The sequence below is a fragment of the Scomber japonicus genome, chromosome 15, assembly GCF_027409825.1.
Source record: "Scomber japonicus isolate fScoJap1 chromosome 15, fScoJap1.pri, whole genome shotgun sequence".
Lineage (NCBI taxonomy): Eukaryota > Metazoa > Chordata > Actinopteri > Scombriformes > Scombridae > Scomber > Scomber japonicus.
In genome coordinates, this window is record NC_070592.1 from 28,640,700 (window position 1) to 28,712,788 (window position 72,089).

Here is a 72,089-nt window from a genome sequence, read left to right on the forward strand (position 1 = left end):
TTTTTTATTCTGTTTTATTTGCTGTTGTATTATTATTATTATATTTTTCACTGAACTTGCTCTGCATTATCTCTTAAAGTCTGTGTAAAGTAAGAATAAATGTGTTCTGAGTTTGACATACCACAGAAAAGTGTGTTGTTAACCACCCTGCCAAATTTGAATGATTCAAAAAATCACCAAATATATGAAATTAGGCTTCAAAGTTGTGTAAAAATCAGCCTCTTTCTCTGCTCCCAAATGCTGTGGGAGTGCCCGCTGAGTCCGCTGAAACCCCGCCCCCTACCAAGTGTCACCTGTCAATCAAAGTCACCACCTCTACCAGAAACATGAATGCTAGGTCTGAGAGCTTTCTGCTGCTAACTCAGCCGCTAGCTTGGCGGCTAACTCGGCAGTTAGTTCGGCGGCTAACTGGCGTTACGTAACGCTGCAGTGATTTTCAGACCTGCCCACTAAATCCTGAACACAGAAATCTTGAAACACAGTTTGTGAAGTCTAGCTCCACAATTCAAATCTAAATGATTGAAATGCTTTTTACACTTTTTTAGAAATACATTTATGACCTATTTAATGTGTTTACAAGAAAATGTCTGAATTCACTCAGTCTTTAAAGATTGTCCTGACATACATGACTGCACAGCATGATTCATGTAGCTGTAAATAACACTAGGACTAAATTCCCACTACACCAGAAGTCTTCATCTTACTCATCAGAGTGTGTTAAAAGTGTGCAACAGTGCAATGAACTTTGTCCCATTTGTGTCTCATGTCCTCTGCAGGAAGTTGTACGTAACAGCGTCAGTGGTGGTTTGCCTGCTGCTGTCCAGCCTCGCCGTCTTCTTCCTCTTCCCTCGCTCCATCGACGTGTCCTACGTGGGGGTGAAGTCTGTTTTTGTCAGCTACGACCAGGAGAAGCGAAGCGTCTATCTGAACATCACGGTGAGCCTCTCAGGTCTCCTCCTGAAACTGATACAGGCCTCCTGAGAGTCCTGTAACAATAGAAAGGGTACATGGAGCTTTTTATAATGATATGGAGCAACCAGCCAATGGGGAAAGCAGGAAGTAGTACATTTTGGCTATAAAAACCTAAATTTGGTGTCCCCCTCTTCTTCATTCTAATACCATTATGCCATCACATACACTGATCTTAAGTAATGTATATTTCATGAGTTTATCTACCTGATTATAAACTTTAGTAATTATAAATTCAGTAAAAGAATTATGTGTATATATATATATAAAGTATAAGATTCTCAGCCAATATATCTACATCAGCATTTTTGTATTCCTGGTATGAAAAATACAGTATTGGTTGGGCCCTAATAAACTTCTAGTAAATTATAATAGAGCCCCACACCCCGTAAACAGCTGTTAATCATTAGGGCTTATTGATTATTGATTTATTGACACCTTCACTGTAAGTTTCATCAACACAATGATGCTTCATGTGCTTTACTATGAACATAAATGCACTTATGCAACAAACTAAAATAAATATATGACGAAGTATGTGAATATACTGAATCTACTCTAGTTACCTTCATCTTCACAATGACAACGTGTGTGTTTTAGTGTGTTTGCTCTGCTTTAAACAGAGCTATGTAAATAAATATCATTCATTCATTAAGCTCATAAACATGTGTGTGTGTGCTGCAGACAGACAATGCAGAGCTTTCACTGTTTATAGTTACTGTGCAGTCAGTGTGGTTCTCACTATGTTTGTCATCAATTATTTTACTAATATTTGTCAAACAGTGAAGAAGACTGTGCGCTCTCTACTAGGCAGGACACAAGCTCTCAGCTGAAAACACACACACACACACATACATACAGTACACACACAGAACAATTGGGGGAGGGCTTGATATAGACAGACAGGCGTGTTTCTCTGTCATCATTGTGTTGAAGTGAAAGTTAGAGGTCTTAAATATACATGAAGTGATCCACAACTTATTCATCAAAACTTGCTGGATATAAATGAGAAGTCAGTTTATTAAACAAAATAAACACATGTAATGTAATATCATGTGTGTATATATAAATATATATAAGTACAGCAAATACAGTAAGTACAGATAGATGACACCAATGTTCAAAAGCACACATGCAACCTCTTCAAGTTAGATCAAAATGATTCCATATAAACATTTCAGCCTCTTCACAAGTAGCTGACGCATAATAGATCAAAGTCAGCATCTCTCTGTAGTGTTACTGTATGAAAGGTCTCCCTGTATAAGAGCCTGAGAACAACTGTGTGCTCCCTGTGGATAAATGATTTATAGCTTCAGTAAAGTGTGAGTTTGGTTTGTCGCCTGATAAATGATGCACCTTTGAACTCAGTCAGCTCTCTGATTTATATTCTCTATACACAGAGCTCAAAAGAAATCTATAACATGCTCACTACCTGCTGGGGTTTTTCTGGAATTAGTTTTATTCCCCTTAACTTTTCTAACATTTATAATTAACTGAAAGATTAGAGAATGTATCTGAAAGTACAGCTGAATCACATTCTGCACAAATTAACAAGCAGTCAGTCAGTGGTTGTGTCTTTGATGAGTTCAGTCATAACAGAAGAAGTGCATGTATGATAGAGAAATAGAAACTTTGCTATCAGTTAACGAACAGGAAACCCAACAAAACCAAACTAAATATAAATACTGTGAGAAAGCAGTTGTGGCTTCATCATCATGTGAAACATAATGACACGTACAGAGATGTGAACATCAGAACATCACACACACACACTCAGCATACATTTTCTATTATATTCACGATTTATATGTGATATTGATTTCAGGTGATATTGGATTCTATGACATACTTAATCTTTGTGTTCATTGGTAACACTCTACACTCTAACACAGGGGTCAACCAGTAAAACCATTCCATAAGAACAAATTATATTATGTCTTTACTATAATAAACCATCTATTTATTAAACAGATATTAAACTACTACTGCTACTACTGCTGCTACTGTTACTACTACTACTACTGCTACTACTACTGCTACTGCTACTGCTGCTACTGCTACTACTACTACTACTGCTACTACTACTGCTACTACTACTGCTGCTACTGCTACTACTACTACTACTACTGCTACTACTGCTACTACTGCTACTACTACTGCTACTACTACTGCTACTGCTACTGCTGCTACTGCTACTACTACTACTACTGCTACTACTACTGCTACTACTACTGCTGCTACTGCTACTACTACTACTGCTACTACTACTGCTACTACTACTGCTGCTACTGCTACTACTACTGCTACTGCTGCTACTGCTACTACTACTGCTACTACTGCTACTACTACTGCTACTACTACTGCTGCTACTGCTACTACTACTACTACTGCTACTACTGCTACTGTTACTACTACTGCTGCTGCTACTACTTCTGCTGCTACTGCTACTACTACTGCTACTACTGCTACTACTACTGCTACTACTACTGCTGCTACTGCTACTACTACTACTACTGCTACTACTGCTACTGTTACTACTACTGCTGCTGCTACTACTACTGCTGCTACTGTTACTACTACTGCTACTGCTACTACTACTGCTACTACTACTGCTGCGACTGCTACTACTACTACTACTGCTACTACTGCTACTGTTACTACTGCTGCTGCTACTACTACTACTGCTACTACTGCTGCTACTGCTGCTACTGCTACTGCTACTACTACTGCTACTACTACTGCTGCTACTGCTACTACTACTACTACTGCTACTACTGCTACTACTGCTACTACTGCTACTACTACTACTACTGCTACTACTACTACTACTACTGCTACTACTACTGCTGCTGCTACTACTACTGCTGCTACTGCTACTACTACTACTACTACTACTGCTACTACTGCTACTACTACTGCTGCTGCTACTACTATTGCTGCTACTGCTACTACTACTACTACTGCTACTACTACTACTACTGCTACTACTGCTACTACTACTACTACTGCTACTTCTACTACTACTGCTACTACTGCTACTACTACTGCTACTACTGCTACTACTACTGCTGCTGCTACTACTACTGCTGCTACTGCTACTACTACTGCTACTACTACTACTACTGCTACTACTACTACTACTGCTACTACTGCTACTACTACTACTACTTCTACTTCTACTACTACTGCTACTACTGCTACTACTACTGCTACTACTACTGCTGCTGCTACTACTACTGCTACTACTGCTACTACTACTACTACTGCTACTACTGCTACTACTACTACTAATACTATTACTGTGTTAAAGTAGCTGAAATGTCCTAATTAGCACTAAACACAAAGCACAGCTGAGGCTGATGTGAGTTGTGCAGGTATTGGGTCATAAACTAAAGTATTAGACATAATGACAGTTTCACCAGATGATGGCGCTAGATGAGTAGTCAGGAGATCAAAGTTATTACAATGAATCCTCTGTGGACCATAAATGTGTGTAAGACATTTCACAGTAGTTCCCTCCAGTTGTTATTAGTTAATAGATATTTGAATAATGAACTGAAGCTAGAGCAAAGAACAGCAGTCGTGAACATGTATTGTCTGCTATCCATCTAATAATTATCCATGCATTTCACCCTGAGCCTTGAATGTAAACGTCATGGTTACCATAAAAGAAATGTTAACCAAACTTATCAGGATTCATCCACTGGGGACCATAAATGTGTGTAGTTAGTATTTGGAGTTGAACATTTTTCATGTGTTTTGTATTAAGAATGAACAAAACTATTGGAATTCTATAACTTCCACTGATGAACTCCTCCCGTGCTTCCTCTTCCTCAGAACACTCTCAACATAACCAACAACAACTACTACTCAGTGGAGGTGGCCAACATCACAGCTCAGGTGCAGTTTGCCAAGACGGTGATCGGTAAATCTCGCATCAGTAACACCACTGCCATCAGTCCTCTGGACATGAAACAGGTACAGCTCAGTGTCCTGCTCACCAGGTAATCATTCCTCTGTGTGTGTGGCTACTGCTCTGACTCTTCATTATCTTCATCTCTGTCTCCAGATCGATTACATGGTCCCCACCATCATAGCAGATGAGATGAGCTACATGTAGTAAGTACTGTGTATACTCAACTATCATCAATCAATCAGTTGATTAAATTGACACTATTTAAAAAACAAGATGCTGTATTATTGTTATGCTGCATCTAATAATTATATCATCATACATCCTATCCTTTAATAAGCTACTTGTACATTATTTATATTATATTATAATGTCAAAGATAGTGATGAATATTTGCCAAAAGTACCATAGACCTAAGTGATGTCTTCAGGCTAGCGCTACACTGATAAGTCACTGAGGCTGATATAAAGCTCCAGTCAAAAGTTTAGACACACTTTCTCATTTAAGGGAAACCCAGTGTCCAGTAGGTGTAAGCAATATTTGTTTTTATAAAATATAATATACACAAAAATAAATGTGGAATAAATATATATCCACTTTTGCAACACAACACTATGTTTTGTATGAAATGTTACATCATTTGTCACTAGAGATACATGCCTGCTATGATCAAACTAGTGAGTGAAAGCAGGAAATCATGTCCTGTTGAAGCTCTGCCCTGGGAAATACACAGGTGTAATTAATAACACTAATTAAGATGTTCAGCGCTCTGATATTGCATTCTGCCTCACTGGAACGTCCTATTAGCACACTTAATGAAACAGAGTTATTATTGATTTCACCTGTTTCTTTTCTGCTATGACACGACAGAATGTTACCTGTGGATAATATCCAGTTATATGTTACAGATATTATGTAACGTGTAACTAAAACCTTTGAGGCAACATGATTTTTCCTGAAATGTACCAGTTGATGAGTGAGCAAAAATAGTTTGAGCAATAATAACTTTAGTACTGTACAGTTTTATACCTTTGTCCACATGGCAGCGTATACTGTGCTTTGTATGTTTTAATGGAATGTAGATTTTTCTTCATCACCAATGCTTGTTTTATATTCTAGTGACTACTGCACTCTGCAAACCATCAAGGTTCACAACATTGTCGTGATGATGCAGTAAGTAATGATGTTCTCATTTCTTCTAATCCTTATCTCAACATTCAAAGTCCATGTAAAGTAAGAATAAATATGTGTTCTGAGTTTGACATACCACAGAAAAGTGTGTTGTTAACCACCCTGCCAAATTTGAATGATTAAAAAAATCGCCAAATATATGAAATTAGGCTTCAAAGTTGTGTAAAAATCAGCCTCTTTCTCTGCTCCCAAACGCTGTGGGAGTGCCCGCCGAGTTCGTTGAAACCCCGCCCCCTACCAAGTGTCACCTGTCAATCAAAGTCACCACCTCTACCAGAAACATGGAGCTACATCTGATAGCTTTCTGATGCTAACTCAGCTGCTAACTCGGCGGCTAGCTCGGTGGCTAATTGACTAACTGTAGACTGTAGTAGTAGTAGTGTGCGCTGAATGTATTTATACCTCTACAGCAGCTGGGGCGGGTCTATGCTAATTATGAGACCCGCCCACTAAATCCTGAACACAGAAATCTTGAAACACAGTTTGTGAAGCCTAGCTCCACAATTCAAATCTAAATGGTTGAAATGCTTTTTACACCTTTTTTAGAAATACATTTATGACCTATTTAATGTGTTTAGAAGAAAATGTCTAAATTCACTTTACATGGTCTTTAAAGCTACCGTGTATTTGTGTCCTCACCTCGTCTCTCTCCACTCCCCCGCAGAGTGACCGTCACCACTACATACTTCGGCCATGCAGAGCAGGTCTCTCAGGAGATGTACCAGTATGTAGACTGTGGAGGGAACACCACTTCTATCAGGGGGATGACCAAACCATTCAGTGCCCCACATCCTGCTGAGTAAACACACCACTGTCCAATCCAGAAGCTAGCTGCAAGGTGCTACACTGTTTCCCCCCCTTCGCCTCCAGCTGCTGTGTCCAACTGACTGCTGTTGTCACAATACCATGATGCTCACCTCAATACCAGTATTACACCAAATCCATCCATAAGATAACAGCATTCATCTGCTGTCCAATCAAATCAAATTACATTCAGCAAAGAAATAACAGTGATGGTTATCTCATAATCATTTTTTAATATTCAGTTGACAACGATTACAAGAGCTGTATTTAGCAATTACAACAGTTTTATAATTACAAAATCTTTGTTTTGTATTTACAAGAACCAGGACTGCATCTTGCAAATACCAGAAAAAGATTTAATAATTACAAGGTCCTTATATTTGATAAATGAAAAGATCATTAGCTTACATTTAAATAGTGTTTCATAATCATAAGGTCCTGAGGTCAAAATTACAAGAAAACATTTTCATAATCATGACTTCCTTTTCCTGTAAATACAAGAAAATTGTTTCATAATCATGACTTCCTTGTCCCATAATTATGAGGAAAAAATGTCATAATCTAGAGTTCCTTTTCATGGATCTCATAACTATATATAATGCATATATCATGATTACAAGTTACATAACAAAAAAATTACAATTTTTACTTAATTAATGAATATGTTTTCTTGCAATTCTAAGATCTATTCTTATTTCTACATGCTGACCGTATCATTTGTGTAGTTTAGCATTGGATTGGGGTTTTACACGGTATTAAAGTGGTGTCATCATTTTTGTAACAACATAACACTGCAATGAATAGATTCCACTCTCTCTCTCTTATAAACCATGATCTATGATTTGCCAGTTTTACTCCAGAGAAAGAGGAGGCAACAAAAAAAGGGGGTTTATTACAATAATAAATGTAGATTTGAAAACTTGATGGTAATATTTTACCTACCAAACCATAATGCACTTTATAAGTCTATTTAAAATGCACATTTTATTAACAGTCCCAAGTTCTCAAAAGCCTAACCCTCCACCACAGTGAGTTGCAAAAGGTGGTGTTAATACATGAATACAGAGTAATCAGATACTGCTGTTTGACTCTGAGAGAAGTTGATGTTGTTCATAGTGTTCCTCTGACTGAATTTGTACAGTCTGCATACTTCTGTTAACTATTTGGTTTTTGGGTGCTCACTATTCTAGTTTGTATTTATCTCTAACTCTCTGTGAAACGAAGGGCCTACTGATACATTCCTTTTAAATGTACAAGTGGAACAGTTCTGACCTCCTTGTGTTCCACTCATCTAGCTTGTAAGAGACCTAAGGTTTTGGAGAAGTAGACTCTAATCCTTCCTACACAGATTGTTCACTGTAATGTTAACTGTTAAAAGACTTGATGCACGGTCACACCAGCATTAAAAGCAGACATTTTCCACATGAAATCTTTCCAGTCAAGTTCAACTATGACACAAATTTGCAACATGAAGTGACAGCAAACAGCAATAATAATCTGAACTTTGAGGGAATGGAGAGATGGAAAGTACAAAATAGAGAAAATAAGAAATAGTTTAGTTTATAGCTTATTTAGCTTATTGTCTGGTTAACAACTAAGCAAGCTAGCTGATAGAGCTAATGTGGCTGGCTAGCATTTTCAGCTATAAGCTAGTCTTGCGAGTTTCTAGCACCATTTTTTTTTCACAAGGGTGCAAAGTAGGAAGTTCACTTTGTGGTTGAACAGCAAAACAGGTACTTTAGTTAGCGGGTAAGTTGCTCAGGAAGTAGATCCTATGACAAAAGCTAATCTGGCAGGCTAATTCCTGTGTTTATTCTTGGTTCAACAAAGAGACGACGAGCATTTGAAATGACTTATGGAAAATGATTGTTTATTTAGAAGGCCTTAGGAAGCTTCAGATGCTAGGATTATTAGACAGGATGCTGTTATTCTTTGAAGAGTAGGGGTTTTATCACTAGGCTAGCATTTCCCTCTGCTTCCAGTCTTTGTGTTTTTAGCTAGGCTAAAAATGTCGACCTATCTCTGTACTGAACACTCACAGAAGAAGCTGATATCTCCTCATTTGTATCTGTGTCATACTCTAAATGTTGCACTAACTTTGATTTTCATTGTCAATTAATCTTTGTTTTTGTTTGTTATTAATCCTAGAAGTTTTTCTTTTCTCTTTTTTTTGGCGATATACCTATCATAATTTCCCCTGAACCCAAAGTCATGTCATCATGTTGCTTGACCCTCAAATATTCATATTATATAATAATCATATAAAACAGACAAGCAGCAAATCCTCACAAATGAGAACCGTGGCGACTGCAGCATCATCAAATCAAAGTTAAGTCAGTTTTTTTTTGTATTCTACATGAAACAATGCACACTGAAGATCACTGAAAGCTTGGACTGGCTTAATCATTTACAATTTCCAAATGATTAATATATCCTGAGTGCAGTGTTTCTGTCACATTTTGGGGCATCCTGTGATTTTTATGGCCATGACTGACTTTACATGTTCATTTCTATATTATACATACTAATCACCACATCCTTCTAATTGAGTTGGTGTTCTCAATTTTTCTTTATAGCTTACAAAAATACTAAATATGATTAATTACACCTAATTTCTATCTTTCTTTCTCTCAAAAAAGGCGTCTATTTTCTCACCATTGATAGAAAATCACACTGCTGTGAATTAAAAGTAAATTATTTTTGAATTCGAAAAACATCTTTCATACCCAGAACTTTGTATGATTTCTGCCAACATAGAACCAATATCTATTTTTCATCCTGTAAATACTTTGAAACTTTGTTGTCATACAGCTTTTACATTTGTACTGAGTGGGATTTCAAGAAAAAGCACACTTATGATTAGTTTTTTAACCCTAACATGCACCCGTAGTGTTGGTTAACAATCTTTATTAACATTTAACATTTGAAAAAGCTCTTTTTAGATTCCTACCTCTTCTGTCATTTTAAACATTTTGTTGGTCGTTATTCATAGTGAGTATTTTTTGTGGGAGCATGAATAAAGTTTTAAAACACAACAAGTTTTTTTTGAGTGCTTTGTACAATAGAGCTCAATACTCTAGTATCAGCATGAGTAAAGGCTGGGTAAAAACAACATTAAACAGGGCTGGAGTTACCTGTGAGTTCATAGCTCTTGTGGTAAGTGAGAGATAATACCAGATGAGGTGTCCACTATAATAACAGTGATTATTGCTGTGTAATTAAACTCAGTAAACCAGCTGACTAGTACAGTAGATAGATGTAAAAATCTGATTCTTACTGACTTCAGACAAGTAAAAAACTGACTAATTCCAATCAATTTGTGGCTCTCAAAACTTAAGATGGAGCAACACTTAACCACAGTCAAAGAGCAGTGAGGTCACATGGTATAGAGACATAACCTTATTGGTCCTTCTGTCTACATTCCAAGCACTGATTTGGTGTTTAGTAGATGGAACCTTATACAGTAGCTCCAAGTTTGACATTTAACCATTTCCCTAATTTTAGGGCCAATAGTGCAGAAATAATAATAATCTTTTTTTTTTTTAATCTGCAAAAAATGTGAACAACTTAAATGGCAGATCCAACCTTGTAATTCCAAGGTGATGATTTCCTGTAGATGTTTCAAATTAAAAGGCTACCAGGAGCAGGTATAGAACATGATACCTTTTGAGCTACTTGAAGGCTTTTAATTTGAATCAGTGCAGTGTGTGGAGTGTGATTTTAGTTCATTGATGATTAGTGCATAAATAATGCTCAAATATTCTTTTCATTATGCTACAATGAATATGTACAATAACCAGTTTTATCATGTTACATAGATTACATTGTGCTGAATCCACCATTTATATATACTGTATATATCTATATATATCCTTTTTTTTCTTCTTCTGAAACCAAACCTACATCCATGGCATCAGTCCAAATGTTCTGAGGGGGAAAAAAACAGCTTGTTTTAACCCTTTATTGGGCAAATAATTATATTTGGTAACTTCTGTAAATGTCCCAAAATATCCTTCCTTCCTTCCTTCCTTCCTTTCCTTCCTCCCTGCCTTCTTTCTTCCCTTCCTCTTTTCCTTTCTCCCTCCCTCGTTCCTTATTTCCTCCGTCCTTCCTTCCTTTCCTTCCTTCCATCTGTCCTTCCTCCCTCCCTCCTTCTCTCCTCCCTTCCTTCTTTCCTTCCTCCGTCCTTCCTTCCTTCCTTCCTTTCCTTCCTTCCATCTGTTCTTCCTCCCTCCCTCCTTCTCTCCTCCCTTCCTTCTTTCCTTCCTCCGTCTTTCCTTCCTTCCTTTCCTTCCTTCCATCTGTTCTTCCTCCCTCCCTCCTTCTCTCCTCCCTTCCTTCTTTCCTTCCTCCATCCCCCTTTCTTCTTTCTTCCCTTCCTTCCTCCATCCTTCCTTCCTTCCTCCCTTCCTTTCAATGAGTGTCCTATAAAGGGTTAAGTCATGGTCGCAAATTAAAATGTAACTGCACCCCTAAGTGTGAGCCTAACTACACCCACTTCATTTTTAATATTGTGATATTTTGGATTTTTAGACTGCAGATTGCAATACAAGCATATAACAAACAGAGGCAGTATCATCATTTCATCTCTGCTGCCATCCATACATTTCACAGATTTATGAACTTTGTACAATTTGGCAGTGATTCAGTATGAGCATCACCCTCTGCATCATTTCAAAATTGCTAAAAAAGTGTGCAAAGGGGCAGGAGGGGGCAGTGTAGCTGTGTAAGGCAGGGGGGCAGGAGTTACTCAGCATGACATTTAATAATAATAACAATGAGAAGAGGAAGATAAACTGTACTCTGACATTTAAAGTCAGAAGTTAACATTAGTTCACCTTCATGAAGTAGAGAACCCACGTCAGCATTGAGCCCGCCTTCTCAAGGCTCATTTTAAAGCAGCAGATGACAAGTTGAGCCATTTCCAGCCAATGCAGTGATGATTTGTGTAAATGTGGTGTCACACAGTACAGTCATATCATTTAGTTTACAGCTCATAAAACACATTGTAGTGTGCAGTTCCTCTTTAAGAGTGACCAGCTGCAGTGTATACATGTACAGTGTATACATGGAATATACAGTACCCAACTAAAAGTAGTTACTTTAAATAATGTCATTGTCTAACCTGATGTCTCTGAGGAAGCTGCTATTGTATGCACATGTAATTATTCTGAATGTTCAAGGTTCATTAATAATACACACATCAAATATGTGACCTGACAGCGTTGGTGAATTTCAGCTGCTTGTGATGTGTGACAGTTCCATTGCTCACAGGAAACATACACTTCACCTTCTTCACCATGTGACTGTCACTGAATTTATTCACGCTCATGCTGAATCAGCTCTGTATTCTTATCTTTTCCTGTGTGATGCAGTGTGTTAAAGTTCTCAGTTAGTTTCAGTGTGTGCAGTTCAGACATGAAAATAAGTTTCCGCCGCTCCTATTAAGATCTCAAAGTAAAGAAGGCTCAACTGTACCAGTCAACAATTCTGTTGGATATTTGAGGGAGCAGTCATTATGTGAAGCTGCTTTCCCTTCACAGTACCATATACCTGCTAGTAGGGAGCTTATAGAGGCTGTCCAACATGAGATATCACAGCAACTACTTACCAGTTAAAGAGGAAATGTGATGAAGATAGTGCCACCATCAGGAAAACTCACCAACTACAGAACTACTTCTCAGGATATGTGCTGTGATATTCATTTTGTCAGTTGATTTTACTGACCCTCCCTGCCCTTTTCTCTCTATTTGCACTGTCACAGCAAATATTTGCACACAAAATATTTCAAAATGTCTTCTTTAATTTTTTCTCCTGCAGAATAAACATTTTCATCCCGTTACAATAAGTATCGAAAAATAGCTGAGTCATCAGCATGGTCTGTCTAGCGCTTTCATGTTAGATCTGAACCACAGTCAGACTAAAGATAGACATCTAAACTCAACAGTTGCACCTAACTGTCTAACTCTTCACTATGATATATCAGACTAATGTGCAGTTAGTGAGTTTTTTTTTTTTTTTTTTTTTTTAAATTGAAACTGAAACATGGCTGACTGTTAAACTGCTGTCAGTCAACCCTAACCCTAACCCTCAAAATGTTTCTCTGCAGGAAAAGTGCAATAGTTAAAGGAACATTTTACTGTGAAAATTAGGTTCCATATATGTTTCCAATAGGTCACTGCGCTCTTTTCTCATTACTCACTCCACAATATTGTTAGAAAAAACCACCAATTATGAGCCATGTTTTCCTTTTGTTTTTCATTTGGTGCCAGGCGATAATTCATTTTCTCTGCTTTTCCACTTTCCATGTGGACTCTAGTGTCCATTCACCAGTACATGTACTGTATGTAAGCTTTGGTGTTGTCTGTAAAAATGTCCCAATTAACTACTCTTCATGAGCTCCACCTGCTCCCTGCATCCACCTGTTCCAGTAGTGCTAGAATGAGTTCTGAATTAGGGGGACATCCATCTTTGGCCGTCATGATAGGTTAGTGAACTTTGTCACATCAGCTTCCTTTTAATCTCAGTTTAGCCTTCCATTTTTGTACAACTAATTATGGTAAGAAACACATTCCCTATTCTGGTCAAGGTACTTTTTTTGGGCATCCTGTCTTACCGACCCTCTAGGTTTTCACTCTGAGAACCAACCAGCCACCAACCAACCAGCCAACATGTCCAAGTCAGGTCTTTCCAGATGTGCAAGAAACTCTGCTTGGCTGTGAAATTGGACGTCTCACACACACACACACACACACACAGACACATAATTCATTATCAAATTTTATTAGATGTTTACTGGTTAATTAGGGTCCAAGTCCAACATGTTAGAGTAGGCTTACCTTAATACCTAGCTTTAATGTTACTTTATTAACATAACACCTGAAAGTGCCGGGATAAAAGGTCTTGTTGTCCCTCCTATTTTGGCACCAGTGGTCTGTACTGTGGAAAAATAAAAATGGGGATGAACATAGTCACAGCCAAGTGTAATTAAGGTAAGAGGTCACAGGGTGCAGAGTATCTCTTTTTACATGTTTTACAGAAACCAGTAACTGCCTGGAAATCTGATAATATGCATTCACTGTAAAATGTTAATGCATGAACACTGAGCCTCAGTTTGCTTGTAAAGAAACAGAAAGGAAATATCACACCACTGCAATTTCCTGTCTTCTTCACCAGTATCATGAATCAACATAAAAGCATTAATAAATACAAATAAAAGTTTACAGAGGCAAGAAGTCAAACTTAAGATTAACATAGCAACTGCACAGTGCTAACATGTCCATTACCTCCCAGATCACTTAGTATGGACCACCGAGCGAGAATTTAGTAATAATGTAAACTTTTACAGCTCAATTCAGTGCTGAGCAGTTTGTGGTTTTAGTTTTCACAAGATGCTCTGGAAACTGGTTTTATCTGGTTCTGAATCAGTTAAAAGAAATCATCTTGTTGGTTGTGATATCTCTTGCAGTTACACACAGCTCTATCAAATTGTAGGCTGCAATGAACTAGAGCAGTTCAGTGCATGAACAAATATATACTTAATCACCATTATTATTGACCTGATCATTAGCTTATATCAGTGGCGCAATAACCTCTGGGAGGTGCTCAAACCATTTTTAAGAAATGTTTTATTCCAAATGTAATTAACGTTTTAAATTAAAAAAACACTAATACTAAGTCTTGTTTCGGTGTTCTGTGCTTTGCTCTTAGTATTTTATCTCTTTAGATAGGTGCAGTGTGTACGATTTCATGGTATCTAGGAGGTTGTAGATTGCATCCAACAGGCATGCAGGACAACCTATGGTGACCATGAAACTCGGGGGAAAAAAGCAAAAGGTCCTCTCTAGAGTCAGTGTTTGGTTTGTCTGATCTGGACTACCATAGAAACATGGCGGTGCAACATGGTGGCCTCCATGGAAGTGGACCCACTCCCTATGTAGATATAAAGGACTCATTCTAAGGTAATGAAAATACAATGATTCTTACTCTCAGGTGATTATAACTAATTAAAACATACTTATGAATATTATATTTCTGCCATTTCTAATCCAATGTGACTTTCTGTTATTAGCCACACACTGAACTTTTAAAACGGCATGCCAATATTTGTGAGTCATAGTTAACAGAGCAATATGAACAAAGACAGGAAGAGATGGGTTTTCATTCCCAGAACAATGTGGATGAGAGCTTATTCACTGAAAACAATCTATCTTATCTTATATGAATATTATCTATCACATTACAAGCAAAAAACATTCTGCAGAATTTCTCTGGGTCTTGCTTTTATGTTTTAGTGAGCCAAAGGCAGTTTTCTTAGCTGATGGAAAATAATTCAGTTTCCCCTTCAATTGTGACTGAGAGCACTGTTGTTAGCTCAGCTGTGATACCGTTTTTTACTTTACCTCAATTTTTAATTATTACAAGAGTGTGAAAACCACAGAAACAATAATAGTATGATTACTGTCACCAATACCACAACACACTAAACTACCAACACACTGAACTACCAACGCACTGAACTAACAACACACTGAACTACCAACACACTGAACTACCAACACACTGAACTAACAACACACTGAACTACCAACACACTGAACTACCAACACACTAAACTACCAACACACTGAACTACCAACACACTGAACTAACAACACACTGAACTACCAACACACTGAACTACCAACACACTGAACTACCAACACACTGAACTACCAACACACTGAACTAACAACACACTGAACTAACAACACACTGAACTACCAACACACTGAACTACCAACAGACTGAACTAACAACACACTGAACTAACAACACACTGAACTACCAACACACTGAACTAACAACACACTGAACTACCAACACACTGAACTACCAACACACTGAACTAACAACACACTGAACTACCAACACACTGAACTACCAACACACTGAACTACCAACACACTGAACTACCAACAGACTGAACTAACAACACACTGAACTACCAACACACTGAACTACCAACACACTGAACTACCAACACACTGAACTACCAACACACTGAACTAACAACACACTGAACTACCAACACACTGAACTACCAACACACTGAACTACCAACAGACTGAACTAACAACACACTGAACTACCAACACACTGAACTAACAACACACTGAACTACCAACACACTGAACTACCAACACACTGAACTACCAACAGACTGAACTAACAACACACTGAACTAACAACACACTGAACTACCAACACACTGAACTACCAACAGACTGAACTAACAACACACTGAACTACCAACACACTGAACTACCAACACACTGAACTACCAACACACTGAACTACCAACACACTGAACTACCAACACACTAAACTAACAACTTATACTCCAACTGACTCCTATTCTAAAAGCCTCAATGCTCTCAAGAAATAAGGGAAGGTAAGGTAAAGTATCTTTATTGATCCCTTAGGGAGAAATTCAAAATTGAGGTTGCAAAGTGCAATGTTCCTGTGATTTACATAGTAAGGACAGCATCAGTCTTTTTAGTGGGAGTGGGAGGTGCTGGGAGTCATTATGAGGTCTGTACTACGAAGCTGGATTTTCTCTTATCGAGGTAACTTCAGGGTTAACCCTGGGTTTTCCGTCCTACGACGCTGGTTCAATTCTTACCAGGGTAAATCACCATGGTAACTTATGCTGAATGGCTAACCTGCTCCAGAGCAGGTTATGTTCTGGATAAGAGATCAATGAGTACAAAAGCACCACCTCCTGACCAATCAGCTCTCTTAGAAAATGACCTGCCCATTCTTAAAAGATCCTGTTAACATTGGTGTGGATCGTGAGAGGAGCGCTTAGGAGAGAAAGAGTTTTTAGGGATAGATGCAATTTTTTAATTGGCCAAAATATATATTTAAAAAAAAATCATTGAGGCACGTGGGGGATATTATTCTGTAGGTTTGACATCCTGAGATCAAAGTGTCAGGGAGCATAATAACTGTATTTATTTATTGTAATTGTAAAAAAATGACAAAAAGATATATTTGTAAAACAATCCTTGATTCACATGAGGGATATTATTCTGTATGTTATACAGTTGGTTTGACATCATTCACTCAAATGGTTGAAGCACATAATAGGTTTGTATTTTGAATGTTGAATATTAAACTAACTTAATGTCTCTTATGAAAGGAAGGGCACTGAGGAAGCGCTCTGCCCCAAACGTCTGTGCTATAATAAAGTGGCATTGTGTGATCAGAGTGCTGTCCGTTTATATTGTCCAATATATTAATATTGTAGCTATAATCTCATGAATTTACACATTAACAGAGTCAGCTATTTTCTGCCAGCATACCTTCCTGGCTTTTGCTGCAGCAACAGTGTTGCTTTTGGCCTGGATGATGTTTGAATTCTTCATATTGTTGAAGAAGAATTGTCTGCTCCTCCATGGTAAAGTAGGCTGCTCTGCAGAGTTTCTCCATGTTTGTGATTGGTCAGATGCTGCAGACTCCTCCCCTTTATATGAGCTCGCAGTGATCCAGATTGGAAAACCCTGGGTTCAATGACCAAGTTGATAACCAGCGTCATAGTATCGCTTATCAGGATTGTGAATGTCTGGGTAAGTCAACCCAGGTAACGGAGAGATATCCCGGATATGTTAATCCAGCTTCATAGTACAGGCCTATGGTCTCATCTCTACGTTGAGGTCCTTTACTAAGTGTGCTGTTAGTCATTTAGGAAATTGGTGCTCTATTGATAAGATTCCAAGACATCTTCTTCTTGATTTCTTGATGAGCGTTGATTGACAGCTGTGGGTGACAGTACAATCACTTCCCTCTTAACACTTATATATGTACAGTAGCTCAAGTGTGCAGTGAGGACTCCTTTCCAGAGAATATAACGCAACGCCTCATACAGAAAGATGCAACCGATCATAAGCTGCGAGTCTGGGCTTCAATCCAGCATCACACTTTACTACGTCCATCTTTATTTACTTTATATTTTTATAATATACTAAACTACAGATGCTATATTTCCTATTCACTGATATGAAGCCTACAACTAGCCTACTGTCACTTTATTGTTTTTATGATTACTGTGTGCATTTGTGATGAACAGCTTTATTCATGCATGTGTTTTTGAGGCTGCTGCTGTGTGTGTACTTTGGCAGCATGTGGACACACCCACTGTGTGTGTGTAAACGCTAGAGAGAGCAGACTACCCTGCTGCTGTACAGTCAGTCAGTCAGCCAGTTAGTCAGAAACAGAGCAGCAGTGTGTGTTTGCTCTCAGCCACCCCACCTTCCAACTTCCTCTCACCTCGCACGGGATCCTCACTCATCCTCACAACCCTCCAAACAGCAGCAGCAGCAGCAGACATGGTGCTCGAACACAAAGAGTTCGCCAAGGCAGGCAAGACATCTGGCCTGCAGATATGGAGGATTGAGAATATAGATCTGGTTCCTGTGGTTGAGAGCTTACATGGGAACTTTTACACTGGAGATGCTTATGTGATTCTCTCCACTGTCAAACAGAGGGACAACTTCTTCTACCACCTGCACTACTGGCTGGGTAAGCAACTGAACTTTTCACTTTCTTATTTATTTTCTCTTTTTTTACCCCCCCCCCCCCTCACTGTTGGTTTCTACTGTTGGGAAATAAGAGGAATGAGTGATGAGTGGGTGCAATAATATACCAAGTCATATTGTAGACACAAAAGGAAAGTGATGTAGAAGAAGTACTTCCTCAAGTATCTTCTCAGAAAGCAACAGACCGATAGGCTATAGATAAATAAGAAGACATTATCTTTTTCTGCAATGTTATAGCTGTTATCTACACTTATCAACGATCATAACAGTGGTTTATATATACATCAACAACCTTTGCACCTAGAAATGATGTGCAACAGCTGTGCTTAAGTGACTTCAGAGAGATAGGATTTCAATTTTTCCAGTTTGACCACCTACTCAGCCACAAGCTTTTTTACACACAGTCAGTCAGTGTGTCAACAACACACTGACAATTATCCTACAAGCTGTTTTTACACTGTGTCTGTATGGAAATATGTACACAGGGACACAGCGCTGTTGTTAATACAGAGGGAGTACAGTGTATGTGTCATAGAGGATGACAGGTTCAGTCATTACCATCAAACCACACGCACACACACACACACACACACACACACACACACACAAACACACACACACACACACCACCCTGCTAGCACAAATACTCACTAGAGCAACAAATGTGGATTATTCTGCAGCTGGAAATAGTCCCCAATACATTAACTGACAAATGATTTGAATTCATTAAAACTACAGTGACCAGATTTTATAAGGTATAAGTGTCTACTCTTTAAAAAACAATTAAAATTCTCCTCTAATTATCAACATAGCAGATGTCATATACATTTTACTCCACCAAAACTAATTAAAAAGACAAATAAACATAACTGTCTTGAGAAACGATCACACTTTTTTGCATTTGTTTCAAGCTTTTAAGCAATGCTGCAGTATGTTGAACGTGTACATGATACGTGTACGTGAGTAGAATATGAAACTGCCATCTCATGACTTTCAACCTAAAGACAACAGGGCCAAAAAACATGCATCTTATCTTCAATGTCACAATTAAAACTACATTTATTATAATTTCCTCTGAAATGCATTTATTTCATTAAAATTTATTGCATGAACCCTTTTTTTAATGTTGTGGGCAAGCCAGATTAGGGTTGAACAACTATTCAACATTTCATGGACATCGCAATATGAACCACTGCAACTTTTGTTAAAGGTGACAGACAGTACTGTGTAAAAGTCTTAGTCCACCACCATCATACAAACAGAAAATACAGGAACTATGTACACAACATTTAACATTAATTATTAAAATGTATTATTAACTGAGGCTCCATTCCATTTAGGTTAAAGATAGCCAGGTTCTTGCTATTGCAGTGTAAGGAGAGAATACTGAATACTGAATATAGTCTGAATACTCTAGACGCTGTTTTCTTTTCTGTTTTTAATACTACATACACATTTCCTGTATTTTTTGGTTCCATTCTAATAAAGAGACTGATAAATAATTATTTAAGGTCATTATAGCATTGATAAAACAACTAATCTAATGGTGGCCTTAGACTTGTCAGAGAGGACTGTGTGTGTTCAGCCCCCATTATCTGTAAATAGCAGGAAAATCTGTCAAATTCAGTTAAAAATCTGACATTTCCAAATCATATTCACTTATCACTTTGCTTATAGTCCACAGATATACAGTACTGTGCAAAAGTCTTAGGCCACCATTTGTTGTTTTATCAATGCTATAATGACCATATATCATTATTTATCAGTCTCTTTAATAGAATACAACCAGAAAATACAGGACATGTGTATGTAGTATTACAAAAACAGAACAGAAAATAGCTTCTATAGACTAAAGTATGTAAGTATTCGGACCTCCCCTTACACTGGAGCAATAGCAGGAACCTGCCTCTCTTAAACCTAAATGGAATGGAACCTTAATTAATATTAATAATAATAATTAATAATTAATATTATGTTTTTTGTACATATTTCCTGTATTTTCTCTTAGTAACCTTAGACTTTTGCACAGTATTGTATGTGTCAAAATGCATTTTACATTAAATACAGTGGTGCTGCAGAGCCGCCCTGACCTATACATCATTTTCTACTGACTCTGTTTGGTACAGATACCTGCCAACATCACACCATAATCATTTCAATATGTTTTTCAATGAAAATGAAAAAAATAATGCAAAAATGATCATATTGCAAATTATCACGCACTTGCAATATCAGTTGAAATAATCGCAATTGCATATTTTACACATTTTTTATGAGCTCATCATCTGTTCAGTCATTGTCTTTTCACATTCACCACCAGCAGATTCAACCCATAACTATATAGTCATTTATCCTTATGTAAGAAATATTCCTACTAAGTCACAAGATTCATACCACTGAACAGGCTGTATGAAACTAGTTTATAGGCAAACTGTATCTTCTGTTTGGAGAATCTTAAATGCAACAGTAACTTCTGTATCTAACAATGCATATAGTTTTCATTTCATTTGCATTTTATCTTTATTAAAAAAAATAGGGACACTGATTGCTTTTCCATTGCTGCAGGTACCACAACAATATCCAAACTCCATTCACTTACATTCTATTGTCAGAAATCTCACAACCCAAGTCTGGTTGCATTCTTCACTGACAGCTGTTCTTGAATGCTGAATATGAATGTGTTAAGGGAATGCTGACTGACTCACTGGTGCAGATGGTTTCTATAACCAAAGCTTTGAAACAGTGATTCCTGTCAGAGAGCTAATTTGCCTCCAGTGAAGAACAAACAGTGATTAATTTAAATGACTTGTACATCTGCCATATTCTGCATGTTCGCCCCCAGAGCACAATAAGACAGAAAAGTGGTGTGATGAGGTTGATTCTGTACAAAAGAAGAGATGTGATTACTCAGCAGGTGGTCACACAAGTTAAAATACTAAAGATAACCATGGTGGTTCATTGTGTTGTTCCAGCACCTCTCAGCACAAACACTCTTATCTAGTGAAAGAAAAACTTTCACTTCTCACTGTGAGACACCACAAGTATTCTGTAAGCATGAGGAAATAAATTAATGATGCACGAACAAGAATTTGCATACAACTTGAAGTTACTTTATCTTGTTTTTTATTCAGTTTAAAGCTGCATTAATCAATATTTTCCTATTAACAATCAATTACATGACCAGGTTTTATAAGAGTGCATGTGTGTAATATGAAAAGGGTCCGTGTAATGTCAGTCACCAAAATCACCAACTCTGCAGTTTGCCTCAGCTCTACTGCAAACCCACAGTACACTGTCTGCTCAGCACCAAGCAGCAGACACACAGTTAGAGGCTAGCTGGTGAACACAGTGGAGCATTTAGCAGGTCCAGTGTTCAAAGAGTCCAATGTTTTTCTCAGGAGTTGGTGGAGACTAAAACCGAGCTGAAAGAGAGTGAATATTGGACTTTTAGGTGGGTACAAACATGACTCCAAATGAATAATAATGTTGTGTGTCTGTTGGATATGTAAACAGGCAACACCTTAGCCACATACTATATTGTAATTAAACCATAAAGCTGATACAGTGTGTCAGTGTATTCAGCTTGTTCCACTGCCCCCAAGTGGCCAAAATTAATTAATTAATTAATGCAGCTTTTCAAAGATGATCTCAAACGTTCTTAAATGTTATGCTATGTACAGTCAGCCACTAGTAACCAATCTGAACACATCTAGCCCTTCAGGGTCAGGGTCTCTGTTGAGAACAAATCATACAAGCCAAGAGTCAGTTCCTCTCAGGTACCTTCCCCAAATTTAACTGAACTACCACAAATAGGATAAATGGGGTAAGGACAGCTACATTTTGCTACGTTTTAACAGGTTCATCTGGCCATGAAAGCAAAGAGTTACAATTAATGTAAGGCTAGAGAAAGACTAGAACGTTATCCATGATGTATAACCAACAAAAACAAAACACCAACGTTAAATACATGTTTTCAATAAATCTAGCCAATCTGTGACAGATGTAAAATATAAGGATTACACACACCCATCCATTTCTAACTTGTTCATCTTTCTGAGAGGAGATATTCTACTGGATTTCCTGAGATACATGTAGATCCCATACCAGTTCTTCTTCTGTTCAGAAGATGCTTTTTTGTGAGCTTTTTACCTACAGAAGGCTCCTACATTTGTGATCATCAAACTCATCTTAAATATATTGAATTATGTTTATTGTCCTGCATTTAAAAAGTGGCTGGACCTCCTCAATACAAATGTTTCACTATTATATATATGTTGCCTTGGTGAAATATGTAGTCAAAGCTTGGAAACAAGAACTTTAAGGGGCCGTGACTCTGGTGATGTCATAGTGATGTTTTCAGATTGATCTCAAAACTACAAAACTAAAACAGAAGGTCAGACTGGGGACATGGATTTACAATTATTACAGTTATTGTGCCCCAAATTAAGGACTAAAAGACAGACTGTTGTTGCTTTGAATAGTCATTAATAGGATAAAGCAATTTGCTTCATCCTATTAATGACCAACATACTGTAATCAATAAAAAGGGACAGTTTCATTCTGGTTGTACAGAGCTGCTGAGGTTAACAGACACAGTTTAAGCAAGCGTTCTTCCTTCCTGCCTTCATTCCACTTCCTCTCAGAGGGGAAAGTCAGTATGACTAAAATGTTTACATGCTTTTGCCCTCTTTCTAAAAACCCATCAGCATTAATCATTAACCATGGTACATGCAAATGGACAGTTTACATCCTTCCTGATGCACTTCAACCACTAAACACTTTCCATGCAGTTTGTGTGGCTTTGAGAAACAGCTTAGCCCACAGCTTAAACCACTGTCACTCACTAACAGTTAGACTCTAGTCAAATCATCAATCAGAACAAATGACAGTATATCACAACAAGCAAGTTGACACTGAATAAATGCATTGACATGTATGTGTATAGGGGTATTTTGTGTCATAAAACTTCAAAGAAACAGTATAAACTACGCACTAATGAGATGCAATTGACTAAAAAACTAGAAGAGTGCAATAGAATATGGCAACAGAGCGAACAGAAACAGGGATTTCTTAATCTTCTATTGTGTCATTGGATCATTGAGTATCCAGATGCTCCATAGAGACCTAACCTTTCTATGGAAGTCAGTTTTTGAGCCATGACAAAGGCCAAAATGAAGCCTACAACAGACAAAAACCTTGTCTCCCAGACTGTAATTGGCAATTTATAGAAGATACTGAGTTGGATTGATAAGCTGTTGTTGGTCAAGAAATAGTTCAAACACCAGGGCTGGATTTTAGAGTTGAAAAGATCCAGGGCTAAGCCCAGAACAACCTGAACCAATCTTTTGCTTTGTATGACTACTGCAAACAGTAGTAGTAGTAGTATTGATTTATTTGGGTCCCTATTAACAATTTTTTGCATTCATTTTAATTGCATTTCACTGTATAAGACTGCCTCAACTGAAATGTCTCCAGAAGTTTCACTCTTAATCACAATTGTTATAGACTTATTCAGATTCAGTCGGCAGCTGGTTGAAGTCACTGTTCCGGCAAACTGACTTTAAAAAAATAGATTTGGTACTTTTGGTGCTGCAGCCCTAAAAGCCACCTAGTTCCAGCCATGCACAAAAAGTCCCACTTAAAACCACACAACAAATATAAGCATTTGAATATGTTGTGTACTGATGAAAGAAACAAAATCAGCGTGTTATCAGTGAGCTTTACAGATGTTGGGAGCTGTATTTCTGAACATAACTTCCTTATGCTAAGCTAGGCCATACTCAGGCCCTGGTGATTGTAGAGGCAATACAGCAGAATGCCACTGAGTGATATAATCATGATAACAGCAAGAACATGATGGTAGTAGCAGCAGTTGATTGCAGTTCAGAGTCTATAAAGAAGCTGTTCTCTAGTCTGGTGGTTCTTGCCCAGATGCTGCGCAACCTCCTGCCTGACTGGAGGGGTTGCAAACAGTTGATTTGCATGGTGGGTGGAGTCTTTCATGATGGAGGAGATCCTGTTCCTTTATCTACACTAAGAACAGATGGTGACATTCAGGAAGTGGCAGAGTTTCCATATCAAATTACAAGTTTATTCTATATATTAAATATATTAAATAATAGGGTTTAGGGTTAGGGTTTACATGTGTACAAGTTTGTAAATTATGGAAGAAATCAGGTTATAGAATGAAAACAGAGAATGTGTTCATATGCACTGCAGTAAGTACTCAGATTTCCTTACCCATACCCACTGCTATCATCTTAGTATATGACACTGAAGTCCATTAGTAACCTAGCTCTGGTAAACAACTTATGTACGCTTATTTTTTGCTGTTTAAATTCAATATATTCAGATTTGAGTTGTGTTGGATTATTTTGGACACAGCTATTTCTCTTTCCACCCTGCCACATCACTTTGTCTATCATGGGTTCCATCATGTTAGTGTACTCTTGTAAAAAACCTGGTTAGAAAAAAATACTATATAGCCAATAAATAAGATAGGATGAGGAAATAAGATACATCTGTATTGATCCCCCTCAGGAGAAAGTCAAATAAACACAAGCAGTAAAGTGGAAAAAATACTACATACAGGAACAATCTCTGTATAAGTAATCAGCAATATATAAATGTGGAATATGCAGACATTACTGAGATTATATACATGTGTGCAATGTTCCTGGGATTAACATAGTAAAGACAACATCACTCTTTTTCGGTGGGAGTGGGAGGCAACATCTGAGCTTTACCCTATTTAAAGAGGCTTTGTTCCTTGTTTATACTAAATTTGGGAGGTTACTATACAACCGCTAAATTAACCATATATAATGAAGTACTTGTATATTAAATACAGTGAATGAACATTCTGTGCTGTTGTCCAGCAAATACACAAGAACCCATATGGGTTCTCATACAAATGCAACAAAAATGAATACATCCAATCCAGTGTCCTTCATTGGAGTTTATGTTTTGTTGTTTAAAGGAAAGGAGTGCACCCAGGATGAGAGTACCGCTGCTGCCATCTTTACCGTGCAGCTGGACGATTACCTGGGTGGAAAGCCGGTCCAGTATCGAGAACTGCAGAACTGCGAGTCAACAGCCTTCACCAGCTACTTCAAGGGAGGGATCACCTACAAGGTACAGATCAAATTCCCTAGAGAGGCTCATGACACTACACTACATTTCACTACAATGTTAGATTTAACAACACTTTTACATGAAATACAAGCTATTCTAGAAGAAGAATAGTTTGTGCTAAGGATGGCACTAGAGTAAAAGGCCATGGAGCTACAAAAGAAAACATGGTTCATCCTCTTAGAAGCATGAATGTACTTAACACACCATTTATACCATCTGCATGTTAGATTGTAGGGATTCTGTGTGTACATCTTTCATTTTGGAGATTTGCACTAATAGAAAGAAAATCAAGTCTCCAAATGGAGAGGGTTTAACCGCTGGGGAGCATAAGTAACCGCAGTAAACTCCATATAAATCTCCCTGTTAAACTTTAATATTTCTTTTTAATGCTGTAAGAGGACATTTTCCCTGATGGTATTTCTTAAGGGAAGCATGGGAATCAGTGGGATCAGGTTTCCCAATCAAGTCAGTGATAGTACTCAGAACAAATGGATGGATGCAAAAAGGTGACAGACTGTAATATCTGTAATATCTGTAATATTGCATGATGACATATTTACAATGTCACTTCTTGACTTTTCTCCATTTCTAGAGACACATAAAATTCTGCCTGAGTAAAAGTGCCAAGTTTGAAATATATTGCAGTACAGGACTGCTGATCCAAGCCTTTTCTGTGTTCTTCATGCCACTGAGTTCATGTAGTCATGCACATATTGGGTATTATAAATTATCCCACTTTTCTGTATCCAATGGTTGCTAAAGGAAAAGCCAGGATTGCTAAAGGGTCAGTGACAAAGAACGTTTCAGAATCAGATTTTTATGAAAAAATATCGTTTACACCAACTAACACTGAGTTGCATCACATCATTAACCCAAACACATCAGAAATCATCCTTAGGAGACCATGGATTTCCATATTTAGCTTTATGGCAACCAGCAGCCTTCAGTGGCTTGCAATTACTGCAAATGGTAGTAATGCTACTTTACTTTGATTGACTGTCCTTCGTGAGCAGATGAAAGCCAAGTAAGCAATCCCATCTGCTAGTAAAGACTGTGATACAGTTAAAAGCTGCAGAGCAATCATGTTAAGTGCACCTTCAGTTTACCAAATTAGATATGTGGTGTTATACACCACTTTGATGTTTGGGCTGAGGGTAATGGAAGAGGAGATGGCTTGAGGTCATAAAACATTATTCAGTCTCCAAAATGAAAGGATTAATCACCTGGTCAGCATGAATACACATTCATTTACATTTAGTTGTTTAACTGGTTCCATATTCATTGAAGGACTGATCAGTACTACACCAGTGTTAATGCAAAGCTATTAGATTTAAAACAACAAATATTTAGACAGCAAAACAAAACTCATCAGGAGAGCAACATACACATATGACCAAATCATACATGGTCGCCCATAAAGTTGGAATCAAATATTTTTTTACGTCTTTCCATGAAATGATTGTGAAAATGTGATTTATTTATAATATCAGTGATTGCTTCTGAGCAAATTATCCTTAATCTACTCCAATACTTGTTATTGTTGGCCACTGACAACCAAGATACTACAAACTCCTCTAAGGTTCCTTGCAGTACATGGGATACCCTTTCATGAGGAAGAAGTGATAGGAGTTTATCATACCACATTGATAATATAGGTGGATGTACATCAAGCCAAGCATGCAGGATTGAAACATTACACCTACCTACCTAACATTTTCACAGTTTGACTAGACAAGGAGCTGATACCATGAATACAGATCAGAAGATCAGAAGACTACAATGTTTTGATCAATAGACATGACCACATTAAATAAAAATAAGAGCTTAGCTGTTTTTGACAGCTCCTGCATGCTGCAGAACATGAGTCATCATATTTACTATGTATTTAGTATTTCAGGAGTCACATGCAGTTTATTAATGATCTTATATTGTGTTTCATGGGATTTGTCTGATCTAGTCATTTTCTTGTCATTGTACAAAACTTTGCACCAGGTCTGCTCATCTAGGTGAACATCAAAGTCTTTTTCCCAGCTATTTGAAATATTCATTGTAGTCTTATCATTCATCATTCATTCATTCATTAGTAACTGGTCATCTGTATAAGTAATCACTTTCTTATTGATTGATGCTGCTTTCATAATAAGACTATTGGGAGTATTCAGCTTTCTGGCACTTTTATTACATGGAGTTGAGTTTAAATAACTCCAGATTTTTAGGTAACGATAAAAGTGCATTCAATGGAGATTGAACATTTTCTAGAAGTTTCTGAGTGTGCATTAGTGCATTGCCCAGATACATATCATGAATGTTTGTGATACCAGCAGCCTTTCCATCTCTAAACCCTACATCGATACAAGTATATTCAAAGTCAGAGTTATTAGCGATGGGTGATTTTGATTTTGGGGTTTTAAACTCAAATGGATATAACGGTTATATTCAGATTGATTTTCAAAGACCAGAGTTGTTTGAACTGGAGTTTTAATAATGACTGCATCAGCTGGTTTTCCATAAATACTGTAGCAGCATTATGCTTGGCTGCAGGGAACAGTGACTCATGAGACAGAAAAAGAAGTTAGCATTGAGAGTAAACACAGAGCTGGAAGATGGTTGAAAGCATGCTGTGTTCTCTGCCCCTCAGACAGGAGGTGTGGCCTCAGGCTTCCAGCATGTGGTCACCAACGACCTTTCAGTGCAAAGGCTCTTCCACATCAAGGGCCGCCGGGTCGTCAGAGCCACCCAAGTCCCCCTCAGCTGGTCCAGCTTCAACAGCGGAGACTGCTTCATTGTGGATCTCGGAGATGTAAGGTGTTGTTGTTCTGGTGTATGTTTGCAGAGGGAGGGTTGAACCGGATTATCTCTAAAATCTAAAGGTCTATCTTGACTCTGCTTGTGTTTACCTATTTTTAGAAGATCTACCAGTGGTGTGGGTCCAAGTGTAACAGGTATGAGCGACTGAAGGCAGCACAAGTGGCCAGAGGTATCCGTGACAATGAAAGAAACGCCCGTGCTGAACTGGTTGTTGTGGAAGAAGGAAGTGAACCATCTCGGTTAAAAGATGTGAGTTTGAACTGATTGTGTTTTGAAATTCATTCATGTATGTAGCTCTTTATTATAGACATCAAGATATGTTTGATACAGAAACAAACTACAGAAACAATTTACTTAAAATCTAACAAATAATCAGTCATAGAACAAAATGATGCAATAGAGTAGATGGCAGGACTTAGAATATAGAGTTTATTCTTGACCTTGGGAACAGAAGTTTGCCACCAAAAAAAAGAAAAAAAACTAGTAAGTTTACTAGTAAGACTGTGAGTTAAGAATTCACGATTTTTTGAATGGAAGTCAAAAGTCATGGGGTTTCCAACGTGAAAGGGTTCATCCACTGTGGAACACTGTTGATCCTCTGGGGAACATACACATTCAATTTCATTAAGGTCTATTAGACCATTAGATTCTCTTACAGAGAAAAGGAAAGTTTGACAAAAAAACCATTAGGGGAAATATCTATACCACAATTCATATCGATGTGAGCTGTAGATATGTTCTTCTGTGGAATCAACCAACAAACAACAATCAACAACACAGAGTGAGAGTCTAAAGCTGTGCTAGCTGCTTTATGAAACCACAATTAAATTAAAACTAGATGACAGATGAAGAGGCTGGATGAAACATCAAGAGATTCATGCTGTGAGGACCATGCATGTCTGGGCCACATTCCATAGCTATCCATTCAATATTTATTAAAATATTTCAATACAGAACTAATGACAATCTTATGGTAGAGCTAGAGTAAAAGTCACCATTACCGTCATTAGAATATCTCATCTGGGAACCATGAATGTCTGATGATGATGAATGAATCAACCTCATGGTGGCACTAGAGGAGAAGTCAGAGGGTCATCAAAGTTTGTAGGATATATCATCTGGGGAACATGAATGTCTGTACTACATTTCATAGCAATCCATCTGAAAGTTGTCGAGATATTTCAGTCTGGACCAAAGTGTACCAACTGACATTACATTACATTATGACTACAGCCTGACCATAAGTAATGATAACAAAACCCACGACTGTGTACTAATCTGACAGTAACACATTTGTTGATGTGCTACTATGCAAGAATGTGTAGATCAGTGCGAACCCATCTGCCTTAGCTGGCTAAATAGGAACACTGTTAATTGGTAAATGGACTGTACTTATAGAACACTTTTCTAGTCTTTCTGACCACTCAAAGCACGTTTACACCACATGTACCACCCTGAAATGCCTAGAAAAATCTATTAAATCTCTTCAACAATAATATGAATCATGCAGTGTTAATGTTGGGCTTGAAATTTTATTTAGCATTACATTTTCCATTATTTCCTAATGTGTTGATAGTGTGGTATACTTGTAAGTTCTGCCGTCTTCTTTCTTGATAATAAAAATTGATGCAGTTGTGTTTTTCTGCATAACTGTTTATATTCATGTATAAATTAATGACTCATAATATACTTTTTTTTGCAGGTCCTAGGAGAGAAGCCAGAGCTAGCAGAGGGAGATGATGATGACGACAAAGAGGCAGATGTGTCCAATAGGAAAATGGCTAAACTGTACATGGTACAGTACTCGCACTCATGAAAACAAATATCAGTAAATCAATGGAACTTGTGTCTGACTAACAATGAAACAGAAAGAAGAGTAACTGAATACCTGTTTTACACCTTTGGCACTTCATTGACTTAACTGGACGAGATAAGATAGTCTAAATATAAGATAAGATAAGATACCATAATAATACTGGTCAGAAAAGAATGATTGACTCATTCTATAACACAAAATGAGACATTGGACTCTTATCTTACACTTTTCACCACTGCAGTCTCATGTATTACTGCATCTGACACTCTAAAAGGACAATCAGATATTAGTAAAATGAATTGTTCATGTCTTTTACACATCTGCTGTAAGTTGAGCAGTAATGTCAGAGTCTACCAAACATCCAAATCAAACCGTTGATACATTATTTGTGTGTGTCTCCAGGTATCTGATGTGACTGGGTCAATGAAAGTGACTGTAGTGAAGGAGGAAAACCCGTTCCTCCAGAGTGACCTGCTGTCAGATGAGTGCTTCATCCTGGATCATGGCCAAAACCACATGATATTTGTATGGAAAGGTAATCAGGCAGCACCTCTGAAGTATTGCAGCATATGCTTTAAATGTCTCTCTGACTGTTCAGCAGGTTGTGTGGCTTTTTTTAATAATCAGTCTCATTTCATTTATCTCCAACAGGGCACAAAGCCAACCCCAGTGAGCGAAAGGAGGCCATGAAAACAGCCGAGGGCTTCATCAAACAGATGGGCTACCCAGCCAACACACAGGTTCATCAACAACACATTCATTTTCACTTTTGCACTTTTATTAAAAACAATTATTAAAAATGATTTACCCCAGGTGTATGTCATATCACAGTCAACTTCAAGTTTTCCATTTGTAAATAGCCTTCACATCAACATCCAAGTCATGACTACAACAGGGAATTTATCATGTCTCTCAAAGTTCTGATTCATCCACTTGGTGCTTCGAGCCAATCTCATAGCAACAAAAGCTGTTGTTCAATGTAATGAAAGCCATTAGATTAATGGATATCATGTTTTATTGTCAATGTACTGTTTATTATTGTACTACCCAACTGAGATGGCCCTGATTATAAGATGAACACCCCTTTTCCAACAACTGTTCTTGGAAAGAGATCATTTGAAGATAGAAGAAGATACCTTAACCATATAACCCTCTAACACCTAACCCTAACTACTTGATGCCTATGGTCTCTTGGCATCAGTTTCTATCACCAGTTAAACAACTTTTGTTACACCACACCCTAATTCAAGCCCCTGGTACACCATATACTACTTTTACTTTACCCCAACCATATCCTAACACTGAGTTGCTCTTGACCTTTGACCCCTCCCTGAAGGGAGGAATTATTTTATTTAAATCACTCATTTATCAATAGTTGTCCCATTACTCTCTGTTTGGTATCCATCATGATTCATTTCAATAATGTTTTTCCCCTTTCCAATTTATTTAAATTATATGCATTTTTAGTTTGAATTATTTTTGTTTTTTACACACTCATGAATCAAGGACCTGTACCAGTGCGTTGTATGATTTTTTAGTCTTTGGCCTTTACTTAACCCGAAACCCTGATCCAGAAACAAGAGTCCTCATATTGAAGCCTCTTCTCTCATAATAATGAAATAACACCATTACATTGCACTACTCATCTATCAGGCTCTTGGAAGCAGTCAAAATTATTTTCAGTTTCAGTTTTTAGACTCATGTATAACAGCAGTAATTACTGATTCAGTCCTCACTCCACTCATCATGAATGTATTTCCTCTGTGGCAACACATTACATGAGCCTTCAGGTACTCCTGCAGATTACACTGAGCTGACCAAACACTTTTAATGTTAACTAACCCTAACACTCTCACTGTAAAGAGACCGGAAGACATTCCCAAAATAAGACAACCCCACCATTTCAAATGTAATATCATGAATGTAATGGTCACCATGGGAATCTTCAGACAACCAACTCTTTAATCATCTTGATTATGCGAATGCGCAGAAGATGATTACATGGACATTTCCCCATCTCATCTATTCATCCAATACAATGTTAACATGGCATGAGGCAGAAGTCTTAAATAAAACTGATGACAGTAGTACAGCTGGTCTATACAAAGTTGCCCAATTAGTAACTTCTGTTTGTTATCTGACAGTGTTTTTCCACCTGATTGTGACTTATGTTGCTCAATCACTCCATCACCTGATTGAACCACATCCTCAAACGAATGTCATGATCAGTGTAGTGACTAAATGAGGAGTTACATAACTGCTTCTTCTGCTTCTCTCTTTGTGGCTTTACAGCATCTCTGCTTGTTTCCCCTGAATATTATATTTAATGAATGTGTAATCATTTCTTCTGATGCTACTAGAGGAACTTTGACAATCCATACATAGTTGAAATGGAAGTTGAGGAGATCTGTTGTTGATAACTAACTGCTTGTGTATGATCAAGCTAATTATATATTTTGCATCTGAGTTCAAAAGCAGGGTTTCCCCCACTGTTGTTTAAATGAATAAACCAGTCATTTAAACTTCTACAAAGCTGTGGGGCTTGTGAAAGACACATGTTAAAAAGAATACTGGCAGATACTTTATACTGTGAGAATTAGAGCATGGACTGTGTCAAGCGCCAAAAATACCAGACCACAATACATGATGACACTGTCAGCGGTATTTTCTCAAAATTTATAAAACGCCTCCAAAGATACAAAAGTAGTCTCACTCCATGTGAGTAGTTAATGACTCTTTTTAAGTAGGGGTGGCTGTTCTTCTTTAAATTATATATTTATCTTAGGGATATTTATATATTAGTTTTATTGATATTCATTTATTTTATTTTATTCAGTTTGTTCTTTCTGTGATTAAAATATATTTGACTGATTTGGTGAATATATTTCCAGATCCAGGTGCTGCCAGAGGGAGGAGAGACTCCCATGTTCAAGCAGTTCTTCGTGAGCTGGAAGGAGAAAGACCAGAGCGAAGGCTTCGGGACAGTGTTCGTCACTGAGAGGATCGCCAAGATCCAGCAGGTGGAGTTCGACGCCTCCAAGCTCCACAACTCCCACCACATGGCAGCCCAGTATAACATGGTGGATGATGGGAGTGGAGACACACAGGTACACACTCCAGCTGAAAGTGTAAGATGCAACTGATAAAAGCTTTGGTTTTTCTTTATTGGTGCAATATAAACAACTGTGGAATGCTGCATACAGACAGACAGCAGGCAGTTTGTATGACACCAGATATTATAGTTATAGTAAAGATGTGAGAGGTTGAAAGTTCAACAGCTTCATCAAATGCAATAAAAACTGATAACTTATTATAAAGAAAAAAATGTTCTAAGAAAAAAAAAAGAATTCAAAAATAAGTTGGGAGGAGTTAGAGTCAAGCTGGGTCTTCTGGATGTGTAATTTGCAAAGCAAGACCCTGAGCAACATGCCCCACCTCAGAGTCTAACTCTAATGTTAATATTGTTTTGACATTATTGTAATCTCCAAAACTATATATAAACATTTTGCAACAACATCTCCAGTATTAAACTTCTGTTTCCCACGATCCCCTCTCTGTATGAAAAACCTAATCACAGCAACACGTATAATCCAGTTTGATGAGTCCATGCGGAGCCCAGCATCACTCTGTATCATAAAAGTAAATATCAATCCATCAGTCAATAAAATAAACTTTATTTATATAGCTGCTTTCATACAGGTGCATGTAGTTAGTGCTTCTCAGCTGATTCACAAGCTGATAATAAGATAAAACAAGAAAAGGAATAAAAGCAAAGAACAAAAGAAAAAATTGAGATCAATACACACAAGAGAAAATAAGAAAAATGTTTCCAAATTTTTAATAAAGTAACATAAATAAGATAAGAAAAATAAGAGTGAATAAAATAAAAATGTATATTAAATGTTAGTTCAAATAGATTAAAAAGACAAAACAAAATAGATAAAAGAGATCAAGTTTAATAAAAGCCAGACTAAAAGTAGGTTAAAAAGAGAAGGTTCAGAGACAAAAGAAGAAACTAATGAATAAAATCAATAAGTAGATAAATCAAATATAGGAATGTTAAATCAGTTACAGTGAGGAAAAGCTGATCACATATGATACATCTGTTTTCCAAGGCTGGATGAGTATCCCCAGCGGCCTGACATTCATGGACCCCCCCCCGCCCCCCCCCCCCCAGCATCTTGCCGCACAAATCCCGTCCGCCCAATCCACACACACACACATACACGTTTATATAAAGCACCAGAGATCAGATGCTAAAAGTCCAGCTACTTCACAAACTCAAACTTTTTTCACAGGACTTTTTTAATTGCAGCCGTTTCTTTCACTTCCTTTTTTTTTTATTTTCGTGGCTTCTCTACTGGGCTTTTGGTTACAGCCAGCTCAATTAAATCAATTTTCCCACACGTCAGATAATACAACAAACCACAAAACATTGTGTCATGCAGACCAATCGTCACTTTCCCAGCCATCAAAATGAGAAATGAAACAGTTAATCGTGAGATTTAATTTTCTTCACATGAAAGCGACAATAATAATCAAAATCAAGAGAGGGTGTCTATTCCCCCCCCCCCAAAAAAAGAGTATTTTTTTCTCCCATCACGGAGGGCCCCTTTCTGATTAAGGGCCCCTGGGCACTTACCCACATTGCCTGTATGGTAGATCCAGGCCAGCATCTCTAGTGTAACAGTAATACCAACAGGTTAAATCAGTGCTGAACTGTAACTATAATCACAACCTGCACCATATGTTGCTCTTGCTTCAAGTACAAATTCATTATTTTAGTGTTCCAACCCTCAACTTAACTATCATCAGCTTTGCTTCCAGCAGAGTCAGTAGGCCTGAAGATCGGCTCTAGCCCAGTGACAGCTACTTGACATCCTCTATCTTTACCCATGAATCACGCAGCTTCTTTCTCACAGATCTTCAGAGTGGAGAGCAGCGGCAGAGTTCCCATTGAGCCAAACAGCTACGGTCAGTTCTACGGTGGAGACTGTTACATCATTCTGTACACGTATGGGAAGAGACAGATCATCTACACCTGGTAGGACAAACTTCAGGCTCTCAGCTGGTTTTGCATGGCTGACAAAGAGCTGACTGTCTCCACTGAGCTTCCTGATTTAGCTTTGATTATATCTTTATAATCTGACTGTCTGGGGCCTTTCTGTTTGCATGTTCTCCCTGTGTGTCTGTGTGTAGGTTCTCTCTGGGTACTACAACTTCCTCCCACTGACCAAAAACATGCAATTTAGGTTAACGCTTTACTGGGAAAGTGATATATTTGGTAACTTCCATAAACATCGAAAATAGCCTCCCCATGCCTCTCTGTGAAGTATATATATAGACTTTTTGGAAAATGTTTTACCCTACCGTCGATATGGTAACTTCATTGACCATGATTTGCAACATAAAAATGAAAAATGTCACACAAAAAAGTCACAAAAGCAAAAAAAAAGTCATGTAATATCCCACAATAACTGTCTAGGGTAAGTATTTCAATGAGTGCTCTATAAAGGGTCAGTCACTCTAAATTGTGAATGTGAGAGTGAATGGTTGATCGCCTAATATATGTTAGCCCTGTGATGGACTGGTGACTTGTCCACAATGATAAGCAGTTTAGAAAAGTGAATGAATGAATGTATATCCTTGGTTTATTTTCATATTGTTTCAATGTTTAAAGTGGTTCCAGCAGCAGCAACAGCAAACATACACAGTAAGCTGTATAGCTGGTGAACATAGTGAAGCATGTAGCTGTTAAAGAAACAGGTATTGTTCTCAGGAGTTGATGCAGACCAAAGCAGAGCAGAGCTAAAAGCAGTGTGAATATTGTAGTTATATTCATGATGTTCACCAGCTAGTCTTTAACCTTATCTGCTGCTGTTTGGTGCTGTGCAGGTGTGGGCTGAAGGCTTATCAGGAAATGATAGCGATGAGAGCCATGAACCAACGTGATCACATTTAGGCCTGTAAAGTTAAAAAAAAGAGCTCAAAGAGCCCAGGCAGCATGTCCATGTTGACTGCAAATGTGGGTCCCAAGTGGGTTTGTCCACAGTTTCCATGGTAGACCCACCTGTGTTTATCCATATGGGCTTTAAGTGGGTTCTGACTGGGTTTCAGGTGGGGCCCATCTGGGTGAAACCCATGTAGACCCCATATGTTTGCCCATATGGTGTTGAAGTGGGATTAGAATGGACCTTAAATGGAACCCATTTAGGCAGGGCTTCACATGTAGGACCCATGTTTCTGAAACAATATGGGGCCCATACAATTGGCCCTGTTTATGCCTATGTCTGCTTAGCCCACTTACATCCCTTATGGGGCTTATACATGTGGGGCCCGCAAACTTTTCCCAGTTCAAGCCCATGCCCACTCAATACCCATGTAGCCCACATTTAACCCATGTGGGGCCCACATGGACATACTGGATGGGAGATAAACATGTTCTGTTTGGAATGACAGACTCAGTTGAAACTCCACATTAATCATTTGATCCACTGTTAATATAAAATCCTCACAGTGCAGCTTCAGACATACAGCATGTATTGTTTTTGCTTGCAGGCAGGGAGCCAGCTGCTCATTGGATGAGCTGACAGCCTCAGCCTTCCTCACTGTAGAACTGGATCGTTCACTGGGAGGGAATGCAGTTCAGGTACAACCACCAACAGTCACAATTAACTGCACATTAAGTGGATGCCTGGTATTGCTCATACATCTGAGTCTCACTCAAGTAAAGCTCAAAGAACTGTGCAGTGCTTTGTCACACCATGTAACACACCAACGAGTCAATCATTTCAAGAGTAACTGTGATTTATCACAAGTTGGATCTTCTTTTAGCAGATCTGGAGATCATGAGATTACTTGTATGTGTATGACTCTATTTATTGAAGTCAGCAGCAACAGTAAGGACTTCTTGATGATTACACTACAATGATTTAAAGAAGCGTCATACTGTAAAGCGTAGGCCTGTATGAAGACAGCAGATAGGACATAATCCTCCAGAGTCTCTCTGGACATCCTGGAGGTCAGGGTGGTGATGGTGAAGAGGTGGGTGGTACAATGAAAGACAGAATGACAGAATTACACTGAGGTTTAACAGCAACCAAGGATCAATTAGTTCAAGGAAGAGAAAGATGATTGGTCAGGTTTGGTGACATTAGAATTTTGAAAGTAGGGTAGAAAAAGCAGTTACTGTGTCAGTGAACATGTTGAAACACGTATTTGGAGCCTCAGTGTTATGTGTTCAAGTCAGCAGCATAGTTTATTATGCACAAGTGTTCAGCAGCATTGTAATGCACAGATAGTAAAGCATGTAACACACATTCCAAGATATCAGATATCAGAGGGAGATATCAGAGTTTTATGGCATTCGGGAAAAATATATTTTGTAGTCTAAGATGCAACTCAAGACTGCTCAAACAATGCAAAGAGAAATACATCTAGCTAGGTGAAGATATTGCTGTATAGTTGTATAGTTACAGTTCACCTGCACAGTCTCAGGTGTATCACTTTCAACTACATATAAATGTATTTATTTTAACCGGCTTAGAGACTGTGAATTGTGTGGCATCAGATTAAAGTAATAAATGCTTTGGTATCATAAACTCTTTTATTGCATAAAGAAGAAAGGTTCCATTTTTCATATAGTACTTATCTAATCTGCCCATCCGGGAAAAGGATATATTACCATATGTCACTCTAGTGATCAGGATAAGGCAGACTGTAAAGCAGCAGGATGGCTGTTACAATCCATTCACACAACATTCATCACAAGGGACTGAAACTTTTGGAGATGAAATGGAGGTCAAATATCATCCAGCACATTAATGAATGTGTCCTCTCTTCATGTCCACCTAGAAAAATCACATTTAAGTTTATTGTTCTTATTTTTATCTGCAGTTAGTCCAGTAATCTATATGAATAGGTTTGAAATCTATTAACCATGTACATAACTCATGGACATATGTTTAAATGACTGACCTGACTGTTCTATGATGAAAATCCAAATATCCAGTTTATTTGTATAGCTGCTCTTCTGCAGTAACACAGGTTAAAACAGAGACTTACTACCATATGCAGGTCAAGTTATAGCAATATAACCATTTTCCAAAATTTCAGAAATGACTTTGGTCATGACAGTGTTATCACAACTTATAGAAATTATGCTGAAAGTTAAGACGCAAGTTGTTATAAACCATCATTTTCTCTATGTCCCATGTCTAGCAGCTGTAGCATGTGTATCACCTCTTCATGAGCTTTTATTGTGAAGGAAAATTCAGTTAGAGGGAAATCTCACCTCAAGATGTTTTATTTCTTTGTTGTTGTGGTTTCAGGTCAGAGTGTGCCAAGGTAAAGAACCCCCGCATCTACTGAGTCTCTTCAAAGGTAAACCCCTCATTGTATATAAGAGTGGTACGTCCCGTCTTGGAGGTCAAGCCCCTGCACCTCCAACCCGACTCTTCCAGGTACGAAGGAACCTGGACACCATCACGAGAATCGCAGAGGTGAGGATGTTTCTGTTGATTACAGGAAATAGATGATGACTGAGATATCTGGAGTGCTTCCATGAGTAAAATGTGTGTGTGTGTGTGTGTGTGTGTGTCTCTCAGGTGGATACTGTCTCTACCAGTCTGAACTCCAACGACACCTTCCTGCTGAAGATGGCTAACGGGCAGGGCTATCTGTGGATGGGGAAGGGAGCCAGTGAGGAAGAGGAGAAAGGAGCTGAGTACATGAGTACAGTGCTGAAGTGTAGCAGCAAACGCATCGTGGAGGGAAATGAACCAGGTACACTACCCTAACCCTAACTCAACTTAACTTAGAACTGTCTCAGTCCGCTGTAACTTCTCTACTCTGTGATCAGCAGTCCGTCACCTCTCATTTCACCTTGTGTGTGTGTTGCAGGTGATTTCTGGGCAGCTTTAGGCGGGAAGACAGACTACCAGACCTCAGAGAGGCTGGAGAGTGAGGCCATGACTCACCCACCTCGTCTGTTTGGATGTTCCAACAAGACCGGCAGGTTCATAGTGAGTACAGTGTCTGTACATGTTCACTTTAATACAGAAAATATGACATATCAGCCAGTGTGTCCCAAAACATTCACCTTAAACTGTCATTGTTCATTCATACGATGTTGATGTTTGATGTGTTAATCCAGACCTTTCCTCTTGATTTAGACTTTTTAAGTTTGATGGTTTTTTAAAAATGGTTTATTTTTGGACTGCAGATTACAAAATATACATTTATCAAACAGGTAGTATCATCTCTTCATCTCTATCATCTGCCATCCTAAGTTTGACGATTTAACCCTTACATACTGTTAATACTCTACACCATCGTCAATTTTGACCCGCTCTAAGAATCTCCTCATAAAAAGTGTTTTTGAACCACAGATGTGTTTAGAAAGCATCAATAGTGGATCTGACTGATCAATAAATGTGATTAAACCTTGATTCATGTTTCAGAGAGCAGAGAGAGTGTATGTTTTAGCTCCTATCACACAATATCATGTCCTATTTGACCTAAGACATGAAAATATAACATAGCAATAATGATGGAAATGTATTTAATGTAAAGTGAAAATGAACTGTGGGGTTTATTGTATAATCATTAGAGCCATCAGTCTTCACTGCTACATCATAAAAAGAATGATTCAAACTATGAACTATTCATTTAACATAAACTGTTTTTACAAGTTGTCAAATGTCAAATTTGACCTGAACACCATGTAAGGGTTAACCTTCCTGTTGTCTTTCCATTCACTGTGCAACTTGTTTGATTGTTTATAAAACATGGAGTAACAATTATCATCTAATTCTGTATAAGCCAACTTCATTCTAACTTCTTACCACAACTTTTACACATATTTTTGGAATGTGTGATCAATCGGCTTCATTTAAATGACACTATACCTCATTTTTGAGTTAACGCCTGTTGTCGTCCTTCGTCACATTGTTACAAACTGAAATAAAGGTGTCACCTAAAAAATGTTTTAATAATAGACAGCTGCAACTTCACCTGCTAATCACCAAACCCACACCCATAGAAACGTCAGCACTGTTCATACAGTATATTAAAAAACTTAAGCAGTGAATCAGCCTTTTTATCATCACTCCCTCATCTAAAATATCTTCTGTTCTAGCAGCTAGTGTTTGATTTGATGAGCTACTTTAAATTAACTTCAACAACACTTGAGCTGCGTGTTATATTCCTCATGTGATGAAGTAATCCCACATTAATCTGTGCTAAAACACAGTATATCTGAGTGTTATCATGCTGTGTGCAGATTGAGGAGGTTCCAGGAGAGTTCACACAGGACGACCTGGCTGAGGATGACGTGATGCTGCTGGATGTGTGGGATCAGGTACACAGCTGTAGAAGAACATGTTAAAGCATCCTCCATCCATCCTAAACTCAAACCTCTAACACTGACTGTGTTGTTGTAGGTGTTTGTCTGGATCGGACAGGAAGCCAACGAAGTGGAGAGGACTGAATCTCTTAAATCTGGTGAGGCTTTATACATGAGTGTGTGGTTTTATGATTGACTCATGCAGCTGAAAGCAGGTTTTTCATGACCCATTTCTCTTGATGTTGATCATTTTGGCCACTGTCAGAAACCTAGTATGTCCACAACTAAATATGAGTTACATGGTTTCCACCTGACAGCAGCATTAGCCAATCAGAATAAAATAAATGTTGCTTGAGACACAACAGAGATTCACTGAGTTATTCATTTAAAAAAAACAAACAAAAAAAAAAAACAGATAGTATATCCCAGCATGCACTGCATGAGACAGAAAGTACACCCGGGATAGGTCTACAGTCTGTCACAGCTCTGTACTGTAGGTGGTGCCCTAAGCAAAACAAGCTTAATTCATTGTGAGGTGAAAATATACAGTAGCAGAAATATGAATGAACTGTAAAGCAGCTACATGTATTAAACTGCATCCCAAGTACAGTTATAATGCTAGATGATGCTGCAGTTACATTTCAGGAGAGACTGAAACTGCTGTCAGTGTGTTTGATTTGCAAAAGCTTCATTTTAAAACATGCTATATCTACGTCTGTATCTGTTATAGCTCACTGTAGTCAGTATTGTTTAATCTGCTATTTCCTTTGTTTTTAACGTCTATGTTTCACCTAAGGAGGTGAATAAAGTCCGTCCGTCCGTCCGTCCGTCCATCCATCTATCCATCTATTAATTAGTGTTATTTTATTGAAATAACAAACTCATCATAAATTGCCTTTACATTCTCTGTTGTGCAGATTGAAAAATCAGGTTCAACTTCATTCAAGCTGTTACAGTTTTTAGACATTTGGTGTGTTGCGCCCCCTGCAGTACCCTGCACCTCTCACACCATCCATACTGTCCTGCTCATATAACCCATTCACACACATATTCACACTTACAGGCAGTGTAGAGCCTCCAGTTCACGTACTTGCATGTCTTTGAACTGAGGGGTGAGAGATAACTGGAGCTCCTGAGGGAAACCCACACAAACCAACTCTGCTAAAAATGATACAACATTTTGTAATGAAGCCACATGATCTTGGTTTTTTCATTAACATGTGGAGGAAATATTTTATTTGAACCTATCTGTATACTTTCAATCTGATAAAGACACTGAAGAGAGTGGGAGCTACACTTGTGTAAAAACACAGACTGTGATTATGGGGACAGAGTTATTTACCTTTAATGCTTCGATCATGTGATAAGTCCATATATAGACATGATGATGTTGACAATTATTGTGATAGGTCTAATCTCCACACAACAGCACGGCATTTCTCTGTGTTGAATTTGACATGTGTGAAACAGTTACTTACTGCCAGATGTTGCTGTCACACACACACACACACACACACACACACATTATAACCGTGTCTCCTCGTCTCCTCCGCAGCCAAACAGTACATCGAGAGCGACCCGAGCGGCCGGGACAAGCAGACTCCTATGGTGGTGGTGAAACAAGGATATGAACCCCCCACCTTCACAGGCTGGTTCCTAGCCTGGGACCCTGCTCACTGGGATGCTGTCAGCAAGAGCATGAAGTCAATGAATCTATAGATAAATCCATGCTGTGTGTGCTGATCCACAGGAACACACACTTATAAACATGTTTACTTTAAATAATCTGTCCTTTCTTATATTGATTATATCTGCAGCATGCACAGCTTTCACATGATTCATTTTTTATCAGGAAATACTGTTTCTATTCATGTGTTTGTATAAGATTAAACTTGTCACACATTGTATTTTATATTTTATTAATATTTTGTTATTTGCATCCAAAAACATCATCCATGTTAAAGTAAAAGAATTAAGCCTTTTGTACATGTGGGTAATATTTCAATAACACCCTTATTAATCATTATATTAACAGCTAATACATGGTGGTTTATAACACACTGATGTGTCTGTAAGCACATTTGAAGTATTAGTAAATGTATATTCCAACAGTTATAACTACTATGAATCATCTGTAACTGCTGTGTGAACACTTCATGAACGATTCATATATGTCACATGATTTTGTCATTCATTATGTATGCATCTATGCAGCAGTTCCAGATGTTTCACAGTACTTATAAACTCTTCTTAAAATGATGTAAATCTTGTTTGGAGTTTGGTGTGTTTACTCTTTTTTTCAGGATCATTTAAACATTAAGATAATTCTATCATAATCATAATATTCTGCTCTCAACAAACAACTGATATGCAAAAGTTGAATAAAATGGCTTCAATGCAATAAATTACATTTCATGTAATTCTTGGGGGTGGGGGGGGGGGGGTTGCATGCAATCGGCAATGGACACCCCATCGGCGATGGCTGTCAGGCATCGTCCATCGGACCATCCCTACAGTCCAATCAAAAAAGGTAGTTTTGGTAAACACACGCAAGACCCACATGATCCATGACCGTAATATTGGTTTCAGTTAAATGATTGTCTGGTGATTTACAGACACACACACACACACACACATTTTGCTTAAATAAAGCAATGTTTTTCTTCTAAGAATGATACTTGTCTGTGTTGTTGGTTATTTCATGGCCCCTAGTACCAAAAAAAATCTTTAAAAAATAAAATACCGTGAAATACCGCGGTATACTGTGCTAACACCGTCACCGTACAATCCCATACCGTTACACCCCTACTTAGCTGTATTGCAATGTTTCGACAATCGAATGGTTAAGTATATTGTCAGCCCTTGCATTTCAAGAACAAGTGTTCTGTCGAGAACTGCTACTTGCCGATTTCCCAAGTTTCATTTCCACGCTCATACATTTTTGCGACTCCTCAGTCTATGCTGCTGTTAACGGTGAGTAACATCCTCAAAATCCCTTTTCTTTGCATTTTTTGGCTAGTTAAGAAGTTCATTTAGCATGTAGATTGTACAATGGCCTTTCTCTGGAATTTAAATTGGATGTACTGTGTCGTATTATCCATAGCCCGTTTTCGATATGCAGAAGCACGATGAGGAACGTCCTTTTGGCTTATTTAAGAATTTCAGTTAGCATGTAGCATGTAAACTGCATTGTGTTCAGACGAGTGGCGGTAATTTATAATATAAAGTCTTAAAGAAAGTATAATAATAATAAACAATGGCCAATAGGCACAAATGACTTTTTTTTGTACTATTGCTCAGCAGGCTGCTACTTAAGTGGGTCATTTGTTCTCTTGGAATGTTTCTGTGATTTAGTTCTGTTCATTTGGATTGATTGATTGATTCATGTCAGCTGGATTGCTCAGCAGGGCATAAGCAAGTTCACCCTTTCAAAGGGCAATACAATTTTATTTCTCAGGAATATTTAACATTGGAATTGGAAGTGTGACAGCAGCCTATCATCCACAAACAAATGGCCTGGATGAGAAGACCAACCACATCAAGTGGCAAGTTTATATATCAGGTTTTTGTAAAGCTCAGTTTTTTCGTGAATGTACATGAGAAATTGTTCTCAATTGACTCGCCTGTACTACTACTACTTTCTGTACTCTTCAGTTTGAGGGAAAGGAATTCTGCTGCTTTTATTCATTGATACTTCATATAATTCACATCGTTTTAATATATTTTAGATATATTAAGCCCTAACTATATAGTCATTGATATTTATATTATGTTATGATATGATGTGATACATATAGCACTAAATTGTTGGTTTATCTTGCTTCATTTCACATCTTACAGCCCTCACTAAGCTCGTGAATGAGAGGCAGGACAACTGGGTCGTCTTCTTGGAGGCAGTATTGTTTTCTTTGAGGTCCAAAGTCCATACATCAAAACATACACCGTTGATGTATGGGCGAGAGCCAGTTTTCCCCTCCCAGGTTCCCGTTAACATGCCGGTAAGTTTGTTTCTTTGAGCCTTTAATCATACAGTGGCATTGAGGTGATTAGTATTATATGAATATGTTTAGTAGGCGTCTGAGAGTATTAAGTAGAAAAGCATAAAGTACCCTTGCATTTTTTTAGTGTAGCGTGAATCGATACACAGACCTATATGTTGATGCAGCAGCAGCAATTTTCGACAAAGCAGCAGAAATTGACAGAACCTCCGCCATTAGAAAACCGCACTGATGTCTCCGCGGGTCCTTGTCCGGTCAAAGTCCTTCTTTTATATTAAATGTTCTTCTAACTTTCTCCTCTCTGGATGTTCCTTGGTCAACTCTCCTTCTCCATTATGTTTGTACCAGACGTTTCTCGCTCCGAGTAATCACGTAGCCTAGCCTATTTACCCCTCATCTCTCGTTAAACGTTTCAATAAGAGAATCGGCTGGTTACACAGATTCTATTACTGTAACATTAATTTATTAATTTAAATTTAGAATCATAATATGACATTCAGCAAGAGTGCGGCGGCCAGTGTTAACTCATTACTACACTAGTTGACTCATTCATAACTACTTTCTATCATATATATACATACATACATACATACATACATACACTTTGTCATGTCATTTTTGGCATTATATATTCACATATTAACATTTTTCATTCAGTAACATTTTTTATATTTTTCATTTTAGCTTTCCACCATAATTCTCCAAGATGATGGTAACACGTTTGATGAGGTAGTGGAGAAAAAGCTAAAGGCTATGGAAAATATTAATTCCAAAGCAGCAGACAACATAGCAAACAGCCAGGACTCGCAAAGGCAGGCTTATGCCAAACGAGTCCTGAAGAAGTACAAAAAACCTTGTACAATGTTGATGATGAGGTCCTGCTTTTTAACATGAGGAAACGGGGAAGGAAAGGAGGCAGAATTGAGCCTGATTTCTCTGGACCTTATGTAATAACGCATATAAGTGGCAAGCACGTTTCATTATCTAATTTCAAAGGAGCACCTTTGAAGAGTTGGCAGTAGTAGGAGTAGTATTAAGCACTTGAGGCCATACAAAAGGAGCCAGAGAGCCCCCTGTCAGGAATCACATGATTCCAGTCCTGATTACTCACATTCCAAGACCACAAGTGACGACAGTGCAATGGCAGACATTTCTAGACCTTCTGTCATCCACTTTGCCACGCTGTTAGGCCCCCAGAACCAGGTAAAGTATCAAAAACACTGCATGTCTTATATGAAAGTTCCTGCCCAACACTGTGATATTTCAATACAATTGTGCATGTCGTGAAAATGTAATCCCTTTTATATTTTATGAATCCTCAGCAGTCACGTAAAGAGGACAGCATACAAAACAGAGGTTGTTGTCAATAAACTTTGTGGGCCCTATTTTGAGGGTCTAAAGTGGATGGTGCTCAGCGCACTGTCTATAGGGGCGTGTCCAAGTCACTTTCACTATTCTGATGGCAGACAAGCTGTCTTTGCGCTGAGTGGAAAGTCTAAAAGGGACATACTTACTCTCTACATTAGTCATGGGTATCTTACAACAATCCAATCAGTGTGTCTGCTCTCATTCTCTTTAAGAACAGGTCAGTGGCGCAAGTGCTTTCTATTGAGTGAAACTAGCAACGCAACAGGTATCTACATGACCAAAATGACACTTGCGCCGTCGACTCTAGACCATCATAATGGGGCCCTGTGTGTTCAAGTTTGACCTGTTGGTCATTTGTTCAGCCCACCTCCGTTCTTGTTTGCTTGAGGAGAGTGTTGGCCTGTTCAAACTGTGAAAGTTGGCTATCTCTTGGTCATTGTTTGCCTGATACTAATAGAAGTTAAGGTATTTTTTGTCTTGTAAAAATGTATTTGATACACAAACATGGAATAGTTAAGGTAGGTCTTTTCAAAAAGACACTTTAATGATATATTATAGCATAAACATTGGAGATATTACGGCTGGGTTAATAGAATTGATTTGATCAATTTGAATTAATTGTATTCTTCAAGAGTGTAGACACAAAGGACAACAGACACACAGGCATCTACATTGCTGATCAGCTGAAAGTGGTCATCAATGATCTTGGACCAGAGAAGGTTTTTGCACTTGTGACTGATAATGCAGCAAATATGAAGGTTGCCTGGGAACACGTGGAGGAGACCTTCCCTCATAACAACCATTGGCTGTGCTGCCCATGCTCTCAATCTTCTCCTTAAAGACATAATGCCACTAAAGACAATGGACACTCTATACAAGCGAGTGAAGCAAGTTGTGAAGTATGTGAAGAGCAAACAAGTAGCTTCAGCAAATTATCTGTCAAAGCAAAAGGAAAAAAACAAAAGTACTACGCAGAAGGTCCCCAGCATCACATGATGGGGTGGCGTTGTCATCATGTATGACAGTCTTCTGGATGGAAAGGAGTCCCTGCAAGAGATGGCCATATGGGAATCCTCAAACCAATTGCAGCAGCAATAGCCAAGATAGAGGGTGATGGTGCCATCTTATCAGACATCCAGTGTCTTTTTGCAGACCTCAAAGAAGACATCCAGACAGTCCTGCCCACTTCCCTACTGCTTAAAGCAGAGGAAACTGCTGTTGTGAAGTTGCAAGAAAAGCGTCGGGAGTTCTGCATGAAGCTGTTGCATGCAGCAGCGCACATGCTGGACCGAAATATGACAGGGATTTACTCTCTGGGGAAGAGATGAACAGTGATGTTTTTTGATGTTTATTATAGCCATGTCAGACCACCTGGGCCTTGATAAAGTCAAAGTACTTGGCAGTTTGGCAAAGTACAGAACAAAGCAAGGCCTTTGGGAAGGGGATGTAATCTGGTAGTCATGTCAGCATATATCTGCAGCCACCTGGTGGAAGGGACTTTGTGGATCTGAGGCCCTTGCACCTATAGCCTCCATCATACTCCAGATCCCACCATCATCAGCTGCCTCAGAGCGAAACTGGTCCCTGTTCGGGAACACACACACAAAGGTGTGCAACAGGCTCACAGATCTGAGAGTGGAAAAACTGGTTGCTATTCGGGCTAACCTGAGGCTCTTTGAGTCTGACAAAGAGCCATCCTCCACAAGGCTGGACAGTGACTCTGAAGAGAAAGAGTTCCGAGAGTCCGATGTTGAGGAAGTGGACATGCGGGATGTTGAGACCCAAGAATGCCCACTGCCTGAAACAACGCTGAAGTTAGCTTCCGATTCGTCAGTTTCTGATTCTGCACTTAAGGGGAAAGCCAGCTTCCAATTCGGGGAGAGTTAAGGGGAAATTAACCAGCGGCGTAGATGACGTACGGTTGGTGGGTTTTGCAAACCCATGGGCCCTCTTGTGGTGAAATCCTGCGGCACCACCACACAGCCAAGGATTTTTATTTTTTATTTTTTTGGTTTAAATCTGCCTTCCCTTGCAGCGGCAGGTAACAGAGTGTAACGTCAGACTGGGTCACTGCATTATGTTGCAGGGGGGATACGAGCGGCCACTCCCAATTTGAGCTAATTCCTGTGTCTATTGAAATGTGATTGGCTCAGCCGCTCATTCAATCAGACCGTTATTTTTCTGAAAAAAAACAAAACAAAAAGCAAGGAAGGAAGAAGCAAAGATGGTGAAAATAAAAGGAAAAGAGATGTGTGGAGCGGAAAAGCGTAGGGCAAAAAAGAAAAAGAAATTAATTGAGGATGCAGCCAAATGCGCCAAACTGACTGACCTTTTCCGTTGTGGTGGGAGCCAGGCCAGTGACAACACGGGTCTGAACAGCACGGCGGCCACGGCCGCAGCAGGTAAACAAGCACTGCCTACTGTACACGGCACTATCATCTCAGACAGTGGCGGCTGCTGGTGTTTTAAACAGGGGAAGCTCACTTTACATCTTCATCATAAAACTTGTCATACTGAAGCGAGGCAGATACAAATAAAAGGAATGTTTAATTGAGGCTGTTGTATGCTTCATCTATGCCATAGAACCACATCAACACACACACAAAAAAAGATTTTCAAAACTAGCCACTAGCCTGCCCAGGTAGGCCTGCACAGGACAAAGGGCCTTAAAGCAACACTTAACACCTCACCCGCCCAGGTAACAGAGCCCTATAGTAAAAGGTGAAATAATCACCCTATGAAAAGGTGATTATTTCCAATATACTGAATGCAAATTGAATTTGCTTTGGGGGGATTGTAAGTCTTGAACAAGATTGACTTCCAGGGATTTTAGTTTTTTGTCCACATGACTCTCAGAACCAAACTGGCACAAGTACCACATTGGACAAAAGTGTTTCATTTTGTTTTTGCATGCATATTCTAATCCACTTCTCCTCTATTGATCCAAACCATTGATTTAATTAAAGCAAATTGAATTTGGTTTGGGGGGATTATAACAGTCTTGGATATGTCATTGATGAGTAACAAGATTGATTTCTAGGTTTTTTTGTTTTTTTTGGTGAACCTGACCGTCTGTGAGTGCTTTGGGACGGGGGCAGGGTTCGCAGCAGCACCCGTTGCTCGTTGAGGACAGAGTGATACAATCCTTCATGTCAGAGTCTCCAATAATACCAGAAAAACTCGCTACATTTGTCGATAGTCGCCTTTGAGAAAAAAAGTTGCCAAGAAGAGTTGGAAAGTCGCCAGATTTAGCGAGAAAGTCAAGCTACACTGGCAAAACTACACTCAGAAGAGTCAGCCTATCCAAAGCTGTCTATCAAGGGCTCTGAGCCCTATAAAGCATTTCATCCAATCATCATACAGAAGCAGAGCATCCGACCCTGCCCACTGCTCCATTGACCGCCGGAGACGCTCAGCGTCCAGGGGCGGGACGAGTTTGTCGCATTATCCAATGAGCGTCTTATCCTGGCTTGCCCCGCCCTGGCCTCATTGAACACCGTTGACGCTCTGAGTCTGCGGCAGACTGCCAGTGTGTGATGGGAAATCACGTTGGAAAATAACAGCGTCTGCAATAAAAAGCTGGTTACAGGATGTCATAGTTGTAAAATTGAACGCATTCAAGTGTAGATTTGATGTAATGTAAATTGTAATTTTAGTGTGAATTTAATATGACAGTTGTGACAATTTATTTGATGAAATTTTAGGGCAAGGCGAGCTTCCCTTGTTGTCTCAGAGCAATCGCCCCTGATCTCAGACTGGACTACACAAATACAATATATTCCTAAACGCACATTTTTCTGTCCAATTTGGCCTCTCAACCAAAAAACGGTTGTCAACGGTTGTCAACAACAATGGTCCACACGTACCGGACTATCTGTGTGTAACCCACTTGTAGGAAACACATTCAATGACTAGGTTCAAAAGAGCTCATTTGTCATAGACCTAAATAACCAGAATGAACAACACCAAACACCCAGAATTTGCAAAAGTAAACTCTTTAGTGAGTATTATGAGGTAAAGGTTTACAACATTTGAATAAACAGTAATATGAAAAATAATAAAGAAAATAAAATGGTGCCTTTCAAATATTAAAGTCTTATTCCCCTTTTAGTTAAGTACCGGTACTGTTTTGTGTTTCAAGATGTTTCTCTGATCAATCCATGTGTGTTGTCCCTTTATGTATCACTGTTGTGTGACAGTCACCAACTGTAGTTAGTAAAACTTCTCAAGGATCTGCGGGAGGCTCGCCATCTATGGATCATCGAATCACTCCATCCAAGCTCTGGACTTCTATGAAGACCAGGGGTCTCCAAAAAACCTGACCTGTTTATTTAAGTAAACAGGACCTTTAAGTTAAATCTAATTGTTGTACAACATAACTAAAGCATAATGACAGTTTCCTTTAACTTTTAATCTACATTACACTAAAGTTCAAATATTTTCAAGTTATAAATCAAGTGCTTATAAATGAATCATTGAATAATAATTCAAACATTTAAACAATAATTTTAAATCATAAGAAAATGTATTCATCATGAGTTTCACTTTTAGAAATCATGAGACTAACTTTTTAACTCACAACTGAGGTTTTAAGTGCAATTCTTAACACTATAATTCTTATAACAAAATAAATTCCCTTTTCTTTAAGTTAGAAAAATAAATCCTTCAAACATTTCCTTTAAACACATATGTGTATGTGTGCTAATCACATAAACACGTACTTTGTGCTGCCTGCAGTCACATGTACTAAAAATTATACTGTTAACTAATTAGCAATGTTCATTTTAGTGCATTAAATACAGACTAAAGAATGAAATAATTACACCATAAAACATAATGCAACAATTCACTAAAGTATCTCCACATAGCTAACCCGTTCAGACATAAACAGCAGCAGCAGCGGCATATCACTCTCACCGATGCGTTTTCTTCCAATGCCGAGTGTCGTCGGCTCTCAACTCTCAAGAAATGAAAAGCGGTTCGTCTGCGTTACCGCTGAATCACAGTGCTAAACTGTAAACAAAGAGACTAATTGAATCTAACAATAACTTTAATAATTTGCGGTAGCTTTACTACAATCAATATCTTACCGCTTTTGTTCAGTAGATAGCTGTCTGTTCGCTGCTGCGGCTGGAGTCAAAAGGAAGTGGAAACATGCTGCTTACTGACTTATTTTCTACAAAATAGATTGAACGTGCTCGCTAATTGGCTAATCAACGGTTAGCTGCATTTGTTTGGTCAGACCGTGAACCTGAGTGCCGCCTTCAAGTGCGGTTGAAAACCAGTGTTGCATTCATGTGCAACTAGGAAAAACATGTTACATTCGAGTGCAACTCGGAAAAAACATTAAAGATGTTTTAACACATAACAGTAAATTAAACATTAATTTCCTTTTCAGGATAACTCTATGGTTTAGCTAACCGGGTTTTACACCTGGGTTACATGTGCTTTGCACTTTTAGCTGTGTTTCCCATTCATTCATTTATTCGTGATTAATTACGTCCACCACGAATAGATTTTTCGCCTTTTGGCTCCATCAACACAATATCGTTCCGTTCATTCGTGTCCACATACCGCTGTTTCTCCGTTATTTTCGTTATGGCACCTTAAGTTGTTTTATTGGAGCCACATTTTATTTTGTGTATATTTATTTGTATTGGGAAAGTGTTAATATGCCCGTCAAGGGAGTGTAATGGCACCTTAAGTTATTTTATTGTAATTTTATTTTGTGTATTTATTTGTATTGGGATTGCGTTGGGAAAGTGTTATTTATGTGTTGTTATTTATGTTATGTTGGTCATGTGTGTCATTTATTTATTCATTTAATTTGCCTGTTTGTATAGGGTCTGGGGAATGGTTGGCAATAAAAGAAGGCGGCTATTGCAATTCTAATCACTGTCATGGTTCATTTTTGATAAACTTTTTTGGCTTTTTTTCTGTCCTCTACTCATGTGTACGGCGGGCCTCTTTGACCTCAAAACCTATGTGGAATACGCCACTGAAATTAACGCAATGTGCAGTGCAACTGTTTGTCTGTTTTTTGTGACACATTTTGATGTGAAAACATTTTAGACATTTTAGATAAGACATCAACTTTGCCTAACACCCACTATTGTATTTATTAAACTTTTATTTTTTTTGTGAAGAAGCTTAAGGGGAGATTTCACCATCTTAGTTTCATACCTAGACCACATTAGACCAGGTCCAGATCAAAAACCACTATGCCTAGACTCAAATCTGGACAGGATTATTCTACAGACCTTGCAGATTCATAAAAACACAGTTTGTGATTTGTGTAACCATTTTTCTATTTGTGAAAATGCGATAAAGGCAGAGTCCAGATCAAAAACCAGTATGCCTAGACTTCTCAAATCTGGACAGGATTATTCTACTAATCAGAAGCTAACTTCAGCGTCATCCTACTCAGCTGTAAGTCTGTGAGCCTGCAGCGTCTTCTCACCTGTAGCTCTCCTGGTTTCAGGCTCATTGAACTTTGACCTTTGACCTCTGTCTCTTCCTCCCCCACCAGGAACAGAGCTACATGATAGTAGATAGTAGATAGATAGTAATGACACATAAATAAAATCAGACATATTACCTGTAAAGTTGGTATAAATGTTATTTACTACAGGAGACATATATCATGTTATTTCCCTCTGAATAACACTCCACTGTGTGAAGTTACTCCTCCCGTCTATCTGCTCTTTTCTCTTCTCACATCATAACAGGATGAAACTAACTGATATTAATAATATAAATAATGTCAGAGCAAGCTGCTGTATGAAGCTTTCTTCCCAGATCTTTTAATATTGTCAATAAACCGCATCACTTCACAACGTGACATGTATCACTGATGTTAGAATAGAGGTTAGTACCGTGAAGCTAGTAGCGTTAGCGTTGACTTTGGCTTTAATCATATTTGGTGTCAACACTTTGTTAAATACTGCCAGGCTTATTATCACACTGACTACTAAAACACATGCTACTGTACTATCAGAGAAATAAATGCTGCTATCAAACTGATGCTAACTTACCGTCCCACAGCAGACGCTTCAGACTCCGCCATGTTCCACCATGAACTTTGTTTTGGTTTTCACTCAAATATCAACTTTGCTCCTCGTTTCCCCACATCGCTTACTATACCTTTAAATAGGTGACGATTCAAATAGCTGGCTAATATGGTAAATTAGTGTATTTTGAGAGAAGCAGTTTTACAAACAGACCATATACCCGCCCCGGGGAGTTCCTGTCCTCTGAAAAGAAGCCAATGCGGAAGTAACTTAGAGCTGCATTCTATCAAAAGGCCACCAGGGGGCGACCGTTTTGTGTTCAAAAAGATGTCCGGCTCTATACAAGTCAATGAAGAATTCACCAATTTCTCACTTGAATTCTAACCTCAGTAAACGTTTTCAAAATGTGTTTATGGTCTCAATCGCTAGTTTAAAGCCTTCTTCAATGCAGTCTGGTGTTCATTTGGGACATTTTGGCCTCCCTGATTTTATATTTGACGATAAAGCAGGCTACGTGGCTACGTTGTGATTGACAGGTTGATTGACCAATGGCCTTGAGATCCAACCCTCGCAACCAATCGCAGCCTCCCCGCGCGGCCGTTGGTCCCGCCCATACGTCCAACCAAGACTCCGCCTCATACCCATATAAGTAGAATCCGTGTTCTTTTTTTCCAAGCATGCACCTGAAATTTTCAAGATGGCGCTGCCTAGATTCGATACTATTGGCTTCCGAGCATAGATATATATACTGACTAGATGCCGAGCAGCAGTCCACAAACCAATGGGTGACGTCATGGATGTTAAGTCCATTTCTTATATACAGTCTATGGCGGGGTTGAGCATAGCTCAGTGAGTAGAGCGCCCGCCCCACATGTTGAGGCTATAGTCCTCGTTGCAGGCGAGCTCCACTGTCCTGTACATTAAGGCAAAAAAGCCCAAAAAAATATATACAGTCTATGGCTCAAAAAGGCCGAAGGAACCACCTAAGACTGCATCTGTCATTTGATTGATCCACACTCTAGCTGTCTCCCTATTGGCTGGTGAAACACACTATTTTAAGCGCAGGGAGGGACTTCCTTTAGTCTGAGCAAAGAGCTCAACCTGAGAGGACATGCTTGTTCTGAGTGCGCGCAGACTTTAGTTCTGGGTGCGTACAGGACATATTTAACCCTTGTGTCGTCCTTCCGGGTCAAATTGACCCCATCTCTTTTGACTGTTCCTTCTTTCTTTAATTTTTCCTTCCTTCCTCCCCTCTTCCCCTCTTTCTTTGCTCCCTCCTCCTTCCATCCTTCCTCCTTTCCTTCCTTCCCTCCCTCCTTCCTTACTCCTTGCTTCCTTCCTTCCTCCCTCCCTCCTTTCATTCCTCCCTTCCTTCTCTCCTAAATTCCTTCCTCCCCTCCCTCCTTCCTTACTCCTTGCTTCCTTCCTTCCTCCCTCCCTTCCTCCCTCCTTCCTTCCTTCCTTCCTCCTTTCATTCCTCCCTTCCTTCTCTCCTAAATTCCTTCCTTACTCCTTTCCTTCCTTCCTCCTGTCCTTCCTTCTGTCCGTCCTTGACCTGAGGACAACAGGAGGGTTAAATGCGAGTGAAATGTTTGTGTCCAAGAAGAATAGACGTGAGCACAAGCATGTGATTTTTGAGTTCAAACACACATTTTGAAAGAAAGCAACAGACATCTAACACAAAATGTGAGCATGAGAAGAATAAATGTGAGCATGAGAAGGAGCTGTGTCACTGAAAAGGAATAAAATCATGCTCTCAAACTGAAAATCTACGCTCTTGAATAAAGATAGGATAATTCTTCCATATTATTACTATAATTAACTATAATTACTATAATTATACAAGCTGAGTATTATTACATGTTTAAAAATGTGTAGAGCAATTTTTTAACAAATGAACTAAACTAGTGGACTGAAATGAACAATGTCACACACAGACATTACCTGTGAAGTGGAACACAGTTGAATGAAAAGGATTTGAAGCAGCCTTTATACCAGATACAAAATATTTAAATTCATAAACTTGAAAAATAAGGTCATATCATGTCAGAATCATATTTCAGTCATTAGATAGTCAGGTCAAATAACCACTGTTTTATTTACAGTATGTATAGATTACATAAGAGTATGTTTAACAGTGTACACACAGAGCTTCAGGGTAGAGCAGGTTCAGAGAGATTGCACAGAATGTAGAAGCAATAAACAAGCTTGTCATGCTCAGCACATTGACATTTACTGATGTAAGAAAGCAACATTTCTCTATATTAAATTACACGTTTGGAGCAGTTACCTATAATTGCCACAAGAGGGCGCCACCAACATGTGAAAATGATTCTGCTATAGTCTCTAGTCTCTATGAATCATTCCATCATGAGTAGTCAAACTTAAACCAGTCTAAATTATTATAAACCTGACCTGATTTCTCTGTAAGACTGATTGTGTTTTAATCATATATGAAAATAAATTAAACTAAAGAAAAAAGCAAGAATGTTAAGAATGGGAATATTTTGAACATACTAAAATGTTCATATATTTCTGGTCATATTGTGACATGTAATGTGTGTTTGTAGAATGGCTGTTCTGCAGCCGGTCATTAAAGCAGTGTCTGGGGAGCAGTGTGTTGTATTAATGGAGCCATTGAGTCTCTTTGTCACTGAACTGAAACAATTGAGTGCCAGACTAAATCCATCTCCATCATTAGTGAGTACAAAGCAAGTGTGAAGACTGTGAATACATGTTTGTTCTCTAACTGCACCAAAACAGTCTGACCAAAAGAAGTGTTGAGACATTAAAGGAATAGTTCAACGCTTTAGGAAATGATTCATGTTCACGTGTGTGTGTTTGTGTGTGTGTGTGTGTGTGTGTGTTGACTACAAAACTGGAGTTAGGATGTGTTTAGTCTAGTTTAGCATAAAGACTGGAAGCTATCCAAAGTGCAAACATACACCTACCAATACCTCTAAATCTCACTGATTATCATCCTGCATCTTTTTGGTTCAATAAACAGAAATGTAAAAAAGCTTGTTTATATTTTGGAGTAGTTACATATAGTTACACAAGTGTTTCCATCTGCTTAGCACTTATGTTTAGTGGCTCTGTCCAGATGTTTTCCAGATAAAGTTGGTGGGTTTTGATTTTGGTTTCTGTTCAGGCGGTACTGAAAGTCTTTCAAGGAAGCTGTAACATGTGCTGTTCACCAATAAATAGCAAAATCATACTTCCAGCACATAACTCTAAAACTACAAATGGTTTTGTTTTTGATTTCAAGTCAGTGTGATTACAGTCAACAAATACGATACAATGAATCAGCCAATGAGCCTTAGAGGTTTTCTGTATTTTTGCAACCACGTCCTGACTCCAGCTTTGTACTGAACACACACACACACACACACACACACACACACACACAAGACTGATATCCATCTTCTCATCTGACTCTCAGAACAAAAGCAAGTAAGCATGATGCCATGAATACAACGCAGGCTTATGAATTTGTTTTCCTCTGAGCTGAGTGATGCCTTGATATGTCATGTTTCAGAGGAGAAATCTGTATGAAATATAAACAACTGTTCAGGTGTATATCTAACCTCATGTCATTACATTATTTCACAATCTCAATACATTCAATCTATCAATCCATTAAACATTTCACATACAGAATTGCTTTCCAGTGCCAGCAACCTGCAAGTACTGTAATTCAACTGAGAAGGATGGTGAGAGTAAACTGAGTGGATATATTTCTTTAAACTAAGTACAATGTTGTGTAATCTATTTAGACTGAAAGGAAATGAGAGCAGACTGCAGGTGTTCTGTAGCAGAGAGATAAGCTTATTAAAACAGACACTTTTCAGAAGGAGTGTGGCTCTCAGCTGAGGAGGTTTCCTCTGCTTGACTGACAGAAACAGGTGACGTGCGTGAGCGCGTGCTTGTGCGCTTCCACGTGTGCGCGAGACCGCGGGCAGGCGTTGCATGCTGACGAGATTGAGCTGCGTCAAGCTAAATAATGTTAGCCACAATGATACCGGAAGATGGATAATTATCCCATCAAAATGAAAGTCTTAATTACATTTGAAAGCATTCAAAACATTGAAAGGTGGAGTATTTTATGCCAAGTCGATTGGTGTTTCAGAAATACAACAATTTTATTTCCTTTTGGAAAAACATTGTTGAAAACCTGACTACAGGAGCCTTTGTTTGTTCATTTTGCAGGGCCCTTAGACCAAAGTTATCAAAACTGCCTGTGCCGTCCAGACAGGAATCACCATTTTGTATCAAAATGGTTTAATGAATTGTTAAAAAGATGATGTATAATTTCGAGAGAAATCCCAGAGAATGTAATGAAGTTTGAGTTTAATGAAACATCTAGTTGATAATGTGTTGAGAAAAAGTGTTCAATTATTTCTTCATTTCGTTTGTATTTTTGTTTAGTGTGTCTTAGACTATTTGATTGATTATTATAACCCGATATGAAATGTGCAGCCACTGTAAGCGAAGAAAAGACAAGGAGAAAATTGCAGAATGAGGTTTATTTTGACAGTCAGAAGCGGAAGTGGTAATGTTTCCTGTGGCTTGGCGCCGCAGAGAGAAAGAGGGAATGATCAGAGCTGTGTGTGTCAGTGTGTGACAGTAGCTGTGAAGGCAGGATCAGAGCACAGCCTACTACAGCAGTGTGTGATGTGGAATAACTGTACAGGTAAGTTTCCTCTCTACTCACCATCACTCATATTATTCATGTTACTAACTGTTATTATCACATATGACCTTATAGACACTGTACAATTAATTTCCTTTCAGTTACTGTGTACTAACATTATAGGATCATTATAACGTTAATACTGTAATTCTTTAACCTAACGAAGCCTGTTTAAGTTGAGTTATTATTTAACACTTGTTGGCATGTCAGGTTCTGTCAGAGGAGGGAGAGAAAACTACAACCAGACTCCATGTAAAATATCTCTAACTGACGTGGCTTCGATACGCTTCAGGTGTAAAGCTAGCTTTACCTGTCCTATGCAATATTATTTCAACATTTTCTGAATCTCTAGGATCAATTCATATATTCGGGTGAGATATGATACACTGAGCAGCACTGAATTTCAATTAAACATCTACTTTTTTGCACCAATTCACCTGTTAACATGTCGAGATTCTCCATCTACTAAATGAAGTGTGCAGGGAGGGAGCGGTCCTGTAAATCAGCCATAAAGTCCCATTTTTATTCAGATATGATGCTGCATGGCGCACTATATGTATGCCGAATTTATCAACACATCCTACAGATTTGTTACAGATGTTACATTACAGTCTGTGGTGTGTGTGTGTTGGCTGAGAAGCATTACTCTAACAATATGTTCATTTTAAATAGGAAATTCGCCTGTGTGTTTCAGCATAAGATAGAAGTCATGCTATGTTGCTGAGCAACACCTTTTTTTTTCTTTTTTTTTTTTAAGCTGTATCTCTATGTCAGTCAGTCTGTGCTGTTTGAACACCTCTCCTCTGGTCTGTCCCTGTCAGTGAGGACTGGTTAATCATTAGAATCTGGGATTTCAGTCAAACTGAAAAAGCCTTCATCCTGTTGTTTACTGAGTCACACACTGAATAGAAATTAGCGTATTAAATCTCTGTAGGATGCTGTAGCGCTCCATGTGCAAATGTGCTGCTATCCACCCTGCTGTGTTATTTCTCATTCGTCTCTCTCTGCCCGCATAATGTGAGGATGTGTAGCCCAAAGGGAGGGGGGGGGGGGGGGTGTATTCACTTGTTGGGTGTTTGGTCTTTTGTAAATCAATGGATTGCTGGGTGTTTGTGTGCTTTGACTCATTATGCATACTGTCTTGACCCCCTAGGCTCCTGCTGCAGTCCCCGGGGAATAAAAGCAGCGTGGTGAATATTTAGTGACGACTTCTCCTGCTTCATATACCAAGATGGGGAATGGATTATCAGACCACGCTCTCTTCCCTTGCCTTCCATCTTTCCAGGCTCTCCACATTGTCATTCTAGGACTGGACTGTGCAGGAAAGACCACTGTACTGTACCGGCTGCGTTTCAATGAGTTTGTGAACACTGTCCCGACAAAGGGTTTCAACACAGAGAAGATCAAAGTGTCGCTCGGAGGCAACCGGAGAACTGCGTCCTTCCACTTCTGGGATGTAGGTGGTCAGGAGAAGCTGCGGCCTCTGTGGCGCTCTTACACCCGATGCGCAGATGGCATTGTCTTTGTGGTCGACTCGGTGGACGCCGAGCGCATCGAGGAGGCCAAGACGGAGCTGCACAAGATCACACGACTGGCAGAGAACCAGGGTGTGCCGGTGCTGGTGGTGGCCAATAAACAGGACCTAAGAAACTCACTTAGCTTGGCTGAGATGGAAAACATGCTGGCTCTGGGTGAGCTCAGCGCCGCCACCCCCTGGCACCTCCAGCCGGCATGCGCTATCATCGGTGAGGGCCTGCAGGAGGGTCTGGAGAAGCTTCACGCCATGATCCTTAAGAGGAGGAAGGTGCTCCGACAGCAGAAGAGGAAGAGATGATGTGGAAACTATACAATGTGAGGTGGATCTAAAGCTACACAAGAACTCATGTGAGCTGCTACAATCTGCTGCTCCATTGTGTTGCTATGAAAGAGACACAGCGATCCCTATCCAGTCATTGGGCGTCCCCTTTGAAGTCTGACTGGCTAAGTTTGATCCTACCAGTGGGAACTGTTTGTTCAGGTCAGACAAGTGTTCAGCTCCTGCAGAGGATGGTGGGATTGACTTTTACCCCTGTGGATTTTTGGATGCTAACAATCCTGTATCCTGTCAACAACAAGGGACGCTAAAGTTCTCCCAAAGGAAGTACAGTATTATGCTACACAGCAGCAAGCTATGAAGTTTACACTGAACTCTAAATGTAAAAGACGGACAGTGTCTCTTTTATGTGATTTGTTCAAAATATGTGCTGCCAGTCTGTTCATAAACAATCAGTCTTTATATTTTTATTCTACCAAAGCTTGTGTTGAGATGAAACACAGGGCCACACATATTAGAGCCAACCAATCAAAGTTGTAAATGTCAGTACAATGACAGATAGTGTTTTTTTTACCATGTTGCACAAAAGGTGGGTTTGGCCCAGAAGTTTACATGAGGATAATAATTGACTAAGTACAGGATGCACAATGACCCGAAAACACTATTCAGAATGGCCACAGTGTTGGTGATAGAAAGGAACTGCCAAATGAAGAGGATGTTAAGAGCCAAAAACGTTCAGAGCAGTCACACTGATAGCACAAAATGTTAATTTATCTGGAACATAAGTGCTGAATATCAGGTTTTGGTGTGAGCTGGTGGTGGCTGATAGTCCCTCTGTACTGAGGACTACTGGGACCTTCATCAAAGTTACTAATGGATTACCTCCACTACACCATAACTTCTATATAGAGATGATACAACAATTAATCATTCAGTAACAACTTCATTTTAAAGTTTTGTCTTGTAGAAGTAGTCTAAAAAGTAGTCTAAAAGTCTGATTGTTACCTAGCAAGCTAACTAGCAAGCTAAAATTTGTCAAGGAACATTATCTTGCTAGCAGGGCAAAGGTTTGTTATAAAATATCTTAATTTTAGCACAGATACCAAAAAGATACTTTTAAAATGTTTTTAGAAATCTAAACTTTCTAAAAAAGCTTTTTTAATGTACCAAAAGAAGTTTATAGAATATGCTAACATGCTAAAAAATGTGATATTCAATACTTGACAGTTACAGACATGTTTGTCAATACCCAAAAATGATTGTCATATATTTATCCTTCTTTCTAATCAACAAATGTAGCATTGGACTGAATTTTTTTTTCCATGTTACACTTAGTAGTTGTAAAGTTAGCTAAGTGAGTTAGCCTTAGTTTGCTAGCCCTGTGAGCAAGCTAACATTCCTCAGCATTACCAATATTCCTACACTGTTCCTGACATTTGTTACCTTACTAGATTAGTTACTATTGTCAGCTTATGGCCTCGCTAATTTGTGCAGTAATTAAATAGTTAAAACTGCGGCAGCCCTAGCGCCAAGCTAATTTAGCTAAATGTTATTTGTCAACCATACAATTCTTCTTGAGTTGTAGTTTTAGTTAGTCCATGGTTTTGGCTTGTGTAGTCTATGCAATGCATTATTAACTGTGATGAAAGGCTCAGTGTATAGCTACCTAGCTGTGGTTGGATTCTTAAAGACCTAACTAATCAAACTGAGGTAACTGGGGAGAAAATACAGACACCTGAAAAGTTATCAGCTAATTATGATTTTGATAATGGTCCAATAACAGAGCTCCATTTGTAGCTGTAGTTTTTGTAAAGGTGAGAATTATCGGGGGCGCTGTGACATCATCACTAACAAAACTCCCTGTAGACGTTTCTTGTGTAATCCTGATGATTGACAGGAGTATTACTCCGTCCTCAGAGACAGGCTGGTGTCAGGACCAGCTTCACGTGTTCAGCAGAGCCGCCGTCTCAATGCACTTTAATGGTCCTTTTCCTGACCTTCAAATGGACTCTGACAGAATTCTGTATGATTCTGGAATGGGAAGAAGTGAAATATTGCTTCAAAAGAAGCGTTTTATATATTCAGCATAAGTTGGATACTGTTGCCAGGTTTCACTCTTCCACTCTGTTTAGCAGGGTGTTGGTATTTATGTGTCTGTTGGAATAAAGCAACAAAAGATAAGTTTTAAAAAAAAAAGTGTGTGTTGTGTGTGTTTGTTGTTGGTGTAGCTGTTGATCAGTTCAGAGCACAGTCCATCAGGTGCAGGTTGTTGGTTCAATGTGTGACTGACACACTGAGCACAACACGAGGTGATAAAAGGGTGAGTCATGGCAGCTTTCTCAGGAAAACAAGGCACTTCCTGCTAAAGTGTATAAACATTCAGATAACAGCAGCTTTTACTGGGGCTGTTGTGTGGAGTCATGTTATTCTACACTGTGCACCAGTTTAATCTCAGTACACTAAACATGAGCATGTTGCATCATTATAAATATTCAAACGAAAGATAGTTAAAGAGCTGTTAAGCCAGGGGACACATTACATTATTCACATGATCAGCTTGTGTAGAATTTGCTGAATAAGACCATGAAGTGCAACTGAAAGCTCAGAAAAACTAGTAAATGGACTCCAGACTCCAGTTTTCCCAAAAGTTGATACATTCCTGACCTTAGGAAAAAAAAAGCTTGACTCAAGGGCCACAGTCAGTTTTGCTTTGTACATCATTTAAATCAGAGAAAATGCCCAAATGATACTAAAAGTAGTCCAAAATATAACAACGTTACCCACTATTATTACATACCAAGCACTGGATATCTGCATAGATGGAGGTGTTCAGACATCAACATGGTCATAAATTCTGAAAGCTCAAAAACATGTAGATAAGACCTGTTTATGTAACATGGACCATTACAGCTGTGAAGAGACAGAAAGACATTTACACTCAGCCTGTAATGTTCTGCTATTGTCCATGTACAGGCGACCACGGGCCCCTTGACTGGCCCCCAAAACACCCTACAAGCTGGCAGTGTTTAGCCAGCCATGGTCTTGGACTGGTGTTCACTAAAGAACACATTATGTACATTTCCAGGTGTATATTTATATTCCGGGTCCCTCCTGGAACATCTTGGCATATAGTTAAAAAGTCCTTCTTATTGTGTACTAACACTTTATGCAGCCCCTTAGTTCAGCAATAAGTTGATATCAGCTCTCATAAAGGTAGAAACAGTTGTTGGAAAGGAAGCAATCAGAGCAGGTTGAAGCCCAGTTAAACTCAAGTTTTGGAACTTTGACAATGTTTAATGGATATAAGCTGAGGAAAAAAATGATATGTCCCATTTAAAGGTTGCTTAAAACAGAAGTATAAAAAACCCATAACTTACAGTGAAAGTTTATTCAGGAAGATTATTTCGCTCATCAATCAGCTGACTGAGAGCATTCAGTTCAACCAATCATATTTTGCCATGAGCTCTGTGAGCAAATCATCTGATTGCTGTCAAACGTTAAAGCTGTTCTTTCCTCTGCTGCTGTCAGCTGTCATTTCAGTGTCAGTGCTGAAATGTCAGTGCATTAGCAGTCTTCCTTTACTCCAGATGTTCTTCTCTATACACACTATAACAAATACATCAATTCAACAACTCAAGTCTCTCCTGATTGAACTGAAACAGAGAAGGTTAAGAACTATTCTGAAAGAGGTTTTGGTTCCACTTCACCTCAATTTGTTTAAGGTGATCCACATGATTCATAGATAACTAACACATGCTTAACCCTAACATACTGTTCATATTCTACACCCTTACTGTATGTTCTTGGTCAATTTTGATCCGGTCTAAGAATCTCCTCATAAAAAGTGTCTATACCCAATTTTAAACAACAGATGTGTTTAGAAAGCATCAATAGTGGATCTGACTGATCAATAAATGTGATTAAACCTTGATTCATGTTTCAGAGAGCAGAGAGAGTGTATGTTTTAGCTCCTATCACACAATATCATGTCCTATTTGACCTAAGACATGAAAATATAACATAGCAATAATGATGGAAATGTATTTAATGTAAAGTGAAAATGAACTGTGGGGTTTATTGTATAATCATTAGAGCCATCAGTCTTCACTGCTACATCATAAAAAGAATGATTCAAACTATGAACTATTCATTTAACATAAACACATGTCAATAGATACAGAGATCATTTGACCCAGAACACACTCAATGGACACTCAATGTAGCATCTATATAAAAGTATAATATTTTAAAATATTTTAATTTATGTGCATTTTGCCCATATGACATTACTGTAATTTTAAATGGAGGTCGGTGTCAGTTCGAAATAGGTTCTCAGTAACTCTCTCGTGCATTTGTGTTGTGGTGTGGACTGTTAGTCTTGGTGGCCATGAGAGGAGTGGGAGGTTGGGGGGCGGTGTGTGTCTGTGTGTGTGTGTAGGGGGGGGGGCAGTTCTGGCTCAGACTGGGTCCGCTTGGAGAACAATACCAGGCACAAACACATGGAGGGAGGAGAATGTGGAGGGGCGGGGGCCAAGGAACTGTTATGGAATCATTTCTTCACTCTGTGTTTGGGTTTCTGCTGGGTTTTCCAGGCTGAATCATGTGGCACGCACACACACACACACACACACACACACACACACACACACACACACACACACACACTACCATACCTCCTGGTCATCCAGCCAAAGATAATGGAGGTGAAACTGGCACATATTGTAATTGTTTCAGAGATTATGAAATATGTAGACAGCCTGGCTTCACAGCATGCTCAACTGAGTCCAACCACCTCAAAAGGAATTTAAAATGTGGAGTTATTTATTCAAATGTTTAATAAGCTTACAACTGTTGGAATTGTTGGAGCAGTGGAAGAAAACATTTCATCAGTGTATTCACATAGACCAGGCTTTCTGCATGTATCATAAACAGTACAGTGGTGCGTGTAAAAGTATAAATCCTCATTAGGGACTGACTGTGAACACAGTTGCCCTCTCTGCATCTGCAGCAGTATGGCTGCCTGCCCACTGCCCCTGTACATTTTCCATTACACAAAGCTCACGCAAGGCTGGGTGCCATGCCAGGTTAAGCCTCTCCCTCTTCCCATGGCCTTTGGCTGGAGGATAACCAACACAACGCTTTAGCACAGTGACAGAGGGGCTTCAGGGGTCACTTGTTCCCAAACATCCATATCAACCCGCCTGACTTCCTGGAACAGCACAGAGTCCTGGCCGGGACTCCTCGCTTTGATCCTGGACTCTAATTACCAGTGGATTAGTGTGGGAGACTGCTGGACAGAATGAAGGAATAGAACATATCTATCAATAGTTTGAAATAAAAGTGAGTTTACTCCGGGGGTTTTTTTCTCATGTGAAAAAATATTCCCATGTCAGATTTACTTTGCTTTCAGCTGATGTGACTTTGATCTAAAGCAGGGGTCCCAAATTCACTTTGACTCATGAGAGAATGTCATGTGATTGCTTGATCCAGCCTGCAAATTAATTTGACTTTTTTTCCCCAGACTTTTATATTAGATAAATCATCTCATTTCCTTTGCTGCAAAATTGGAGCATAAAATATTACATTTAACAAGCTGATCCTGAGCCTTTGAAAGAGCAGCACCTCTAACTCTAAAAGGAAAGTTCACCTTGAGCACAGTTTCAAGAGAAGTGGACAATGAATTCACTTTGGACCTTTTCCTGTCTTATCAGCAAAGAGAAGGCAGTCTTAATCAGGATGACAGGATGACTCCCACAAAACAGTGATGGGGGTTAAGTATCAGTATTTCCCCTTCCATGAGCTAAAGGCCCATCCTGATCAACCCCCACCCCACCCCACCCCTCAGACACAGGACTGCATACTTACACTGAATCCAACTCACCTCATCATGTTTCCTTTGTTTGGACCAATGGCAGATGGTGATTAGCTCTGTTTTGTGGCTCAGGTCTATAATTTGTTAGACATGCAGGCTGTTTTGAGAGCAAACACAAGAAGCAAATAAAGAATGAGTCACTATACAGGCTGCCAATAAACACTAGCAGCCTCCAAGTAGATGAGAAATACATCCATTGTGGCATTTAAATGTATAGAGTCAAAGAAAAGAATGTGAAAAGAACAAAAAGCAAATCCAAATCCACAATATTCCATACATTAAGAAACCCATAATGTTTAATCCCCTCTGTGTCCCAGGACTGTCAGTTCTCTGCAGTTGGAGCTCCAACATTAGAGCTTTTGTAGAGAGTAAAACAAAGTATGTGGTCATTAAATACTTTAATAAGGAATGTGGAGCAGATCTGGACTCCTAAAGCCAGATTATTAGGATCAAACATAGAAGAATAATGTGTGCCAGCGTTCTTGTGTATTTCAGTCGTATTCTGTCCCGTCTTTGATCCCTTGATTTCTTACAGCTGAGGAAATGGTCTTTGAAAGTACACCCATCCATTTGACGAGTGTGTATTTAGCACAGAGTGGGGGGTACAGGGTGGGGGGGCGGGGGGGGGTATGTGCTGTGAGGTTTGTTCAAACTGATTGATGACTGTGCGAACTACTAATCTGATCCCGGGTCAGTGTGAGCTGTGAAGGGTGTAAACGGTGTGGTCGTCACAGTGGAGGACAGGATGTGGTGATAAGGGAAGAGGAACCACTCCCTGCCTGCTACGGGTTTCCTGAGAAGAGCCTGGCTGTCTGCCACCCCCCAACCCCGCCCCCCCTCCCGCCCAAAGCCTGACCCAAACCTACCCTGACAGAGAGGAAAGAGGCTCTCTTTTCTCAACTGTATTATCTGTTTCAACTGTCATTGTAACCAATGTTGGTTAGTCGTCCATTCAGTGGTAACACCTCCGCCATGATGTCACTGGACTAACAGAACTCTACTGAGAACAATGATTCCTTATAGAACATACCAGATGAATTAGTTCTATCCAGTAATGCTCCTGGAAAGTGTTTAGAGAATTACAATTCTTTTAAATTAAAGTGTTACTATGTTACTGTTTAACATCTACACATGCACATATGTATGGTTAGTGATAAAAAAAGGCTTGGCAAGATGAACACAAAAAAATACATTTAAAAACTAGTTATAAAAGCAGCATCAGGTTTGTTAAAATGTACATTTAGTATTTTTGTTGGTTTTATATCATTTAAATGACATTTGCACCATTTTTACCAAAAGTAAGACTGAATGCTCCTGAAAATGTCAAATGGTGTAACCACAAAAGAATGATAAATATTACATATTTTATCACCTACAGCGTACTAAGTGGACTTATACTAATAATGACTTCATTTAAAACATGTAAATGTTTCCTGATCTCCATGATTCTCCAGATGAAATGTAATATTCAGAACAATTGTATTCCATTACCTTTATTTAATATAAAAGTTATAATGTAAGATCATGCCAAACTAGTTGATATGGTGTTTTATTGACTAGTTACTGTTTTTAAGCAAGTTTAATTATTTGGTACAAAGTTTTTATGGTTACACCACTTAGACATTTTTACCATAATCCTCTAATATATTCTCTCTAAATGGATTAAAAGCAGAAATTTGATGCTGAGTCCACAAAAAAAGAATGTGTGCAAGTTCATACGTTTATTTTCACATTTTAACCCTTTGAATTTAAACTAAACCTCATGGACACGAAACACCTCATTAACCCTTATACTGTGTGTGTGTGTGTGTGTGTGTGTGTGTGTGTGTATCTGTTTTTATCTTGCTTATGTAAAGTGCTATATAAATATATTTTACTTTACTTTACTGAATTTCCAACATCAAGGTCTAAATACAGTTCCTAGACCTGCACCATTGACAGTCTGGTAAGTAAGTAAAGAACAGATATTTAAGGCAAGTTTCTATCCAAATGAAGCACAAATTAGAGAGCTAATGTAAATGTGTATTTCCATCCACTACTATTATATACAGTACAGTATGTATGTATGCATATACATAGTTGGGCTCATGCTGCAGTGATCATGTGCACTGGCTAATGCCTCTAAACAGGAACGCCCTCAAAAACAGATAGTATGATCTTAATCATACTATATTGTGCTGCTTTTCTTCCATTTTACAGCACAAATCCTCTGTGTGAGCCTTTAGTAAATAAGAGACAAATACAATCCAGCTGTTTACCACCTAAAACACATTTACAAAACCTAGATGTTATTAAAAGAGCTGCAGTCAAAGTTCAAAAGATGGAAAACCATGTGGTGAACATGATGGATATATAACATTTCTGTTTGTTTCATGTTTTCATTTGAGGAGCGTTACAGTCTTTTCATCATTCATCACTCATCACACAGATCTGATGTTTTCAGTTCTTCACTGGAAGCTTCACACATGTCACATACAGCATGTACATCATCATTTATTCATTATAACTGTTTCTGCTGCACTTTGTCACATTTTTATTAATCAGTATGATACAATATCATTTATCTTTCATGCTTAGGTAGTTCATTCACATAGATTAAACATACAGTTACACATATGTTGCTTTTCATAGATGTATAGAACACATAGAACAGTCACGACTATCACACATATCACATTATATGCTCTGGATTGTTAGAGGACAGAAGTTGGTACTTTCCATGAAAAGCATGCGACGAGTCAGAGGAGATACTGTCTAGATCCAGTCTAAGCATGCTCTTGTTGTGAGGTGCTTGAAAGCATTTGGATTTGATTATATAGTTTAGTTTTAAGTTTTACAGACAGGCAGCTGAGCCAGTTCATAGTGCAGCACAGCATGACTCTGAATAGCTCATAGAGAAACTTCTCCACCTCAGCCAAGCATTAAAAACCTTCTGCTCACATCTGTGTATGTGCAAATTAAAATGGACACTTAATGAGTCCTTTTTTTATCATTAAAGTTTTTATTTTTTTATTTCAATATACTAGCATCATTATATATCACAGGCCCATGTCGAATGCACAAATTATAACCAAATAAATTATCTAAGAGAGAGAGAGAGAAAAAAAAAGTTATACACACATACATAGACACGCAAATACCTGCATACTGTATATTTACACACACATGTAAATGCAGTTATGCTTGAATTTATGGTCAACACGAGGCATTAAAGAGAGTCATAGCTAACAGAAAGACGGGCACAAATAGCAACAAAATAGATGAGATTGACACAGTTTGTACAGGTTGTTGTATAATACCTCTTAAATCAGGCCTGTCAAACATACCAGAATCAGATCAAAGGAATCCAGTTTGGTCCACTGGATAACTTTGCAGAGTGTGGAAATGACAGAGAAGTAATTCCAGTTTTTCAATAAAAGCTGCTGCTACACATGATGGAGAGGATTTCATTAAAATTAAGGCTCTTTTTGAAGAGAATTGTTCCAAATTCCTCATCTATGTGTCAACTATAAGACCTGATTTTGTATAATGAGTGTATCAATAGTAAGGTCATAACCTCCCATTTAAAATGACTCTCTTTTTCCAAGTGCAGAATCTGGATGTTGTTTGGTTTAGACGTATGTGATGGTGTATAAGTAGAAGTGAGTATGATGTGCATATAAGTGAATATGTGTATGTTTATATATGAGTACTATGTGTATACTGTCTGAGCTGCTGGGATAAGTAAGGGTCTATGTATGTATACTGTATTATGTTGACTCTGCTGTCTTATCTAACACTCAGATCCTATCAGATGATGTGTTTTATGCTCAGTTGGTGCATGTACATTGTTCTGTATACTGAAAGAAAAATGAATAAAAAGTCAATTACGAAAGAAAGAAAGAAAGAAAGAAAGAAAGAAAGAAAGAAAGAAAGAAAGAAAGAAAGTCTTCTGATCTTTCTGTGGACATGCAACTTGAAATAAGTGACTTGCAGTATGATTCACATTTGAAGGATGAATTTGCCTCAATGATCTTGGACACATTTTTATCTCTTACCATGGTAACCCTAGATGGATTATAACAGTAAAATTATAAAATCTATTATATGTAATACATACTATTTATTGCTTAATATGCACAGAGTGCTTTTACTGGTCAGGCCCTCTTGAGATCAAATTGGACTGTATGTGAACCCTGAACTAAAATCTCACTTCATCTCAAACTTAAATCTATACATTTTTTGAATGTTGTTTAAAATGTAAACTGCTTTAATCAACTACTACCACAGCTTCCATGGCAACGGACAACAAAAAAGATCATTCACTCTGATTATCAGGTTACAGTCATACATTAATGTGCATATTCAAACATTTCTCCAACATCTGTTCTTGCATGTACATCTTATACTTTACAGCTGTGTATTTCTGATCAACTACTGGATGCATCTATAATTTCCACATGACTCAAAGTTAACGTTAACAACATCATATGCTGACCAGCTGTGTCACTCTGAAGACTCCAAACATGCAGACAGCACAGAACGGCCTGTACTGGTTCTTTGTTGCGTAACCCTGACCTTCCAGTGTTGCTCTCTTTTATCTCTGTTTAAACAGAACCAGCCATCATCTCCATTTAACGAGAATCAAAGGTACTTTGAACAGCCCACAATGTTTATTGTACTGATTCCAGTCTCGGGACTGTTCATGACCCCTGTGGAAGGAGAATCAGACTGCTGAGGGCCTGAAAGTCTGAGTTTCTTTCCCTCTCAAGGTTTCAGTAGGAAGAGGGAGGTGACGTACAATGTTCAGGATTTATGTTTCTGGTCAGAGGTTCAGGACTTACGGGGGCAAAGTAGCGACAGTGCCAGCAGCCAGGAAGCCGGGTTACACACCACCTTGTTATCTGTGCCTCAGTAATCACACCCACCATATTCACAGAGTTCATGCTGGTGTTATTCCTCAGTGAACCTCACACTTCAAACAGATCTGATCTGTAATTAACTGTTTTATGTGCAATCAACAAGATGATGAGAGCTGTAGCAGAAATGACTCTGAAGGGCAAATGTGCTGTAAAGTTCTCACAACGCCTCCATCCACTGTCCAGGTTTCTTGCTGAGGATGGAAAATGTGTGTGTGTGTGTGTGTGTGTATCTGCTGTTATTTGATTAAAATATGTAGAATTTATTTACTGGCAAAGGAAATGATTACCTGAGAAGAAAACATTTTTAGTCACTGTTCAGGTGAATTTTCCATTTTTAACCCTGTTTATATATAAAATTGATGAATGATTTCTTTTCCTTGGAGGGCAGAATGGAAACACAGCTTCATCCTCTTTGATGCATGACGTCCATGACAGTGGAAAGTTAGGTCAGTTAGTTTTTTATATAATACATAAATGGGAGATCATTCCCATCAGGAAAAATGAAACATTATGAATGACTTAAAAAAATGAATAAAGGAATGAATGAATGAATGAGTGGTCTTTATTGTCATTATACAGTGTATTATGACATTTTAAAAGGCATCTCTTCAGTACACTTGATAGAAATAAATAAATAGCAGCAATACATTGTAAAAAAGTCAAAATGATGATACTTTTAATTGACCATGACTGTGATTATGAGCTAAGAAGCCAAATTATGACTCTAAAGTCACTCATACATGCTACTTGATTTTACCTACTCATTGGTCTGCACATCATGGCTTCTGTACATGCCATATATTTCTTGGGAGCGCTGCTTGTTTACATCCTCAGAAATTAACACTAAGCAGAGATGCAATTCAGCTCATGACTGGTTGGGTCAGTATCCTAAAATAATGTCAGCAGCAGTGTTCGGTCACAACACTTTTGGAGAGAAACTGGTAGAACTTCTCAGCAATTACTACTTTCATCCATATCTCTAAACCAATGCTTAATGTCCCCACTGCTGTTTTTTTCTGTCATGTGCTCAAAATCAACAATATTGTAACTTCCCTCGAGATTCGATTTTTGTTTACGATGTCAATATTGCAACTTGAAGGAAGAGATTCTGGTGCTGCAGGTGGACGATTGCACAAAAGCTCCAATGCCAGGAGAGCCAATGCAACCAATTGTACTATTATTGAGTTTTATTTATCTTTAATTTTATGTTGTTATACTTCCAATTCTTACTGTTAAATGTTTGTTTTTATGTAAAGAACATTGACTTGTCCCTGAGTATGAAATGCTCTATATAAATAAAGCTGCCTTGCCTTGTTGACAAGAGATGATTCAGCCATAATTCTTAAAATAAACGTGCCATTGTCTGCATGTACATGTGGTAAAAATCCAGTGGTTTATAATCCTGACTTTAAAAAACGTGAAGTAACTTGAAGTCATTGACCCCCCCCCCCCCCCTCCCTCCCCCCAAAGTATGAGTAGTAAAGCATATGGATGGATTGGGTGTTACCTAATAAAGGAGCTGAGATTTTAACAATGAATTATAAGCAGCATTAAAATTTCCTTTGTAAAATGTGTTTCCTTTGTTTCCTTTATTGTAAAATAAACTTAATAAGCAGACCAACCCCCCCTCCACCTCCCCCTCTGGTAGGGAGGTGAGTTAGTTTTAGAGCCTGCAGAGTCAGACAGGACCTGTGCTGCTGTGCTGTTCTGTTTTGTCTAAGGAGGGTTTGTTAACTTAACGGGTGGGAAAGAACAGAGTTTCCTGACCCGGCCCCTCACTCCCTCCTGACTTGCTTAAATTATGTCTTCCACCATCACAAGATTTTTGACTTTAAACAGAAAGATTACATCTCCTAAAAATACATACATTCTATT

The 72,089-nt window shown here is 38.6% G+C and overlaps 3 protein-coding genes across 4 annotated transcripts in view; all 3 read left to right on the forward strand.

The window, feature by feature from the left end:
- tmem106bb (transmembrane protein 106Bb) overlaps window positions 1-9,915 on the forward strand; it is a 14,100-nt gene extending 4,185 nt beyond the window's left edge. For both annotated transcript variants that reach the window (XM_053333774.1, XM_053333773.1), the window contains exons 4-8: window positions 777-936; window positions 4,807-4,947; window positions 5,039-5,088; window positions 6,002-6,055; window positions 6,738-9,915. In XM_053333774.1, the coding sequence (XP_053189749.1) occupies window positions 777-936; window positions 4,807-4,947; window positions 5,039-5,088; window positions 6,002-6,055; window positions 6,738-6,876 (544 nt within the window). In that variant the 3' untranslated portion in view covers window positions 6,877-9,915. The remainder of the gene's footprint in view (window positions 1-776; window positions 937-4,806; window positions 4,948-5,038; window positions 5,089-6,001; window positions 6,056-6,737) is intronic.
- Window positions 9,916-18,132: 8,217 nt separating this feature from the next.
- Window positions 18,133-42,700, forward strand: scin (scinderin). The gene is made up of 16 exons (XM_053333758.1): window positions 18,133-18,439; window positions 25,436-25,590; window positions 28,229-28,390; window positions 28,498-28,647; window positions 30,101-30,193; window positions 30,617-30,749; window positions 30,866-30,954; window positions 33,106-33,321; window positions 35,137-35,258; window positions 36,773-36,863; window positions 38,545-38,715; window positions 38,821-38,998; window positions 39,116-39,237; window positions 40,497-40,574; window positions 40,657-40,717; window positions 42,115-42,700. Exons 1-16 carry the CDS (start codon window positions 18,247-18,249, stop codon window positions 42,276-42,278), a joined length of 2,178 nt encoding a protein of 725 aa, XP_053189733.1. The 5' UTR covers window positions 18,133-18,246; the 3' UTR covers window positions 42,279-42,700.
- A 14,847-nt stretch (window positions 42,701-57,547) lies between these two features.
- On the forward strand, window positions 57,548-61,631 carry arl4ab (ADP-ribosylation factor-like 4ab). The gene is made up of 2 exons (XM_053333777.1): window positions 57,548-57,628; window positions 58,782-61,631. The coding sequence occupies exon 2, from the start codon at window positions 58,860-58,862 to the stop codon at window positions 59,460-59,462; it is 603 nt and encodes a 200-aa protein (XP_053189752.1). The 5' UTR covers window positions 57,548-57,628; window positions 58,782-58,859; the 3' UTR covers window positions 59,463-61,631.
- Window positions 61,632-72,089: the final 10,458 nt, after the last annotated feature.

Bases quoted from the DNA above. Each gene is read 5' to 3' on its own strand.
- scin (XM_053333758.1), top strand. From the start codon at position 18,247: ATGGTGCTCGAACACAAAGAGTTCGCCAAGGCAGGCAAGACATCTGGC. The intron at 18,440-25,435 runs GTAAGCAACTGA...TGTTGTTTAAAG, and splicing joins CCACCTGCACTACTGGCTGG to GAAAGGAGTGCACCCAGGAT. The intron at 38,999-39,115 runs GTACACTACCCT...TGTGTGTTGCAG, and splicing joins CGTGGAGGGAAATGAACCAG to GTGATTTCTGGGCAGCTTTA.
- arl4ab (XM_053333777.1), top strand. From the start codon at position 58,860: ATGGGGAATGGATTATCAGACCACGCTCTCTTCCCTTGCCTTCCATCT.